General features: G+C 41.3%; 1 long non-coding RNA gene across 3 annotated transcripts; it reads right to left on the minus strand.

The window, feature by feature from the left end:
* Positions 1-34,778: 34,778 nt before the first annotated feature.
* Positions 34,779-60,628, minus strand: LOC137655653 (uncharacterized). 3 transcript variants are annotated; one of them, XR_011046846.1, is made up of 3 exons: positions 60,540-60,628; positions 46,174-46,313; positions 34,779-34,890 (listed from the first exon to the last, which is right to left on the minus strand). It is a non-coding gene; the product is annotated as an uncharacterized lncRNA (long non-coding RNA). The 3 variants fall into 3 exon arrangements; XR_011046847.1 differs by having other exon boundaries at positions 60,514-60,628; XR_011046848.1 differs by having other exon boundaries at positions 60,509-60,621.
* Between the last annotated feature and the right edge of the window lie 1,834 nt (positions 60,629-62,462).

Raw genomic sequence — 62,462 nt, forward strand, 5'->3', positions numbered from 1 at the left:
AATGTAAGAATCATTTCATATAAAAAAAAAGAGAGGAGTCGGGGCGTACTGGTCTACTGGAAGCAAAAAGGGGGCGTCAGGTAAGATAGTTTGGGAACCACTGCTCTCTAGCTTATATTGAGGGGAAGATGATTAGATTAAGTCGGATTATTAGAGGTTTGTTAGTATTTGGATTGAGTAGGTAGTTGATATACATGTTACATAAGATTATGAATAAAATTTTATACAGGTTCTCCCTGTCCAGTAACTTAATAACAAAAGATATTTTTATATATAAAAAAGAAATGTCGAGAAATTATCTTCTAGGTTCGTCTACATAGAGTAATCATGGTATCTATTTGTAAGTATGATTTCTAGTTCAGTTTTACTGATAAGAAAGTACGAAGCTTATAATTCCAAAGTAAGTAAATCAAAACATCCTTAAGAAACAGAATAAACAGAAGGAGTTCCTTGGAATAAAATCAACCTTAATTGTGATAATTTTATACTTTTATTGAACCTGTCTCTTATAGGTATATTTGGGGGGAGGGGGTTGTTCCTTGCTGAGTGTTTTGAACTTTCGTTCATAAGCATGAATGAAATCTCACCTTTAGAATTACCTGGTAATCTCTGAAAAAATATATTTTTGAGGGATGTGTGAAAAACTATGTTTAGGAATAGTTGGAAATTGGTAATATTAGTTAAAAGAGGAAATGTTTAGAGAAAATGTAAACCGTTCCCATTATGTGTGTGTCTATATATATATATATATATATATATATATATATATATATATATATATATATATATATATATATATATATATGTATGTATATATATATATGTGTATATATATATATATATATATATATATATATATATATATATATATATATATATACATATATATATATACTGTATATGTATGTATATATATATATATATATATATATATATATATATATATATATATATATATATATATATATATATATATACTGTATATATATATATATGTATGTATGTATGTATATATATATATATGTATATATATATATATATATATATATATATATATATATATATATACAGTGGTACCTCTACATACGAATTTAATTCGTTCCACAACCAACTTCGGATGTAGAAAATGATCGGATGTAGAAACGAATTTTCCCATAAGAATACATGGTAATTCATTTAATTCGTTCCTCAGCCTAAAAACCCATAATAAATCCTTAATAAATGGCTACACATAATTACACATAACAATAACATAACTGCATAATATGAAAGAAGCTTGTAAAAAAGATAATTATAAAGAAATAATAAATAAAAAATTTTTTTTATTGCCACTTTACCTTAGAGACAGGCCAACGCAGGTGTAGGATTTGCTACGCCAGGAGACGGACGATCGGCGAGAAGGTAGACATGGTGTTAACATGTTCTTTAAATAAATACTCTCTCTCTCTCTTTCTCTCTCTCTCTCTCTCTCTCTCTCTCTCTCTCTCTCTCTCTCTCTCTCTCTCTCAGAAAAAATTAATAGACGTCTCTAACACTAACAGTGAAGAAGAACAAGAGTCTCTCTCTCTCTCTCTCTCTCTCTCTCTCTCTCTCTCTCTTGTTCTTCTTCACTGTTAGTGTTAGAGACGTCTATTATTTTTTCTGAGAGAGAGAGAGAGAGAGAGAGAGAGAGAGAGAGATTAAACAAAAATGTGTTGTGTACATATGATTTTTAACAGCGTTAACGAGTTGAAAGACAGTTAAATGTAACTTAACAAACAATATCAGCGAATCTGAATTCCTTTATTAACTAAAACAAATATTGATACAAACACACTCGTGTGCGTATGCGCAAACACACACACACGCACGAGGAGACACGATCGGCGAGGAGGTAGAGATGGTGACTGCGATAACATACCGTAACTTACACTACGGAAATTTTAATCTAACTTAGCTTATTTATTTTTTTATTTTTATTTTCATATTTCATATTTTTTACATCTTTTTTCTTTTGATTTTTTATTTTCATCACTTTCAGTGACGAGTTACGGTATGTTATCGCAGTCACCATCTCTACCTCCTCCCCGACCGTCTCTCTTACTGCGTAGCAATTTTTGCACATGTGTGTGTGTTTGTGCATACGCACACGAGTGTGTTTGTATCAATATTTGTTTTAGTTAATAAAGGAATTCAGATTAGCTGTTATTACTTTCTTAGTTACATTTAATTGTTTTTCAACTCGTTGACGCTGTTAAAAAGCATATGTACTCTAAACACATTTTTGTTTAATCTCTCTCTCTCTCTCTCTCTCTCTCTCTCTCTCTCTCTCGGAAAAAAAATAATAGACGTATCTAACACTATAACAGCGAAGAAGAACGAGAGAGAGAGAGAGAGAGAGAGAGAGAGAGAGAGAGAGAGAAAGAGAGAGAGAGATTTTATTTAAAGAACATGTTAATGCTATGTTTAGAGAGAAACAGAAAAAGAGAGAAGTCTTATTTAAAAGAGCTTGTTAATGCTATCATGGTTTTCTTTGCTTCACTTTTTTCTTTCTTTCTGTTCATCACGCTGGCCCTTCTCACAAATGATCGTTGCCAACAATCTCTTTGTCATTTATCCCTATCAACAAAAGGCGTTCTATCTCTTCCAGGGTATTGCTACAATGTCTTGTAATAATGGTGAACCCCTTTGATGGTTATTTGCTTTAATGGCTGCCTTCAGCTTGATGATCCTCGAGATCATAGGCCTATTCCAGCCATATTGTTTAGCCATACAGTATCACTCACATGCACACTGCTCTCATGTTTTTCTATAATTTCTTGCTTCAATTCTAATGAAAAAATTGCCTTCTTCCTGTACTGAAACTTGGCTTCTTAGGCACCATAATTATAGGTAAAATTAAAAAGGAAATGTGAGAAAAGGAAGAAAATAAGCACTGTTAATAACAGACCAAACAGAAGACAACCACACGATACACACAAGAATAGAGAACTGAGCACTCGACGCTCAATGGCGAAATGATTACTTCGTGTGTCGAAATAAAATTCGGGTGTAGAGTCAAAAATTTACTCGAATTTTACTTCGGATGTTGGAAAATTCGGATGTAGATACGTTCGTGTGTAGAGGTTCCACTGTATATATATATATATATATATATATATATATATATATATATATATATATATATATATATATATATATATACATATATATATGAGAGAGAGAGAGAGAGAGAGAGAGAGAGAGAGAGAGAGAGAGAGAGAGAGAGAGAGAGAGAGAGAACTGAAAAAATCTTACAAAGGTTATATGGTAAGAGTACCATATTTTAGGTTTCAGTAATTCAGTTATAAGTTGCATATACGAAATAATGCAAATCTCTACGGGCAGTGGACAAGTTTCTTTTAAAATTTTGATAGAAGTGACAACCGTTCTAGATAAGGAGTATTTATTTATTCGAGGTCTCTTTTATTACAATTTTAGACGGCCCTATATGAGAGTATGAGATTTTCCTTTAAGAAAATCTCAGAAGTGACTAGGAGTTTTGAAGTTTGAAAGCTCTTATTGTATACATAAAGGTTACCTAAACAAACCAGTTGAAGATTGACATTTAACATTTATATAGCTTTATCTTGTAGTATGAAAATTGTACTAATTGATATTTGTTAATTCAATAGAAAATAAGAGGATATGATAATGAACTAATTGATATTAATAAATGATGCTTCCATATTGATAATTCTTTAGTTTTCTAATAATCAGACTGTTAATCTTCCTTCAATTATTTGAAATGTTTCTTATAATTTTTAGACAATCTTGTGTATGCCAATTGATACCTTAATTTGTTTTTGTTAAAGATAATTTTCATCTAAGAACAATAATTTCTAGCAAGCTCAGGAATCAAATAAAATCTCTTTGTTTATATAAAATCAAAGTTATTCATTTAGATCACATATTAAAACATTTTTTACAAAGTTAATCTATCGAATGCACTTGTGCTTGTTTCTGTTGGTTTTGAAGAAAGAATAGCTATGAAGGGGATATTATTTTTTGCTATAATGTCACCTAATAGCAGATTTTATGTTGTATTATATGTTTCAGTTCGCCTATCAAAACGTCTTATTTGTCCTAAATTATAAGAAAAGTAATTCATAGTTTTTTTTTCAGGATACAGTTGGTCTCTTGCCTGAGATTAACAAACGATTGACTGCAGATATAATTGGTGTCCATTAATCACAAGAAAACTTCTATTCTACTATACAAGTGGAATTAAGATCTGCGACTTTATAAAGAAAAATCATGCCATGGTATTAGGTGTGGGGAGAGTTATTGATTTTAAAAATTCTTGTAAAGATCTGTTAGTGAGGCTCTTAATTACCTTGATATTGCCTAATTAATCTGTTAAAGTTACCTGTTAGAATTCATCTGCAAAGCTAATATTTTTTTCTATAAATCTTATTTTTTTTTTTTTTTTGTCTGTGCAATACAGTTTTCACTTAACATTATACTGATGAAGTCTTAATTATCGTAAATGCTTCTGTCAGTTTTTATTTGAACATTTTAACAAAAAAAACCATGCGTAAAATTAAGTTTTCAATATTAATCTTACCCGTTGATCATGTAGCTGCAGCTCTGCTGCCCGACAGAAAAAACCTACGGGCGGAATACGCCAGCGATCGCTATACAGGTGGGGGTGTACATCAACAGCGCCATCTGTCGAGTAGGTACTCAAGTACTTCTTGTCAACACAGAACCAATTTTCTCTCTGTCGTGCCACTGGCAAGACCTACTTGATACGCTGTTGTTTTCTGGAGTTGATTTTCACGTTATTTGGTGAAGTATTCTCTCTAGTTATTAGCTTTCGCTGTGCAGAAGTTATCCTCAATACTTTCTCACTTTCATTGATTAGATTTTGGATTATTTGTTGACGACTTGGATAGATTTTGGATTTCCCCCCTTTGACTAATTCAAGATGTCTGACCCTACTCAAGTCCCCAAGTACAGGAAGTGTAGCGCTAGGGACTGTTCTAGGCGTCTTCCGAAGGCCTCTATCGATCCGCACACCGTTTGTTCCAATTGTAGGGGTAAAGCCTGTCAATTGGAAGATCGATGTGAGGAATGCGCTGGGCTTTCGGAATTCGATTTTCAAGAATTCCTTAAGTATGCACGTAGGCTAGAGAAGGATAGGATCAGGAGGAGTTCGTCTCGCTCTATTGATTTTTCCTCTCCCCATGCCCCACAACCTATTCCTTCCCCTGTAGTGGTTACACCCGACCCTCCTACTAGCTCTCATCAACCTTCGATGGCGGATATGATGCGTGCCATTCAGGCTCTTGGTGAGAGAGTTGAGTCATTAGCGAATGACCGCAATCAACTCATGGCTGACGTCAGGGAGTTGAAAGGTAAAAGTGCAGTGGGAAGTGAAGTGAGTGTCAGTGCAGTGAAAAGTGTCAGTGTTACGCATGAGGGTGCGTCTGTTCGTGCCTGTCGTCCTCCCAGTCCGGGACCTCTTGCAAGCTCCCAAGCCCAGGGGAGAAGCAATGTCGTACGACCAAAGGGTTCGACAGGCCTTGATCAGCGGACAGACGTTCCCTCCGTGGTTGAGGACGTATCTTGCCGAGATCGTCCCACCCACAAACAGACGAGTGAGCCCATTCATTCCTCGTCTGCGGAAGAGGTTTCTCGACAGAAACGCTGGACCAAGGTCTCACGACCTCTCAAGCGCAAGGTCCCTTCCGAGCGAGTCCAACGGCCCAGGTGTAGCCACTGGGTCAGTTCGGACTCGCCGCAGTCCTCCGAAGACTGCACACCTCCCAAGAGAGGTAGAGTGGTTCCGCAGCAGGCAATCACTCCGTCTGTTGCCGCACCAGCCGCTGTAGACCCTAAGTGGTCTTTGCTGCAGTCTATGCAGACTCAGCTAGCTTCCTTCATGCAGGAGTATCGTGCTGAGAAGGTTGACGCTGCACCCGTTAGCCTACAACCTGCCACGGTTGTGCGCCCAGCTGACACTGCGGCTGCCTGCTCCCACACTCCGGCTGTGAGAGCTCCACCACCTATGCGCAGTCGACCCTGCCAGACGCATGTTGACGTTAGCCGACGTGCGGCACCCTCCGTTGACGTGCGTGAGCTACCGCATCAGCAGGAAGGTGGAGTCAAGCTGCCGTGTTTTGACGCGGTGCGTCAGTCTCCGCAACCCACGGTGGTCCCCACCACGCACCACCACTCCGCTTTGGTTGTTGCCAGCTCTCAGACTGACCAACAGCGGCATGACGTTGGATCCAGTGCAGCTACGCATGCACCCGTGCTGCCGGATTCAGCCGTTCAGCTTTTATCTCCTCCTTTGCCGCTTCCTCCTCAGCATTCGGATAATGGAATCTCTGATGACGACGAAGCTGCGCATTTGGACGACCAACACTCCGACATAGATGAACCCAAGACTACGCCTCCCTCCTTAGACTTTAGGAAAGTCCTTGCCCTGTTTAAGGAGTTGTATCCGGACCAGTTTGTGTCTGCAGCTCCACGCTCACCTCCCTCTGAGTTCGCTTTAGGCATGCAGTCAGCAGCTCCTGCCTTTACGAAGCTCGTACTCGCTCGCTCGTCCAAGAGAGCTTTAAGGGTACTGGGAGAGTGGTTGCAGGCCAAGAAGCAGCTTGGGAAGACATCCTTCATGTTTCCCCCAGCCAAGCTTGCTTCCAGATCTAGCGTCTGGTATGCCACGGGAGAGGTTCTCGGCTTGGGAGTTCCTGCCTCTGCCCAGGGCGACTTCTCAAGTCTGGTAGACTCTCCCCGCAGACTGGCTATGAGACGCTCCAAGATTTGCTGGACTTCTTCGGACATGGACCATCTTTTGAAGGGAGTTTTCCGTGCGTTCGAGATCTTTAACTTCCTGGACTGGTGTTTGGGAGCGTTGAGCAGGAAGACCTCCCCTTCGGATAAGGATTCTGCCATGCTCATCATGTCCTGCATGGACAAAGCCATACGGGATGGGTCTGGCGAGCTTGCGGCTTCTTTCGTGTCTGGAGTTCTCAAGAAGCGGGATCACCTTTGCTCCTTCTTGTCGGCGGGAGTCACCCCATGTCAGAAGTCAGAACTGATGTTTGCTCAGCTATCGAAGTGTCTCTTTCCTGAAGAGTTGATCAAGGGGATTGCCGCCTCGTTGATCCAGAAAGACACTCATGACCTGGTGGCGTCATCCGCACGTAAAGTCACAGCTTTACCTTCCGTGCCTAGACCTAGGATGGACACACCAGCGTCTAGGTTCATTCCGCCCTTTCGTGGCAGAGCCTCCAGCAGAGGAGGTACTCGTGCCGATAGTCAACGTGGCAACAAGAAGAAGGGTTCCAAGTCCTCAAGAGGCAGAGTCTGACTGCCACCTTCTTCAGACAGCAGTGGGAGCCAGGCTCAAGAACTACTGGCAGGCCTGGGAGAACAGGGGTGCAGACGCACAGTCTGTGAAGTTACTCAGAGAGGGGTACAGGATTCCATTCTTGCGCAAGCCCCCTCTAGCAACAACTCCCATCGACCTCTCTCCCAGGTACAGAGAGGAGGACAAGAGGCTAGCTTTACAGCAAGAGGTGTCTCTCTTGCTACAAAAGGGAGCGGTAGTCATAGTCCGGGACCATCAATCCCCGGGCTTCTACAACCGTCTCTTCTTAGTGGCGAAGAAGATAGGAGGGTGGAGACCGGTGCTAGACGTCAGTGCTCTAAATGTCTTTGTCACCAAGCAGACGTTCACCATGGAGACGACGAAGTCGGTTCTAGCATCGGTCAGGAAGGAAGACTGGATGGTCTCGTTAGACCTAAAGGACGCGTACTTTCACGTCCCCATCCACCCAGATTCCCAACCTTTTCTAAGGTTCGTTTTTGGGAAGGTGGTATACCAGTTCCAAGCCCTGTGCTTTGGCCTAAGCACGGCACCTCTAGTGTTTACCAAACTGATGAGGAATATTGCCAAATTCCTGCATTTAGCAGACATCAGAGCCTCCCTCTATTTGGACGACTGGCTTTTAAGAGCTGCGTCAAGTCGTCGCTGTCTGGAGAATCTAAAATGGACTCTGGATCTGACCAAGGAATTGGGTCTCCTGGTCAATATGGAAAAGTCCCAACTCGTCCCATCCCAAACTATAGTATATCTAGGTATGGAGATTCAGAGTCAAGCTTTTCGGGCTTTTCCGTCGGCCCCCAGAATCAGTCAAGCCCAAGAATGCATCCAGAGCATGCTGAAGAAGAACCGATGTTCAGTCAGACAGTGGATGAGTCTGATAGGGACGCTTTCATCTCTGGACCAGTTCATCGCGTTAGGGAGACTCCACCTCCGACCCCTTCAGTATCACCTAGCTGCTCACTGGAGAAAGGACATGACGCTAGAAGCGGTCTCAGTTCCTATCTCCGAGAAGATGAAGTCTGCACTGACTTGGTGGAAGAACAACATTCTTCTCAGGGAAGGTCTGCCACTGGCTGTTCAGACCCCCGACCACCTTCTCTTCTCGGACGCATAGGACACGGGCTGGGGTGCGACACTGGACGGTCGGGAATGCTCGGGCACGTGGAATTCGGATCAAAGAGCACTGCACATCAACTGCAAGGAGCTACTGGCAGTTCATCTGGCCTTGAGAAGCTTCAAGTCCCTCCTTCTAGGCAAGGTGGTGAGGTGAACTCCGACAACACCACAGCCTTGGCGTACATCTCCAAGCAAGGAGGGACTCATTCGATGACGTTGTTCGAGATCGCAAGGGACCTCCTCACCTGGTCAAGAGATCGAAACATATCTCTTGTAACGAGGTTCATTCAAGGCGACATGAATGTCATGGCAGACCGCCTCAGCCGGAAGGGTCAGATCATCCCAACAGAATGGACCCTTCACAAGAATGTTTGCAACAGACTATGGGCCTTGTGGGGTCAGCCCACCATAGATCTGTTCGCTACCTCGATGACCAAGAGGCTCCCAAATTATTGCTCACCGATTCCGGACCCAGCAGCAGTTCACATAGATGCCTTTCTTCTGGATTGGTCCCATCTAGACCTTTATGCGTTCCCCCCGTTCAAGATTGTCAACAAGGTACTGCAGAAGTTCGCCTCTCACGAAGGGACAAGGTTGACGTTGGTTGCTCCCCTCTGGCCCGCGAGAGAATGGTTCACCGAGGTACTGCAATGGCTAGTAGACGTTCCCAGGACTTTTCCTCTAAGAGTGGACCTTCTGCGTCAGCCGCATGTAAAGAAGGTACACCCAAGCCTCCACGCTCTTCGTCTGACTGCCTTCAGACTATCGAAAGACTCTCAAGAGCTAGAGGCTTTTCGAAGGAGGCAGCCAGAGCGATTGCCAGAGCAAGGAGGACATCCACTCTCAAGGTCTACCAGTCAAAATGGGAAGTCTTCCGAAGCTGGTGCAAGGCGAATTCAGTATCCTCAACCAGTACCTCTGTAACTCAGATAGCTGACTTCCTTTTACACCTAAGGAAGGTAAGATCCCTTTCAGCTCCTACGATCAAAGGTTACAGAAGCATGTTGGCAGCAGTCTTCCGCCACAGAGGCTTAGATCTTTCCAACAACAAAGATCTACAGGACCTCCTTAAGTCTTTTGAGACCTCGAAGGAGCGTCGGTTGGCCACACCAGGTTGGAACTTAGACGTGGTTTTAAGGTTCCTGATGTCAGCAAGGTTCGAACCGCTTCAATCAGCCTCTTTTAAAGATCTCACTTTGAAGACTTTTCCTCGTCTGCTTAGCAACAGCTAAAAGAGTCAGTGAGATACACGCCTTCAGCAGGAACATAGGATTTACATCTGAAACGGCTACATGTTCCTTACAGCTTGGTTTTTTAGCCAAAAACGAACTCCCTTCTCGTCCTTGGCCCAAATCGTTCGAAATTCCAAGTCTGTCCAGTTTGGTTGGAAACGAACAAGAGAGAGTCCTATGCCCAGTAAGAGCTCTTAAGTACTATTTAAGAGGTACGAAGCATTTGCGAGGACACTCAGAAGCTTTATGGTGCTCTATTAAGAAACCTTCTTTACCGATGTCGAAGAACGCAGTGTCTTATTACATCAGACTTTTGATTAGAGAAGCTCATTCTCTTCTGAATGAGGAAGACCATGCTTTGCTGAAGGTAAGGACACATGAAGTTAGAGCTGTCGCAACTTCAGTGGCCTTCAAACAAAACAGATCTCTGCAGAGTGTAATGGATGCAACCTATTGGAGAAGCAAGTCAGTGTTCGCATCATTTTACCTTAAAGATGTCCAGTCTCTTTACGAGAACTGCTACACCCTGGGACCATTCGTAGCAGCGATTGCAGTAGTAGGTGAGGGCTCAACCACTACATTCCCATAATCCCATAACCTTTTTTAATCTTTCTCTTGAAATGTTTTTATTGTTGTTTTTGGGTTGTACGGAAGGCTAAGAAGCCTTTCGCATCCTGGTTGATTTGGCGGGTGGTCAAATTCTTTTCTTGAGAAGCGCCTAGATTAGAGGTTGTGATGAGGTCCTTTAGTATGGGTTGCAGCCCTTCATACTTCAGCACCTAGGAGTCGCTCAGCATCCTAAGAGGATCGCGAGGCTCAGTAAGGAAGACGTACTTAAAAAGGCAGAGTAATTGTTCAAGTCGACTTCCTTACCAGGTACTTATTAATTTTATGTTTTTTATTTTGAATAACTGCTAAAATGAAATACGGAATACTTAGCTTCTAATGTTAACATGTATGCTGGTCTCCACCCACCCCCCTGGGTGTGAATCAGCTACATGATCAACGGGTAAGATTAATATTGAAAAATGTTATTTTCATTAGTAAAATAAATTTTTGAATATACTTACCCGTTGATCATGAATTAAAGGACCCACCCTTCCTCCCCAATAGAGACCCAGTGGACCGAGGAGAAAATTGGTTCTGTGTTGACAAGAAGTACTTGAGTACCTACTCGACAGATGGCGCTGTTGATGTACACCCCCACCTGTATAGCGATCGCTGGCGTATTCCGCCCGTAGGTTTTTTCTGTCGGGCAGCAGAGCTGCAGCTACATGATCAACGGGTAAGTATATTCAAAAATTTATTTTACTAATGAAAATAACATTTCTACTTTAGTTGCAACATGAAATATCACTAATTCACCACTTCAATAACTTTGATCACCATTTCAGTCTTTAGCTATCTTGTGTCATACTAAATTTACCAGAAGCCTCAGTAATAAATCTCACTGTCACTGATATATTACCATCAATTGAAAATTTTACTTTTCGTAATTATGGGAGATTTAAGGATGTTATTAATAACTCGTTTTATCAGGGCTATAGAAAAAGGTTATATGAATTTCAGTTGTGTGTCAGTTAATTCTCATTTGATTTGGCCACAATACTTGTATGTCAGCCATTCTGCTGAGCACATTTGGGATAACCTTTTTCATGCTACCCCATTTTGTAAATTTACTTCACGATAATTAATACCTATGAATTCTATGCAGTATTTGAAGTGACAAACATTTGGTCACAGTACTATTATAGATTAGAAAACCTATTTAGCTAAAACTTTTGGTACTGATATTAAATGGCTAAATTTTTTTTACAAACAAGCATTGTGGTACCTTTAGGTAATTTTTTTTTTTTTTTTACAAAAATTATTTAGGAAATATTCAATCTGATTATTTGGTATAGGCTAATGTATGTTTTTAAAACTATTTACAGTATTACCAAGGTCCAGATATTTGATCTTAACTTTAGTTAATATATTTTTGTGACCTAAGTTTCAACTGGTGACTATTTTCTCAATCAGTTGAGGTCCTGCTGAGCAAAGATTTTTTTTTTTATATACAGTGATTTCTATTGTTCGTTGTATTCATGATACCATTCTCTTGGTGGTACCTGTGGATATTGGACTAAGGTTGATAGATTGGAAAACTACTTAACAATTTTGGGTTTTTTACCCTGTGTTTTAGTTTATAATAATATAGGGCTTTGTTTCTATCTTTAATTTCCATTAGGAATTTGTAGGCCATTAAGGTTTGCATTTAATTGGAACACATAATATTGTAGGTAGTAGGTTGGGCAAAGCGCCAGCCATCTGTTGAGATTCTACCGCTTTAGGTTTCAGGTCCTTTGACTGGCCAGAGAGTACTACAATGAAGCTCTCTCTGGTTACGGCTAATTTTTCCTTTGCCGACACATACATCAAATAGTCTGAACTAATCTTTATACATTCTCCGTTTTCCTCATAAACCTGACAACAATAAGATACCCTAAAAATTCTAATTCACTCAAGGGGTTAACTCTATAATGTAAATGTTCAGTGGCTACTTTTCACTTGGTAAGGGAAGAAGAGAGACTTTAGCTATGGTAAGCATTTGTTCTAGGAGAAGGACACTTCAAAATCAACCCATTGTTCTCTAGTCGTGGGTAGTGCCATAGCCTCTGTCCCATGGTCGTCTATTGTCTTGAGATAGAGTTTTCTTGCTTGAAGATACAATCAGGCACACAATTCTGCCTGTTTCCTTATTTCCTTTCCTTTCTGGGATTTTTTTCTGTTTGAGCCCTTGGCTTATAGCTTCCTGTTTTTTCCAACTAACGTTGTAGTTTAGCTAATAATAATATTAACATTGGTTAGATCTCAATAACAGTCTGGAATCCTTTCTTTGATTATTAAAAAGTTCTAATGAATTTTTATGAAGACTTGGAATCTTAGTAAATTTGAAGAAAGTCAAGTTGATTCCTTCTTATTGGGTTCTTTATTTGGGCTTTTGTGTTAGAGAGCAGAATTCAGAATTTTTTCCTCGTGATGGAGCTAAAAAAAAGCAAAAGATTTGTCCGCACATAAGTGGATGAGTCTCTTAGGAACTAAGGCATCTTTAGAGATGGTCATTCCTCATGATCATCTCAGAATAAGAACTTTCCAATTTCATTTAAACCAGTACTGTAGATCTGAAAAGAGTTCCTGTTCTATGCATCAAGAATCAGATGGAACGGCTAGATTGGTGAGTTTCTCGACAATGGCTTCCTTAAGGTGAGTCTCCAACTGCAAGTTCTGCCGGTACTTTAGTAGGTTGGCTAAGGCACCAGCCACTCAATATGATACTACTGCTAGGGAGTTAGAGAGTTATTCGGTCCTCTCTGGTTATAACTCATTTTTCCTTTGCCTTTACGTACACTGAATAGTCTGGCCTATTCTTCACAAATTCTCCTCTTTCCCCATACACATGGCAACACTCAGATAACCAAAAAATTCCTCTTCACTCAAGGGGTTTACTACTCTACTGTAATTGTTCAGTGGCTACTCTCCACTTGGAAAGGCTAAAAGTAACTCTTCAGCCAGCAAGCAGGTCTTCTAGGAGAAGGACACTCTAAAACAATCCATTATTCTGTGATCTTGAGTAGTACCATAGCCTCTGTACCATGGTCATCCACTCTCTTGGGTTAGAGTTCTCTTGCTTGAGGGTACACACAGGCGCACTACTTAGGTTTGCAAAGTTTTACAAGGCTTTTCTAAGTTTCAGGATTATGCTTGCCTTAAAGAAATATTTATGCCACTCTAGCGGACAGTTTTGAAAAGAATAGTTTGGTTTCAAGAGATTAAACATTTTCCCTTGACCTGTTTTTGTGAGGGGGTGATATGGCCTGGGGTATCTCCTTAGAGTTAATTCTGATATCCTGTTTGTTTGTACTTTAGTCTGTTGAGTTACTCTGGACATTGCTTGCTCTATAGAGTTGTTTGTGAACAATACTTGTTTACAGATTTGTCTCAGTGCAAAGATTGGCTATTGGGCAATATCTTGATTTACTAGGCTTTTGTGATCATAATCCGTGATTCCAATTTGCTTAAAACTTCTTTCATAGCGCTCCTTAGTCTATGAAGTCTTTTGACAGACTCCTTCCATAGTCATGGATTGTGGAGAAATACAGGCTCTACGTGATTTTATTCAGGTTATTTGGGGTACTCGTTACTCTATGCAGGAATCCTGTGATACTTTATGTATGGAGTTATTTGAGGAGTTTCTTGATTCAATAAGGTATCTGGGACATTATTTTGATTTACCAGCTTTGAGTATTCCCTTGTTTGCAAAATTTTGTAGCACACTGGTTTATTCAGGACAGCACTTTGTCGTGGAGTTATTTGGGCCTTATTTCCTTGTCCATTCAGTTATTCATGACCCTTCTTGGCCTTGGAACTTATTCTGAACAATTTTGTCGTTAGTGTTATTTAGAACACTTGCATGTGGTTGTCTTGGACACTCATCGGATAACGAAGTGACCTCTAAATTATTTGGAGCACTGTATTGCCTGTTCAGTTGTTTAGAGCAGTCATATGCGTCTAGAGTTATCTGCTATACACCTTGGTACTCCAAGGAACTGTTTTCTGCTTCACACCTTGGTACTCTAAGGAGCTATTTTCTGCTACACACCTTGGTACTCCAAGGAGCTGTTTTCTGCTACACACCTTGGTTCTCCAAGGAGCTGTTTTCTGCTACACAACTTGGTACTCCAAGGAGCTGTTTTCTGCTACACACCTTGGTACTCCAAGGAACTGTTTTCTGCTTCACACCTTGGTACTCCAAGGAGCTGTTTTCTGCACTCATTGGAGGAACTGTTTTATATCACTCGTTTTGTTTTCTTATTTCTATTCAAATTACTCGTTTTATTTTTTTCAATCACTCGTTTCCAAGAGTTCTAGTTTTCTTGTCAATCTTTAGGCCCCAGGGTTATGTGGCATTGCTATGTTAATTGAGATCTACAGTAATTGGAAAAACCTTTGTAATTGGTGGATGTAAGATTTATACATATTTCTCATAATTTTGCTTTCATTTTTGGGGGGATATTTAAAGGAAAACTTGTGTATCAATGGAATTCAAGGTATGTTGCTCACATGTAGCACCTTATGCTTTTCTTCCTTTGCTATCTGCCAAACCTTCATAAAACTAAAGAGAGATTTCTTTCATAAAACTAACGAGAGATTTCATTCACAAAACTAACGAGAGATTTCGATCACAAAACTAACGAGATTTTGATCACAAAACTAACGAGATTTTGATCACAAAACTAACGAGAGACTTCGATCACAAAACAAATGAGAGATTTAGTACTTAAAACTATCGATAGATTTCGATCATTAAACTAACGAGAGATTTGCTTCATCCCCTTTCATTTCTAAAATTAAGAAAAAAAAAAAATATTAAGAGCGTAATATTAGGTAAATTTCTTGTATATGGCAAAGGTGAAGCCGTGCACAATAATTAACTTTTGCTTTCCTTTCATTAAAAATAATATATTCCCATTTTACAATTCTGTTTTGTAAAGAGGAAAATAAACTAGAATACTTCGTTTGAATTATATGTTAAAGATGAAGAACAGTATACAGTAGTATCTTTGATTTACTATTCGTCAATGTGGGAATAATTCTTAAATATTAGTCAAATTTTGTCTCAATATCCATCCTCCCTTTGACCTTTTGTATAGCTTTATAACAGATGACGTCTCTCTCTCTCTCTCTCTCTCTCTCTCTCTCTCTCTCTCTCCCCGTTCCTTTTGTGAGAAATTGAGCTATCTAATGAAACTTAATAGATTAAATGATAAAGCAAGTAATGAAATATAGGTCTCTAAAGATCCAATGCGCAAAAAGATTATGAAACATTGGTTGGGGAGAATAAAGGTCAAATATTTAGGTTATCAAAAGGCTAGATATGAAATCAAATATATAATCTCCGAAGGGGCATAGTACCATCAGCGTATATCTGGTGGTGTAATGTAGGTATTGCTTAATGGTCTTTGCAACGCAACTTCTGACCCTACCTACACTCGTACGTTCCTTCTGACCCCACCTACAATTGTACCTCCTACCTAACCTCACTTACACCTCCACGTTCCTTCTGACCCCACCTACACCTGCACTTTCCTTCTGACTCTACCTACACTTGCACCCTCCCTCTGACCACACCTACACTTGTACTCTCCTTCTGACCACACTTTCACTTGTTCTCTCCTTCTGACCACACTTACACTTGCACCCTCCCTCTGACCACACCTACACTTGTACTCTCCTTCTGACCACACTTTCACTTGTTCTCTCCTTCTGACCACACTTTCACTTGTTCTCTCCTTCTGACCACACTTACACTTGTACTCTCTTTCTGACTACACTTACACTTGTACTCTCCTTCTGACCTCACCTACCTTGTACTCTCCTTCTGATCCTAGTTGCACGTTCCTTCTGACCCCACCTACACTTGCACCTTCTTTCTAAGCTCGCTTACACTTCCACATTCCTTCTGACCCCGCGTACACCTGCACTTTCCTTCTGATTCTACCTACACTTGCACCCTCCTTCTGACCACACCACATTTGTATCTCCCTTCTGATCTTACTTGCCCGTTCCTTCTGACCCAACCTACATATACACATTCCCTCTGACCTTACCTACACTTTGAACTTCCTTCTGACCCCACTTATGCCTGCAACTTCCCTCTGACTCTAAATACACTTGCACCCTTCTTCTGATTCTACCTACACTTGCTCATAAATTCTGATCCCACCTACACTTCTGCCTTCTTTCTGACCTCATCTACACTTGCACGTTCCTTCTGACCCCACGTATACTAGCACCTTCTTTCTAACGTCACCTACACTTGTACCTTCCTTCTGACCCTACATACAATTGCATGTTCCTTCTGACCCTTCCTACACTTGCCCGTTCCTTCCTACTCCATCTACACTTGTACGTTCCTTCTGACCCTCACCCACACTTGTAGTATCCTTCTGACCCCATCTACACATGCACCTTCCTTCTGACCTTATGCACACTTGCATGTTCCTTTTGATCCTACCTACACTTGATCGTTCTTTCTGACCCCACCTACACTTGTATGTTCATTCTGACCCTACCTACACTTGCACATTCCTTCTGACCCTACCCACACTTGTACTTTCATTCTGACCCTACTTACACTTGCACGTTCCTTTTGACCATAATTGAAAATAAGCTATGGCAGGTATTAACGTCAACTCCTAAAACTTTGATTGTTGATTTATGAGTCACTAGCTGTAGACCTATTGAATGATATAAAAAGAATCTAAACGGTGTGACTGTTTACTGTTATTAGAATGGAACCGTATTAATTAAGAGTTATAGTAGGTAATCCAAGAAAACAGCTGATTACTGGAAAAAAAACTTCTGCAGAGAACTGCATAGTTGGATAAAAATTTTAATTGCTTGGGTCAGTAAAACCTTTATGTGAAGTATTTTCTGTTTAGTTAAAGGGAGGGAGAAGAGTTTGGAATTATGTGGTTGTGTTGATAAAAGTAGATTTTGATTATTTATAGAATAGATAGGATGTAAACTTCATGTATTTTAATGGCCACTCCAATCTAAGAAAACTCCTTCAATTTCTAAGTCCTTTAAGTAATCTCTCTCTCTCTCTCTCTCTCTCTCTCTCTCTCTCTCTCTCTCTCTCTCTCTCTCTCTCTCTCTCTCTCTCGGGGCTACATGAACATACCTTGAAGAATAACATGCTAATTGTTAAAAGTAAAGGGAGTTTTGGAACACATTTCCCACCAAGGTTTAATCATGTCCTCTTCTAATTTAATCTGATTCTCACCTCCAGTTTCAGAACTCCAACTCCCCATCCTTGATCCTTCCTAATCCCAAATTTGGAAATGTTATAAAAAAAACCGACTCTCGCCTCATATGGCTGATGAGTCCCATTGCCCCCCTCCTCTTTGAGCGTCAGCATTTGCCAATTTATTCCTCACCACTAAAGGGGCTGAATGGTCCATGAGGTAGATCCTGATCTTAACTAGAATAACCACTTGTTCCTTTAGACTGTTATTGTATTCCCCACGTACAGAATTTGTTCATTCTTTCACTGGTGTTTTGAGAGATGTAGCTCAATGTGTTAGCTTGAATATATTGTACTTGTCAATGGCCGATAGTCTGTGCTGGTAAACATTTTGGACTTTAGTCTGCTTATTGATCCAGCTGTCTTGTCAGTGTAGGTTTTATCCTGACAGCTAAAGTCATGAAAAATTATGTCTGTGTTATGCCATTATTAACTTGCTCAAAAGCCTCAAATTTTTGAAGTTTGTTAAATTTTATCATAGTTGAGAATTTATTATTAATGGTCTTATTTAAAGTCAAATATTTCAGAATGTTTAAGAACTTACATTGTAGGAGGTTATTATGTCAAATGTACAGGTTTTAGTACTTTCGTTTTCATTTTTAGTAAAATTGTATACACTTGTATCAATGACAAGATCATCAAATTTGCTGTGAACTGTGTAATGTAAGTAGTGAAAAGAATGTAAAAGGATTATGATTCAATGTGCTCCACACATGTTTATGCTCTTTTTGAAGTTAATGTGTAATCAATGGTAACTGTTATTTTGAATTTTTTCATAAAAACTTAAAGTTCAAGTATAATTAAAATGTTAAAGATTAATGACAAGTGTACTTAACGTAAGTGTTAGAAACCATTTGGTAAAAGGTGTCATTTTGAAGTCTTGCATTTCGGAGCTTTTCATTATGGCAAGATACCTGGGCCCTGTGAAAAGGTGCACAGCTCGATTCAGAAATTCTATTTTGTTTCTTGTCTCGTGTTGTTTGTGCCCATGACATAAAGGAGGGATAAATAACACTTTAATCATTTTTAGACGAATTGTGTAATAAGTTTTCGAATATGTTGTCGTTGACGCGAAAGCTGTCCAGATAGGTGTGTGTGTGTGTGTGCGTGTGTGTGTGTGTGTGTGTGTTTGTGCTGTTTAAAGGGTAGGGAAGCATGTTTAGTATAAAGAATAGGTTTACAAATTGTTGAAAAAGAATCTCGTCAGGTTTATGCATTTTAAATGCAAAGTTTCCTGTATTTATAGCTTGGATTTTTTAAAATTTCCTTATATTGTTCAAAGTGGGAAAGTTCTATTTTCATAAAATTTGCTTCATATACGTATCCTCATAACCTGTTTTAAAGAAGTATTGATTTCTAGGTAGTTTATTCTGTTTTTCTCTCTCATTTTGGTCAATTCAATACTGATGTGCAGAAATACTCCCGTGTCCAAGCAGTATCCTTCCTTTAGGAAAATTCACAATATTATAAGAGACGTATTATGGATTTTACACATTTAAAATTTATAATAATTAAAATGTCATATTCTAAACTTCGGTAATTCCATAACATAATTAATTCAGAATCTGCTTTACTCCTCATTTTTGGATCCCTTAACTATGTTCGTGACTAAATATCTTCACAATGTACAGAAATTGTAAGATTATTAGATTATGTACTGGATTGTTCATTGTTTTGTGTATCCATCTTACCTTTTGTTCATTTGTTAGATACCAGTTGTTCTTTTAATTCATTAGATAACGCATATCAATCTATCCTATTTGAAACTAGCGTAAAATTTGATTAGAGCTGTAATGATTAAAATACTTCACATTCAGAACATGGATAGTTATCAAAGTAATAAAAACCTTACTCGTTATTAGTAATGAGATATTGTTAAATTTTAGTATTGAAAGAGGGTACAATTTGAAATGTTACAGTACAATATTAAAGATTATGTCCTTCGATGCCTCCTTAGGTCTTAATTTTGCCACAAACAAAGTACCCACTACTGACTTTGTAAGTAATTATTCATGTGCTCATACACTTCCAGGATACCATTGCTTTAGTTGTTTGCCCTAAAGGGGTCATCAGAGCTCACTCAGGTTATAGCAGTTTGAGAATTAAAGTTAAAATTCATTGATATTAATTGATAAAGCTGTAAAAGTATGTATATTTCATATTCTAGCTACCTTAGTGTTATTTTTTTGTTGCACGATGCAACTAATAGGGTCTCTCTCTCTCTCTCTCTCTCTCTCTCTCTCTCTCTCTCTCTCTCTCTCTCTCTCTCTCTCTCTCTCTCTCTCTCTACACATACACATACACACATACAAATACTCTCTCTCTCTCTCTCTCTCTCTCTCTCTCTCTCTCTCTCTCTCTCTCTCTCTCTCTCTCTCTCTCACAAACACAAGAAGGGGGTAGTGCGATCAGTGCACCTCACAAGATTATATGTACTGTAGGCGTTTCTCAACGGTCTTGGTAGCGTTTTTTTCAGACCTTATTGCAGTTGCACTAGTTTTTATAACCTTCAACTTTACCACTTTTTTTTCCCGGCCTTCAATATTCCATCTTGCCCTCAAAGCTCTTATAACTTTTACTTCAAAGTGAACTTGTATGGTTTTCTCCGTGGCACGTGGAGACTTGACAGACCTCACAGGCCCAAGCGTTGGGCCATATTTCTTAATCAAATCAAACTTCCCTCTTAAAAAACGCTGATCACAGGATTCCCGTTATTTTGTTTCTTATTGATAACGAGGTGAATTGTTTTTAAAGCCACTTTTTAAAACTCTATGATGGCTATTCTTCGCACATCAGTATATGAATATTATTAAAACCCAGTTAATTTTTATCATGATATCGGTGTCAGATTTAATTTTGATGAGGATTTTCAAATATTGAAAGTTGGGGATTTGTGCTGTGAAAGTGTTATGAATTCTACTGCAAGGAATGAGGGATTGTTTTGCTAGTATTGAGTGACTGGTGTGAGATTCTTATGGAGAAGTTAGGTCGTTCTTTTGCCTAATTCCTTTCAGTAGAGTAGAGCCCAAGGTGGACATGGGTAGTCAGTTTTGTTTGTCATTGGTACTTTGATTAAGTCAAAGGATTTTAGTTACACTTTTTATGTAGCTTGGTGGTAATTAGGACTGTCATTTTTTTTATGCAGAAATAGATGGTTTTTTATTTTAATTTATGTAGCTTAGCTTATGAAGAAAGTTTATTTAACTCTGAAAATGTGAAAATCTCCTCTAGCCATTTAATGTGTACAACACCCAGTCAGTCAGCTCATTTCCAAGCTATAAACTCGAGTTTCTTAAAAAAGGAAAAAAAAAAGAACAAAAAAATGTTTTCTAGGTGTAGAATCCTGTGTCAGTAAGATCATCAATGAAAATAAATTTGCCAATTTAAGTTTTTGAAATAACCCATATTCATTCTTAGAAATGTAATAGAGTAAAAAAATCAGTTGAAGTTATTGCATAATCCTAAATATTATAGATTATCCGGGATAATTGTGTTTTTAACTTATTTTTAGTCATTTATAAGAATTTATATAAAGAAACCCTAACAGGGTAAATTCTGTTCTCTATTTTAGAGTTTTGAGGTAATAGTTATATGATTTGCTAAATTATCTAAGGATAATATTTCAGTCTTCATAAAGTCACCAAAAAATTATTGATCAAAGATTATAATTTGTCTTTTTATTCAGAGAAATTTGAGTTTGATGCTTTGCTCTTTATAAGTATGTATTCCTCTACTAATAATTAACTTTTATATAATTTGTAACACCAGGTCCTGTGTTCTAATATTGCGAAAAGTTTCTAGTTTTGTTTTTTATTCTAAATCAGAAAGCATAATGAATTCATAATCAATAAATTCCAATATGTGAATTATAGATATTTAAGTATTTGATCATCAAAAAATATATTTGCCTTCGTAGGTACTTTCTTCAACTTCACATTATAAGGTATTTAGAAGCTCAGAGACCTTCGTGTCCCGAACAATACTAAAATCATATCTTTTATTTAATTTCTTTTTCATCTTGTCCTGATTTTCAGTAGAGAATATCATACTCTGCGAACGTGATCTCCGTTTGTTTGTCTGTCTCTTGTCTGAGGTCATTCTAGTAACTTAAAAAAATAATAGAAAAAAAATAAAAAAACATTTTAAGCTTAATTTCAAATTGGGATAACCTAAAGTCTATTAAGTACAGAATTCCAGAAAGTATCAAATTATCTTGATTCCTAAAAATAGTTTTATCATTACTATTTTAACTATAACTTGTAGTGATATAATAAGTTACACAGGACCTACATCGAATACATAATAAATAATAAAGAGTCATCTCCTTTGATTATTGACTGGGGAAACTTCATCTCCTTTGATTATTGATTGAGGAAACCTTAGTCAGGGAATATATGCCCCTGATAGTATAGTAATGGATAATGAGCAGAGGATAGTATAGTTAGAGATTAAAATATGAAGTGTATTAAAAATAGCTGCAAAATGATAGTAAATAAAGGGCTTATATGCTGAGGATATTATACAGTAGAAAGGAATTATAGGCTGAAGATAGTATAAGCTGAGGGTAGTATTTCGTGGAGTTGAATTTCTTTAATTCTATAGGTGTATAGGACATAATCTTATTTCTAGGAGTAGTGTGTATCTCGAGGCATTGGTTGTAAACCTGAGTTTGTTATTGTGAGTTAAATTATCTTTGAATTAAAACAAATGGTAGGCAAACATTCAATCAGAATAAGTTTCATAACAAAAGAAAAAAAAAGCAATTCTCATTATGTTAATTATAAAAGATATCGTTAGCTTTATGAAGTGTATCAGGTTAAACTCGCTTTCTGTCGTTGCTTTTTCAAGGGTTTGCATTCGAAAACTTTATTACACAGCTAAAGTGATTTTGGTGTCCATGTGTAAGGTGAATGCGTACTTCGGTCCGATCTGACTGTCTGCTGGGAGGAGTAGCAAGGATGGTCAGGGCAGTAGCCTTGCATGTCTTCTTCTCTTTTACCCGACTCAATCATGTACATTAAATGGGACGAGACAGGGAGGCAACTTGGCATTTGTGAATCTTGTCTGCTTTTCACCGAGCTTCAGGTGTCTGTAGTAATGGATCGTTCTGAAATTGCACAAAAGGCTTGAAAATGACTCACATCTTTAAGATTTTGCACTTGTTTTCCATTCTAGAAAAACTAATTATTTTTTTCTTGTGTAAGTGTTCAATTTCATGTTACAGTAAAGAATTAACGTTACTTTATAATAGCTGGAATTGGTTTTATAGTAATGTAAATAATGGTATAAATGTTTTACCATTCAACTTCAAGAGAGCTCTAAGCTATTCCTGGAGTCTTTGAATTATAATCCCGATATAATTGTTTGTAAAATTATCAATTAAAAAAAAGAAAAAAAAAAAAAAGGAAAAGGAAAGCATTCAAGGGCCTAGTAACATTGCTTCCTCAGAAGAAAACTTTGCACTAATTATCTGTTACTAGGTGGGACAGGGGATGGCCTTGGTGGGCTTTCCTTTTCCTTTTTAATTTTATTAATAATTTTATCTTTCTATTAGAGAAAGCACTACTTACTTACACAATCATGGAATATGTAACCCCGAATGCGAAGCTTTAGTCAACCCTACAGTTGTCATAAAAGAAAACGGACACTGACGGTGATACAAAGAAAACGAAAAGTTTTCATCCCATGCATAATAAATGAAGGGTGACTCACCTATGAGTCTTTTCATCATCAAATTGTGAGCTTAATGTATGACAACGTTTAAGTTTTCTTTGAATCTCGGGCGTTTAAAGCTTTTAGAAAATGGGGTTTCACAAGTCTGATGCTATGTCATTGATTTCGTAGTGTTTTTATTCCAATTATATAACTCAAATGATTATACTGAAACCTGTCTCATGTTGGCATTCAATCTTCTACAATAAAAGTCTTTTAACGAATAAGTTGTTCTTCAATCAGATTGTCCTAATTGGTAGCTTTAAGTACAGATTTAGGTATACTTTTGTACCTAAAATATTTATTTAATAACTTCAAATATTTAATAAGAGGCTTTTGGGGAATATTAACTAATGGAAATATGGTCATTATTTATCATGACTGACTTTGGTCGGATAAAACATACTGTAACAGGCAGCTGAATTAAGAAGTGGACTTTGGTGCAAAATCAAACTAGAGACAGCTCGGCCATCTTAACTTGTACTTAATATTCATAAAACAATGGTACTGCTGCTCTCATACCCCAGTGGGGGAGTGAACGAACTCTGTATGTGAGGGGTCAATGACATTCCAAATGAACAAGTGGCTAGTTGAGAGAGAGGACTATTTCATGAGCCTTTTAGCCCTTTTTAGGTGGGGAATAAGGCATTTGCTGGTACTTTAAGGGGTAGGGGGGCGTTTAAGGAGAACACTCTGTCACGTGAAGTTTACTTTTTTTTTTTAATTCTTCACTCATAAGTTTTTGCATTTTTTTTATTCCGTTTTCTTATTCATAATTTTCATTCCGTTTTCTTTATTGTAAGGGGTAAACTAAATTAAAAAGCGTAGTACTTCATATGCATTTTATTTCTGAATTCCAAAGATGTTACAATGCTTGAGTATGGTAAATTTACAATAAAAGTAGTTTATCATCTTCACTACATACTGAATATAAACTATTAGGCACCCTATTTCACATGGCAAAACCATATTAGCATAAATGCAACCAAATTTTTATTTTATATAAATAACTACTTGATAAGGTTTATTGCATAAGAATAGTTGGTATGGACGAAAATACTTTTAAAGATAAAAGTGCAAAAGTCGAATGATATGACCAAAAAGGGCGACATAACAGGCCTAATAGTATAACCACAAATAAAGGATATGTAAAGGTAGATGACCCAGTATTTTGACTTCAGTAACATCATGGGCATTACCGACTAATTTTATTCTAGTCAAGAGAACTATAGAGGGTTCATTCACGATATTGAGTACAAAGTATTTGAATAACTAATTACAAACTTCTTTATTCATAAGAGAAATGCGATATCAAAACTTGGGGTTTAGGAATGAGAGGTTAGTTCTTAAGAATTAGCCCCATCCCTTGCTAAAAGCAAGGATTGCTAACCTCAAGGCATTTCTCCTGTTATGAAAATGGAAATTGGTTGCATTTAGTTACTGAAGTATCTTGTACTAAATATCATGAATGAACCATCTCCAGTTCTCTGACAAGAATGAAACAAGGATACTCCTATGAAATTCCCATAATATTCCTGAAGTCAAAATACTGGGCCTTCTACCTATACTTATCCTTTATAAGTAGTTATACTACTAGCAATGGTGTCACCTTTTTTTACCATAATCACTCAGGACCCTTGCACTGGTCTCTAAAATATTTTCCTCCATACCTATATTTCTCATGAAAATTACATCAAGTAGCACTTATTATTTACAAAACATTTGAAATCATTATTTACAAAACATTTGAAATCATTATTTACAAAACATTTGAAATCATTATTTACAAAACATTTGAAATCATCAATCTAACCAATGTAAAGTTATGAATTATACAAAAAAACTTCTCAAAATTTTCATGATTGCTATTTGTATCTAAAACAACTGTAAATGCAAAATACAGCATTTCATTAAGCCATTTCAATTCATATCCTATTTATAAAAACTTATATCTTGGACTTTCAAGTCAATTCTACCAATAAAACTACTACTTTTGATAGGTTTCAACATACAATCTAGGCCTAAGGAACTTCTATTCCAATTGAAATTACCAACCACAACGTTACCCTCTAAATCTGCAATTATTTTAAAAGTACTAATCCTCCTTCAAAATCCTACATAGAAAGGAATCTCGCAGGCTTCCACCAAAGTGTTTTAAGAAACCCTTCAGTTTTTATATAGAATTATAAAGGTGATTATTCCTAAAATTGTGCTAAATAATGTTACCCTGTAAATTTGAATATCTTTAAAGTACTAATCCACCTTCAAAATTCGACATTGAAAGGAATCTCGCCAGATTTCACCAAATTGTTTCAAGAAAACCAGTTTTTATCACAGCTTCCCTAAAGGTAATTATTCCTCCCATTGTCATAAATAATAGATCACGACCTGTCTACTTTACTTTCCCCTTAAGCAGTGGGTGCTATTCCTAAATCCCATGAAGTTTATCTGTGTATCAAGAACCATGTGTGTAAGCATTCTCTTTCCACAATATTGGTTTTGATCCTGTTATTGGGTGAAATTACTCCTTTAAGCCTTTCAGGAATAATATTGAAATTTTGCATTAAATCCATTCGAAAAACATCCACTTCAAGCAAGAAATATTCCCTGAATATGGATTTAAAACTACTTCATTAATGGTTTCCTGCTCTTAAGACTACCATAAATTAAATACAGTAACCATTCCTTTCTTGAAATCTTTTAATATAAAACTTCATTCTGCAAAATGCTTCAAACTGTAACTTATTACCTATAAACATTACATTCTAGACAAGTATTAGACAGGAAATTGCATCTTTTGTAGAGATTATGCAAAGCTTAAAACCAGTTGACAAGAGATTTTACTCTTTTAATAGCAATTTTGTCATTTTAATATTTTGAAATGCAAATTTTCATTCACTAGACAAGAAAAATGAATAGGATCTTTTACTGCAAACAAGCATTTGAAATGTTATACACGTGACAGAATAATTAAATATTGATATTTTGGGCAAATTATTAATTCAACAAAAGTTACTAAGACATTTGATATGAAGTTTTGGGATTAAGTTCACATACACAATGGAAAAAAATAAGTTCCAACCCAATCTAATATTACTTCGAAACAAGAATATTTTTTTTTATTAATGTGGATATAACCTTAATTCTGTGTGTGTGTGTGTGTGTGTGTGTGTGTGTGTGTGTGTGTGTGTGTGTGTGTGTGTGTGTGTGTGTGTGTGTGTGTGTGTGTGAGAGAGAGAGAGAGAGAGAGAGAGAGAGAGAGAGAGAGAGAGAGAGAGAGAGAGAGAGAGAGAGAGAGAGAGAGAGAGAGAGAGCAATATTATACAAGACCTTGATTACATAGATTCCCTTTATAAATATTCAAAACGTTTCTATTCATGAATTTCCTTGCTCCCGTTACACAAAATAAATGGTTTAGTTGCTAGCACAGTATGTAAACCTATCTAGGTGTAAAGAGCATACTTGGTTCTCCTTTGGTTAAAGTGAAATATATGAAAGATGATTCTAGTACTGGGGCTTTAATGACATTTTCAGTTAAGCAGAATATCGGTCATTACTACAAGAGGGAAGGAAATGAGCCTCATTTTGAAACAAAATAAAAAATCATCAATTAGTGTTTTTATTTCTATAGTATATTTAAAATAGCATTACCTATACATAATTTGATTACTAGATTATCATCATAAGCTATCCTTTCCACCCTCACCACAAGGAAAAAAAGGGATTGAACAGAACTGGCGAGACTTGGCTAAATAAGAGGGACTTTCTGTCCAATAGCTACTATCTCAAGTATATCTGCCTATACCTTTTAAGAGAACACAGACCTACTGCAGATTAGATGTGCAGAAGACAATTCAATGACAGTTGCTAATAACTGGATGATACAGTCTCAAATGAGAGATGAAATGGTAGACATAGACAAAAGATGAAGTGAGTCAAGAAAATTAGTTGATGGTTATATCCAGATGCAGTTAATATACATTAGAATGAATTGGAATCAATTGCTAAAATTGATTACTTGTTTACAGTACACAATTCTAAAGATTATATTATCTAGATGTTAAAAGGCTCAGAGGAAGTTGACATTTGATTTAAAAACTGTTAATGAAAACTTAAAACATGAGCAGCAAATTTCTAAGGAAGAAGTCCTTCCTCATTTATATTTGCTTGCTTAATTGGTTGCCAATGTTATTTTTTTTTTTTTTTTTTTTTTTAAATATTTACAATACAGAACACAACAATCAATTTAACATTACAGTACAGTACCAACAATAATTTTGGCTAATAATATCAGGAGGGAATAGGAATACATTAATATTCAGTATATGCCAATAAGTTTGCAGGCAACTAACTGAATGGTTGTGGTTGTGTAATATCAAATAATAATTATGAAATTGCAATCTGAATTTTAATTAGAAAGTCAAAGCAGCTAATAAATGTAAATCTGGACCAAATTTTCAAGTTAAATTTTGACAGTTTAGAATTTACTGGAAAAAAATGGCATTAAATGTATTTTTTCAATATTAAACTTACCCGGTGATCATATAGCTGTCAGCTCTGCTGCCCGACAGAAAAACATAAGGACAAAATACGCCAGCGATCGCTATACAGGTGGGGGTGTACATCAACAGCGCCATCTGTCGAGCAGGTACTCAAGTACTCCATGTCAACACAGAACCAATTTTCTCTCTGTCGTGCCACCGGCAAGACCTACTAAATACGCTGTTGTTTTCTGGATTGATTTTCACGTTATTTGGTGACGTATTCATTTCTGGTTATTAGCTATCGCTGTGCAGAAGTTATCTTCAATACTTCCTTGCATTCTTTTATTGAATTTTGGATTATTTGTTGACGACTTGGATAGATTTTGAATTCCCCCTTTGACTAATTCAAGATGTCTGACCCTTCTCAAGTCCCCAAGTACAGGAAGTGTAGTGCTAGGGACTGTTCAAGGCGTCTTCCGAAGGCCTCTATCGATCCGCACACCATTTGTTCCAATTGTAGGGGTAAAGCCTGTCAATTCGAAGATCGATGTGAGGAATGCGTTGGGCTTTCGGAATTCGATTTTCAAGAATTCCTGAAATATGCACGTAGGCTAGAGAGGGATAGAGTCAGGAGGAGTTCGTCTCGCTCAGTTGATTTTTCCTCTCCCCATGCCCCACAACCTATTCCTTCCCCTGTAGTGGTTGCTCCCGACCCCCCTGCTAGCTCTCATCAACCTTCGATGGCAGATATGATGCGTGCCATCCAGGCTCTGGGTGAGAGAGTCGAGTCATTGGCGAATGACCGCAATCAACTCATGGCTGACGTCAGGGAGTTGAAAGGTAAAAGTGCAGTGGGAAGTGAAGTGAGTGTTTGTGCAGTGAAAAGTGTCAGTGTTACGCATGAGGGTGCGTCTGTTCGTGCCTGTCGTCCTCCCAGTCCGGGACCTCTTGCAAGCTCCCAAGCCCAGGGGAGAAGCAATGTCGTACGACCAAAGGGTTCGACAGGCTTTAATCAGCGGACAGACGTTCCCTCCGTGGTTTCGGACGTATCTTGCCTAGATCGTCCCACCCACAAGAAGACGAGTGAGCCCGTTCATTCCTCGTCTGCGGAAGAGGTTTCACGCCAGAAACGATGGACCAAGGTCTCACGGCCTCTTAAACGCAAGGTCCCTTCCGAGCAAGTCCAACGGCCCAGGTGTAGCCACTGGGTCAGTTCGGACTCGCTGCAGTCCTCCGACGACTGCACACCTCCTAAGAGAGGCAAAGTGGTACCGCAACAGGCAGTAACTCCGTCTGTTGCCGCACCAGCTGCTGTAGACCCTAAGTGGTCTTTGCTACAGTCTATGCAGACTCAGTTAGCTTCCTTTATGCAGGAGTATCGTGCGGAGAAGGTTGACGCTGCACCCGTTAGCCTACAACCAACCACGGTTGTGCGCCCAGCAGACGCTGAGGCTGCCTGCTCCCACACTCCAGCTGTGAGAGCTCCTCCACCCATGCGCAGTCGACCCTGCCAGACGCATGTTGACGTTCACCGACGCACGGAACCCTCCGTTGACGTTCGTGTGCTACCACAACAACAGGAGGGTGGAGTTAAGTTGCCGTGTTTTGACGCGGTGCGTCAGCCTCCGCAACCCACGGTGGTCTCCGCTATCCGACCACAGTCAGGAGTAGACGCTTTGCGTCCCCACTCAGCTATGGTTGTTGCCAGTTCTCAGACTGACCAACAGTTCCATGACGTTGGGTCCAGTGCAGCCACGCATGCACCCGTGCTGCCGGACTCAGCCGACCAGCTTTTACCTACTCCTTTGCCGCTTCCTCCTCAACATTCAGACGATGGACTCTCTGATGATGACGACGCTGCACATCTTGACGACCAACATTCGGACATCGACGAACCCAAGACCACGCCTCCCTCCTTAGACTTTAGGAAAGTGCTTGCGCTGTTCAAGGATTTATATCCGGATCAGTTTGTGTCTGCAGCACCACGCTCGCCTCCCTCTGAGTTCGCTTTAGGCATGCAGTCAGCAGCACCTGCCTTTACGAAGCTCGTACTCGCTCGCTCGTCCAAGAGAGCTTTAAGGGTACTGGGAGAGTGGTTGCAGTCCAAAAAGCAACTTGGGAAGACAACCTTCATGTTTCCCCCGGCCAAGCTTGCTTCCAGATCTAGCGTCTGGTATGCCACGGGAGAAGTTCTCGGCTTGGGAGTTCCTGCCTCTGCCCAAGGCGACTTCTCAAGTCTGGTAGACTCTCCCCGCAGGCTGGCTATGAGACGCTCCAAGATTTGCTGGACTCCTTCGGATATGGACCATCTTATGAAAGGAGTTTTCCGTGCATTCGAAGTCTTTAACTTCTTGGACTGGTGTTTGGGAGCGTTGAGCAGGAAGACCTCCCCTTCTGATAAGGAAACTTCCATGCTCATTATGTCCTGCATGGACAAAGCCATACGGGATGGTTCTAGTGAGCTTGCGGCTTCTTTCGTGTCCGGGGTCCTCAAGAAGCGGGATCACCTTTGCTCCTCCTTGTCAGCTGGAGTCACCCCTTGTCAAAAGTCGGAACTTATGTTTGCTCCGCTCTCGAAGTGTCTCTTCCCTTAAGAGTTGATCAAGGAGATTGCCGCCTCCTTGATCCAGAAAGACACTCATGACCTGGTGGCGTCATCCGCACGCAAAGCCACCCCTTTGCCCTCCGTGCCTAGACCCAGGATGGACACTCCAGCGTCAAGGTTCATTCCGCCCTTTCGTGGCAGAGCCTCCAGCAGAGGAGGTGCTCGTGCCGGAAGTCAACGTGGGAGCAAGAAGAAGGGTTCCAAGTCCTCTAGAAGCAGAGTCTGACTGCCACCTTCTTCAGATAGCAGTGGGAGCCAGGCTCAAGAACTACTGGCAGGCCTGGGAGAACAGGGGCGCAGACGCACAGTCTGTGAAGTTACTCAGAGAGGGGTACAGGATTCCATTCTTGCGCAAGCCCCCTCTAGCAACAACTCCCATCGACCTCTCTCCCAGGTACAGAGAGGAGGACAAGAGACTAGCTTTACAGCAAGAGGTGTCTCTCTTACTACAAAAGGGAGCGGTAGTCATAGTCCGGGACCATCAATCCCCGGGCTTCTACAACCGTCTCTTCTTAGTGGCGAAGACGACAGGAGGGTGGAGACCGGTGCTAGACGTCAGTGCTCTGAATGTCTTTGTCACAAAGCAGACGTTCACCATGGAGACGACAAAGTCGGTTCTAGCATCGGTCAGGAAGGAAGACTGGATGGTCTCGTTAGACCTAAAGGACGCTTACTTTCACGTCCCCATCCACCCAGATTCCCAACCTTTTCTAAGGTTCGTTTTCGGGAAGGTTGTATACCAGTTCCAAGCCCTGTGCTTTGGCCTAAGCACGGCACCTCTAGTTTTTACCAAACTGATGAGGAATATTGCCAAATTCCTGCATTTAGCAGACATCAGAGCCTCCCTCTATTTGGACGACTGGCTTTTAAGAGCTGCGTCAAGTCGTCGCTGTCTGGAGAATCTAAAGTGGACTCTGGATCTGACCAAGGAATTGGGTCTCCTGGTCAATATGGAAAAGTCCCAACTCGTCCCATCCCAAACTATAGTATACCTAGGAATGGAGATTCAGAGTCAAGCTTTTCGGGCTTTTCCGTCGGCCCCCAGAATCAGTCAAGCCCAAGAATGCATCCAGAACATGCTGAAGAAGGACCGATGTTCAGTCAGACAGTGGATGAGTCTGATAGGGACGCTTTCATCACTGGACCAGTTCATCGCGTTAGGGAGACTCCACCTCCGACCCCTTCAATTTCACCTGGCTGTTCACTGGAGAAAGGACAAGACGCTAGAAGCGGTCTCGGTTCCTATTTCCGAGAAGATGAAGTCTTCACTGACTTGGTGGAAGAACAACATTCTCCTCAGGGAGGGTCTGCCACTGGCTGTTCAGACCCCCGACCACCTTCTCTTCTCGGACGCATCGGACACGGGCTGGGGTGCGACATTGGACGGTCGGGAATGCTCGGGCACGTGGAATGCGGATCAAAGAACGTTGCACATCAACTGCAAGGAGCTACTGGCAGTTCATCTGGCCTTGAGAAGCTTCAAGTCCCTCCTTCTAGGCAAGGTGGTGGAGGTGAACTCCGACAACACCACAGCCTTGGCGTACATCTCCAAGCAAGGAGGGACTCATTTGATGACGTTGTACGAGATCGCAAGGGACCTCCTCACCTGGTCAAGAGATCGAAACATATCCCTAGTAACAAGGTTCATTCAAGGCGACATGAATGTCATGGCAGACCGCCTCAGCCGGAAGGGTCAAATCATCCCAACAGAGTGGACCCTTCACAAGAATGTATGCAACAGACTATGGGCCTTGTGGGGTCAGCCTACCATAGATCTGTTCGCAACCTCGATGACCAAGAGGCTCCCAATTTATTGCTCACCGATTCCGGACCCAGCAGCAGTTCACATAGATGCCTTTCTTCTGGATTGGTCCCATCTAGACCTTTATGCGTTCCCCCCGTTCAAGATTGTCAACAGAGTACTGCAGAAGTTCGCCTCTCACGAAGGGACAAGGTTGACGTTAGTTGCTCCCCTCTGGCCCGCGAGAGAATGGTTCACCGAGGTACTGCAATGGCTAGTAGACGTTCCCAGAACACTTCCTCTAAGAGTGGACCTTCTCCGTCAGCCGCATGTAAAGAAGGTACACCCAAGCCTCCACGCTCTTCGTCTGACTGCCTTCAGACTATCGAAAGACTCTCGAGAGCTAGAGGCTTTTCGAAGGAGGCAGCCAGAGCGATTGCTAGAGCAAGGAGGACATCCACTCTCAAAGTCTACCAGTCGAAGTGGGAAGTCTTCCGAAGCTGGTGCAAGTCGAAATCAGTATCCTCAACCAGTACCTCTGTAACTCAGATAGCTGACTTCCTTTTATACCTAAGGAAGGAAAGATCCCTTTCAGCTCCCACGATCAAGGGTTACAGAAGCATGTTGGCAGCAGTCTTCCGTCACAGAGGCTTAGATCTTTCCAACAACAAAGATCTACAGGACCTCCTTAAGTCTTTTGAGACCTCGAAGGAGCGTCGGTTGGCCATACCAGGTTGGAACTTAGACGTGGTACTAAGATTCCTTATGTCAGCAAGGTTCGAACCACTTCAATCAGCCTCTTTTAAAGATCTCACTTTGAAGACTCTTTTCCTCGTCTGCTTAGCAACAGCTAAGAGAGTCAGTGAGATACACGCCTTCAGCAGGAACATTGGATTTACATCTGAAACGGCTACATGTTCCTTACAGCTTGGTTTTTTAGCCAAAAACGAACTTCCTTCTCGTCCTTGGCCCAAATCGTTCGATATTCCAAGCCTTGCTAATTTGGTTGGAAATGAACAAGAAAGAGTACTATGCCCTGTAAGAGCTCTTAAGTACTATTTGAGACGTACTAAACCATTACGTGGACAGTCAGAAGCTTTATGGTGCGCCATTAAGAAACCTTCTTTACCTATGTCGAAGAATGCAGTTTCTTATTATATCAGACTTTTGATTCGAGAAGCTCATTCCCATCTGAATGAGGAGGACCATGCTTTGCTGAAGGTAAGGACACATGAAGTTAGAGCTGTCGCAACTTCAGTGGCCTTCAAACAAAACAGATCTCTGCAGAGTGTAATGGATGCAACCTATTGGAGAAGCAAGTCAGTGTTCGCATCATTTTACCTTAAAGATGTCCAGTCTCTTTACGAGAACTGCTACACCTTGGGACCATTCGTAGCAGCGAGTGCAGTAGTGGGTGAGGGCTCAACCACTACATTCCCCTAATCCCATAACCTTTTTAATCTTTCTCTTGAAATGTTTTTTATTGTTGTTTTTTGGGTTGTCCGGAAGGCTAAGAAGCCTTTCGCATCCTGGTTGATTTGGCGGGTGGTCAAATTCTTTCTTGAGAAGCGCCTAGATTAGAGGTTTTGATGAGGTCCTTTAGTATGGGTTGCAACCCTTCATACTTCAGCTCCTAGGAGTCGCTCAGCATCCTATGAGGATCGCGAGGCTCAGTAAGGAAGACGTACTTAAAAAGGCAGAGTAATTGTTCAAGTCGACTTCCTTACCAGGTACTTATTAATTTTATGTTTGTTATTTTGAATAACTGCTAAAATGAAATACAAAATACTTAGCTCTTAATGTTAACATATATGCTGGTCTCTACCCACCCCCCTGGGTGTGAATCGGCTATATGATCACCGGGTAAGTTTAATATTGAAAAATGTTATTTTCATTAGTAAAATAAATTTTTGAATATACTTACCCGGTGATCATAAATTAAAGGACCCACCCTTCCTCCGCAATAGAGACCCAGTGGGCCGAGGAGAAAATTGGTTCTGTGTTGACATGGAGTACTTGAGTACCTGCTCGACAGATGGCGCTGTTGATGTACACCCCCACCTGTATAGCGATCGCTGGCGTATTTTGTCCTTAGGTTTTTCTGTCGGGCAGCAGAGCTGACAGCTATATGATCACCGGGTAAGTATATTCAAAAATTTATTTTACTAATGAAAATAACATTTTTAACAGAAAGATACCTAGAATTAAAAGCTAACTACAATTAGCTTTATATGTGCTGACTTTGTAAAGATTAAGATATAATAAATCCTACTACTGTAGACTTAGTAAAATTGAAGTTTTGATTGATTAAATTCCATTTCCAAAGAAAAAGACAATCAAAGTTGAAATAATTGGGTAAAATAGCTGTGAAAATTTATATCACTTATTTATTGTAACTTAATTCATTTTTTAGTCTTCAGTTGGTGATAGTTATTGAACCCACGTGATGTAAATAGTGACCATTGTAACACAAACCCTAAGATATACTCGTTGTACTGTAATGATATTTTTCATAAGGATATTTCAATACTGCAGACAAGTTTGATGATAGAGTGGTCGCTTCGGCTGAGAAGATTTGGTTCTCCTTTTGAGATTAGAAATTTATTAAATGAAAATTATTTTTCTTCTTGAAATTATCTGGAGATTTTTCTGTAGTTAATTCTTGATTATTCACTGCTGATCTTCATCTTGATGTTATTAGGGATGTCTCACTATTCTCAGTACAGTTTCATTTCCTGCTTTAAGCAGCAGGCTATAAATAAGTATTTCATTTTCTTTTGATGATTTTAGTCTGAAAATAGATAAAAGATGTTAATTGTACCGATATAATAGTATTATTGAAACATTTTACTGTGCACTTTAATATCAAGACTATATTTTAAGTGAAGTATCCTACATGATGAACTAAAAAGAATATGCAGTATTCTAATGTAATACATATAAAGGAGAATAAAAAACTACAATGGTAATTAAATTTACAATAGCAAAGTAATCTGGTAAAGTGGAAAGTATTAGGCCTACCTCCTAATTCCTAACAAGGAAACATTCACTACAATAATCGAACGACTGGCTTCTGGTTATTTCCAATCCTTTAGATTTTTTTCAAAAGTTACTCAATAAAAAATAATAATTCCCTGAATAAAACATTCTATCTTACACCACAGAGGATACCTAGTCAAACGATACTCAAGAAATATTTATAAAGCAAGGTATAAAAATTCTGAGCAAAAATAACACTTAATGACATGGTAACAGTTTTAGTAGAATATTACTTAGTGTACTCGTACAAGAGTATAGTACTGCGCAAATGAATATTTATTGTGGTGTTTTCAATCTCCACAGAAAAAGACCTGTAACTTCCTAAATTTCTCAAGCAAATGTATCATTCTTGTAATAGAAATGGCATACTAAATTATCATTGCATATTGTATGGATCCTCCATAAAATAACTCCCAACAAACCAGAAATGTCTTTTGATAATGATTGACCAACGGACCTTATCCATGCTTATCTATTACTCACATAATCCTGTCTTTATCTACCTTTGCCTGTCCTATTCTACCTTTGCCCCTTGACTGACCTATCAATGTTTAATCAAATTATTAATTTTATTTTACATAAACTAACAAACTAATTATTGATTTGACTTCTATGGTGTGTTCACATCAACGAATATGTAGCAAAAGTGGGCATGACTCACAATTGAAAGCTCCTAGATACTCGTCTTCCCTTGTATGAAGTTAAGCTTCATGTTATATACTGTATCTAATAATTTAATAACACAATGGCTTTGGTTAAGTCATCTATCTTACAACCCTGAGAATGAATAAAAATATTATAGAACCATGACTTAGTCTTCTACTTCATTCTTACAGAGAATTGGAAGTGCAGTACAGTATTTGATTATTGACATTAGGAGGATAAGATGTTTTTTATATAAAGCCATCAGTAAAATAAAGGATTTAATGAAGTATGTGATGTTGCCTGAGTATACAACTAAACTAAATAAATTACCTATAGCAGCCATTACTTTTATATAAAAATGAAACTAAAATTAAAATGTCAAATAAAAATGCATGGCCTAACAAATTTATGCAAAAAAACTACATACTTCTTTTCTTATTGAAAAGTGTAAGGGATTGTCAACAGGTTGGGACAGTTTTCTCTCTCCAAAATCTGAATTCCTCTTCAACTTTTAGATTCAGTGAGTGGAGATCTAACTCGTGAGGATCCAGCGCATGGGGCCTAGCACCACTACTCTCGATACAAAACTGAGCTCTAGCAATAGGCATGCAAACATCTATTTTAGGTAGCCAGGCACCTCCTATACATGCATGCCGATGTTTCTTCCCATAAAAGACAACTATCAGTACTCACAGGAGGATGATATCACACGCTCTCAAAGTCACATGAATATAACTCCTCTCTGTTGTTGTTCTCCTCCTGGAAGTAGCAGCAAAGGAGGGAAGAACATGAAGCTTGCCTTCACAGCATCGCACAGGCCACTTAAGACACACTTGCAGAGAGAATTAGGAACTCTAAAGAGACGGGAACTAGGTGATTTCCTTACGTCTTCCAAGGATCAGGAAGACATTGAAAAAAGTGGAAAAACAGCAACTTTTCCTAAAAATTATTAAATAAAAGAAAAATCAATAATCTAAACTGCCAGATAAAGTCACTGGGAGTACAGTACATCTAAATTATATTGTCTGCTGGCCGAATAAGTGTGAGCCCAGTGGCCTGTCTGGTGAACGGGGCTTCCCTGCCACCCAACAGTAACTACCACTGAGGTGGTGGTAGTATCAAAATTTATAACACCTGTCTCCAGTTTCACTGAAACCTTACTCGTATCAAAGGCCAAGGGTTTGAATTGCTGTAGGAACAAACATTAGACTATGCATGATGAGAAACCATCATTACATGAACACGATGAAGAGTGGCAACGATGTTAGAAGTAAAATTATCACAAGGAAACAGCCTAACTCCCATTGTGGAGTGTTCATAGTTCAGGCAAAGAACAGTAACACTAGATTCTAAAGTAACAAGTTTATCAAATAACATCTGGGTACTAGTATTTTTTTCAATCACACTTTTAACCAGTTCCTATACAATTAACTAAGAAGCCAGTCTAAAATCTAGTCTTACATTAATTCTTTGATGAGAAACATCTATTGTAGTTTGAAAACATGCAAGTTCTAATTTTATTCATTATATGAAAACCTAACTAGATCCATTACCTAGAATCTGAATTCATTCCAATGACTAAAAATCCTAATGCATACAGGAGCAAGCCAGTCATACTTTAATCTATTGTCATGGAAATACACTTTATTTCAATGGTAATTCAATCATTCCCTAATACCTCAAATTAAAAAAAAAAAAATATTCAAATTTTTCACTATACAAACCTGAGTCCTTCAATAGGAGTATGATTTCAGCTTTTTTAATCTACACTTAGTAATTGTTATTGAACCCATGTAACGTAATGGAGTGACCATTGTAACACAACCTTAAGATATATTTGTTGTACTGTAATATTTTACATGAGGGTATTTCAATATTGCAGAAAAATTTGATGATAGAATGACCACTTCCATCGAGAAGATTTGGTTCTCCTTTTGAAAATAGAAATTCATAATTATATTTTCTTCCTCTAGAAATTACCTGGAGATTTTTTGTAGTAAATTCCAGATTTAGAGCGAGATGTTTGTAGTTACTGGCAAGTGGCGGGGAATTGCCAGCACACAGAGTAGCCACTTTGACCTTCACCCCTTGCAGGGTGGTTGAGGCTTGAAGTGACACTTAAAGGATTCAGGTTTGTATAGTTAAGAAAATATAAATTACTTTTAAAAACTGTGATTTGTTCCTATATGAACGCAAACCCTCATGCTTGAAATAGAAGACTCATCCTTATGAGGGAGGAAGTCTCTATAACCATAGAGGCTAGTTTAAAATCCCAGGATGTCAATACACTCATAGTTGATAAGAGGTGCAAGAGTGTTGATTCCCACCACCTCCCAACACTTGAAAATAGATTTTCATGGGTTTGACTAGGTTTTTGTCTGCTGACAGATGGTCAAAGAAGAACCTGCATCCTTGTAAGAATATGATGCCATAATGTATGGCCAATTAGGCGCAATCCATCCATCCTCCCCCTTAAAAGGAGGATGGAGGAGATACTTCTATAATTGACTTGTATAGAACAGCTGCTCAGAATTGAAGCTCAACCGCAGAAAATAACGGAATAAATGCTGCATCCCAAGAGATGAAGGAAGAGAGGAAAGGGGCCAGGCACTCTACCTTTAATCTTATACTATTGTCATGATCAGATCTTATGCATAAGTATTTGGAAGTTCTTCATTCTTTGAAAAAAGCCAACTAATGACTATGTCATACAAAAAACAAAACTACCTAATGCGAATGATAGCAATGCATGTGCAGCAACCCACAATCAGATTCTGGTTTGAGAATAAAATGCTATTTACATTTTAATCAAGTACAGTAATACGCATGTTATCATGCCCAAGCCCCATAGGTTATACAGAGGAAAACGTAAATACACGATACTTTAATTTCTAGCCAGTTATATGAACCATATATTTTTCCTATACACTATCTTGTGTTTTATACAATTCTGACCATCATTATTGGAGCCAAGTACTCATATTGTGAGTTTTTGGATCACTATATAAAGGCAATTATGGGGGACCATAGTGGCAGTATATGGAAGTGGTGCGCCCGCAATCCCAGTGGGTCACGATTTGCTTGCTTTCCAATGAGCAACAGTAGCTATACTGTATACTGAACAGAGTGTATTTTCAACATAATTACCGAAATATGACAAATTCGTAGATAATTTGTATTTTTCCTAACTATACAAACCTTAGCTATTTATTAGGGGGTTATACTTACGCGGAGCTGAAATGACGAGCCATTAAAATTTAGCGAGGGTTAACTACCCACACCGGTAGTTAGCTGGGCTAGGGGGGGTAGCTTCCTACCACTCCTGTTCACACACCTGTGATTTAGTCACTTTGCTTGGAGGAAGGACTTAAAGGGGGATATGGATGGCGGGCAAGTTTGTATAAATAGCTAAGGTTTGTATAGTTAGGAAAAATACAAATTATCTACGAATTTGTCATTTGTTCCGTACCTGGAATACAAACCATGCTATTTTTTAGGGGTGACTCACCCATTAGGAAGGGTGGACGTCACTGACTATCTGACTTTTGGCTTTGCCCAGGGGCTCCTTATCTGAGTATGTTAGTACTCAAAAAATAGGGAGTCCCTGCCCTCACTAAACCTTGCTACGCAAAGTCCGCGGCCTACGCAAGCTGTGTTGAGACGTACAGAAGTGTGACTGTCTAGGTAGTGTTATTCAGTCTATGTAGGAAAAACCTGATGTAACCAAGACTTCCCAATACCACCCTGCCAGGGTATAGGGACACAACAGTATTAGTTTAATACTAGGTACACAAGGGAGCATGGTATACCTGCGGTGGTTGGAGGTCAGCTTATACAGAGAACCCAGGATGCTGCTTTCCCCACGAGAAAGTTGGATGAAGAAAAGAATAAGAGCCAGTCAAATCTTTTCATTCACGTAGACTAAAACCAGGTAACAGTGCCCTCAACCTTCTGCTATTGTCCAATAAGGAGCTTGAGGTATACAACCAGCTGTTGTGCAGCTACCACCGGACCGATAGAGATCGTATCGAGTTCCTGTGGGTCACGTCTTGCAGGAGAAAGGTTGTGAAAGTCCCCTGGAGCATTCACATCCTTTCTTGTAAAACCTGCGTCACAGAGTAATCTGCTAAGAAGGACACTGAGTCGTCATGTCGAGATGATGTTTCGGTGATCCTCCTCTATTCTCTCCCAGTGCTGATGACAATAGAAGGGACCCGGGAGGGCTGTTGCCATTTTCTTTATGTAAAGTCTCATACCTTACCCTGGGTACAGTAACGGATGATTTGGATCGTTTGTTACCGAGTTGAGACTTGTGTAGGATCCGTCACCTCCGGAGACTGTGTCTGGCGACATACTCAGGGACGAAACAGAACTTTGTCTTTCGCCCTTCTCAATAATGGGAGATGTTGAAAGAGAGACCATGAAGTTCCTTGATTCGTATGGTTGCTGTCCGAGTGTGTAGGAACATTGTGTTCTTAAATTAGGAGAAAATTTGTTGCCTGGTGAAGTGGAACATAAGGAGGTCCCTTTAGGAATCGGAGATTTGAACCATGTTCCGAGAGGAAGGTCTCAAATCTGACTGGGGAAAGTTGTAAGTCTGTATGAGTTAGGAAAAGTCTATCAATGAGAGGGTGTCCCTTTCTTTCAGTTTGAAGGTGAAGGATCAAGGTTGAGTGATCCTCTTTACCTGTCGGAACTTTTCCTCTTGTATATACTCGAGGATTCCGCTATAGCTGGAATTGAGGTATCGAGTGGAGACACACACTTTCCCATGACACCAACCACACAAGACATGATAATTCCTGGTAGACTGATGCTGAGGAATTCCTCAGATATCTAGACAACCTTTTCACAAAAAGGTATTGGGTAGTCTCCAGGCGTACAATCATAGCAAAGCTATAGCTTATGGTAGGTGTCGAAGTGGGTTGTCTGTGATGTGGAGAGGGTTCTCTTGGAGACTATCAGGAGCTGCAAAAGGTTTGGAAACCATTCTGCATAATGCCATAGCGGAGCTAGGAGAGTCCTTGAGAGGTTGACCGATGTTCTAGCCTTCTTGAGTGCCCTTCTCCAGATAAAAAAGGGACGAGACGTAAACGTCACTGTTGTACTCGCCGTTGTTGCCAGAAAGCCTTGGGGTCTAGGGCTGGTGAGCAACGGCAGCCTGAGATTCAGGAGCATTGCGAACAGACCCCTATTTGGAGAACCTTGTAAAGTTGGGACTTTGTCGGCTACATGGCGATCCAAAGTCCATTCGGTATACCTTATCTGAGATGCTGTCCACAGATTGTCGGCGAGCACGTTCTTCCAGTCTGGAATGAAGCAGGCTGATAGTGGTACCGAACAGACTTTGGCCCATCTTAGAGTTTATACTGTTAGATGAGAAGAGGCTACGAGCAAGTTCCTTCTTGCCTGTTGATGTGAGTCTCTATGTGGTGTGTGGTGCGTCGTCCATCACATCACTGAGTGGCCTGTTAGGAACTGATGAGGCCGCTGAAGGACCGGAAAGTTGACCTTCATCTCTAAACAGATTTAAGTGAAGGTACTTCCGGGCTCTGACCAAGAGGGCTGAGGTTGTGTGATGCAGCACTATGGTCCCTCCTCTCTTCTTTTTTCGACTCAAGTCTCTTGGAATGGGAGTCGTTCTCGTTTCGAGGTTTTGTGGAGATTGGTGTCTAGAATCATTCCCAGATACACCAGTCTCCTGGGAGGGAAGTAGGGAAGACTTCCGTAGGTCTACCCTGATCACTGGATCTTGGTAAAAAGACTTCAGAAGTTCCGGTGTTAATGCAAGGTTGCCACCGAGTCTGCTAAGGTCAGTCAGTCATCCCGAGACAGAGGAGACAGAAGCCGATCCTGTGAGACCAGGATGGGTGTAGTGGAAAGACCGAAGCACAGTGCCTGTAACTGGTGTTTCTTGTTTGTCTAGACTGAATCTTCCAACCTTCCTAGATGGATAGTTCGGACTTGGGAGTAAGTGTCCTTTAGGTCCAGTGTGCAAATGAAGACCTGAGGTCTTGGCCCTTGTTCGAACTACAACATGGTGTGGACATCGACCCAAAGGGACAGCTCCTTGCGGATCCTTTTGCATGGAAGATTGTCGACGCTGGAGTCTTGACTCGTGTCGTAAAGGATCAGGCGCGATACCCAGTGTAAGAATTCTTCTCAAGAGAGAATTCCTTTAACTAACAGAAGGAAGGCAATGCTTAGCCTTACCCTACACCCAGATGGGATTGATGCTATTCCTTAGAATAGAATCAATCTGGCGAATGTTAATCAATGGTTAACCGTTGGGTATCGTGGTTACTGTGCAGTTGGAGAGTGCTCGCATGCAGTTCCCTGTCGACAAGTCGTTGATGAGGGTTGTCAAACATTTGCCAATCACTTTAGTGTGATGGCGAACGACCAGTAGTGAGAAGTATGTTGTATACCTCCTGACCTAGGAACTACAGTAAGCGGTTGACTAGTAAGTTTGAGTCAAAAACTGCTGGCAAATTGCCGATGACAGAGGAATTGGTGGTCTGTGAGCCGATGGCGCGTTAGAGATCAGCAAGCTGATTATGGTCCCTCCTGGTTGGTCAGAGATGAGCAAGCTGAAGGGTGGGCTGGTCAGAGATCAGCGAGCGAGTTCAATGATCGAAGAAAAATGAGCTGCCCATCGGTGATCTAGTGATCAGCAAGCTGATGACTGGTTATTGACTAGCAATCGATGATTGGGAACGCTAGCAATTGGAGATCGTTAGTCATTGGCAAAACTAGAGGTCAAAGATCTGCATTGAGCTAGCAATTGGCGATCTGGTGATCGGCGACCTAGCGATCAGTAAAATGTGAACTAGCCATCAGCAAATAATGATCTAGAGATCACTGTTGTTGCTTTCCCGTTTGCTGACGGTGGTCTGTCAAGGAAAAAAATTAACTTCAGAAGAGACAGGGACCAAGGATTCCCCTTGTAGGATGGAATCTTCAGGATCTTAAATCCTTGTGAAGCCTTATTCCACTTTCCCAGTGGCAATGTTTGTGTGCCTGCTGGGAGGAATGGGGCAATGGTGACCTGACCAAGGATTCCCCGTTTCGATTCCCCTTGTAGGATGGAATCTTCAGGATCTTGAATCCTCCAATGAAGCCTTATTCCACTTTCCCAGTGGCTATGTTTGTGTGTCTGCAAGGAGGAATGGGGCAATGGTGACCTGTCCAAAAAGTTTTATTCCTTTTTACTGCCTATTGCAATGGCACACAGGATGATGCTGGGGCTTAATTTCTACCTGGAGAGTAGGCAAGTACTGGCTCTTAGACAAGAGCTGGTGCATTGGATCTGCGAGCACTGACTCTTTGGCAAGAGCTGGCGCATTGGATCTGAGACCGTAACTGTGCAGGAAAGTGCGGAAGAGCGCTGGGGCGCAGTAAGGCACTGTGTAGTTTTGTGCATTCTCCCTAGAATGCGCCGAAGCGTGACTGGTTGTGCAAGGGCGGGTGCATTGGCGTGAGTAGTATGTGGAGAATGCTGGCGAGCGCATGCGGAAGACCATCAGCGCCCGGGCACAGAAGACCGTAGGCGCGCAAAAGGCTGCGTGCGCGCAAGATCATTTGAGCGCAAAAGTATTGACGCGGGTGCGCGCGGAAGGCCAACGGGTGCTCACGCGGGAGACCTTTGATGCCCGTGCGTGGAATACTCTTGGCGCAGGCATACGCGCAAGGCCATTGGCGTGCGCGGTAGACTGCTGGCACGAGCGCGCAAAATAGCATCGCGCTCACACACGCAAGACAGCTGGTGCGCGGGCGGAACACTGTTGGCACGGAAGACTATTGGCGCACACGCAGAGGACCATCGGCGCATGCGCGCGGAACTGTCGGAGGGCGCCCGCTCACGGAAGACAGTCGGGGGGCCCGCGCGCACGGATGACTGTCGGAGGGGGCGCGCGCAACTGTCGGAGGGCGCCCGCTCACGGAAGACTGTCGGAGGGCGCGCGCGCGCGCACGGAAGACTGTCGGAGGGCGCACGCGCACGGAAGACTGTCGGAGGGCGCGCGCGCACGAATGACTGTCGGAGGGCGCGCAAGCACGGAAGACTGTCGGAGGGCGCGCAGGCACGGAAGACTGTCGGAGGGCGCGCGGGCACGGAAGACTGTCGGAGGGCGCGCGGGCACGGAAGACTGTCGGAGGGCGCGCACGGGAGATTTGTCTGGGCGCGCTCGCAAAGGTAGCGCTAGTAGGTTGGCAGGTCAGCTAGCAGGACGACCAGTGGCAGGACGATCAGGAACTGGGATGTGCCCTTCGAATGGGCGAGCATCCACCGATGGGGACCGTAAAAAGGTCGGCGTTAAAGTCAAGGAACAAAGTCCAAAGGACTACGTTGCAGTGCAAGGTTGCGCTGGTAGATCAGTAGGTCAGCTGGCAGGACGATCAGGAACTGGGATGTACCCTTTAGAAGGGCGAGCATCCACCAGTGGGGACCGTAAAAAGGTCCACGTTAGAGTCCAGGACCGAAGTCCAAAGGACTAAATGCAGCACAAGGTTGCGCTGGTAGATCGGTAGGTCTTGGTATGTCTCCAGCGCTGCTAAGTCTGCTTGATCCTCCGAAGAGGTGTCTCTATGAGTGGCCCCTCTCGCGAACGAGAGGTGAACACTTCGAAGACGACCATGATGACGCCCATTGAGGGCCGCTAGATCAGCAAGCTTACCTTTATCAGTAGCGATCCTCCGAAGAGGAGTCTCTATGAGTGGCCCCTCTCGCGAACGAGAGAGTTGAACACTTCATAGAAGAGACTAGAAGACGCCCATTGAGGGCCGTTGGATCAGCAAGCTGACCTTTAACTAAGCACTTCGTAGAAGAGACGTTCTCCGACCCTGAGGGAAGAGAAACTCAGCAAGGGGGGGGGGAGAAAGCAGCAGGAGCAGTCGAAGACGATGAATTTATTAAGATGTGGGAAGTTCTCCCTCTGAAGGGAGAAACAACCTCACACCTGGGGAGGAAACTTCCCTCGGAAGGGAAGTTGTCCAACCCCTGGAGGCAAACCTACTTTAGCGTTCTAAGATGATCTGAAGTGCTGGTCATGTTGTCACAGGAGTACTTGTAAGAGAAGGGATGACGCCCACGAAGACGTCCTCTGAGGGACGGCAGTGACAGTAGATTCCCCACGCATGAACAGAACAGCTCTGCTTCATCGGCACTCTTAGTCGAACGAAGAAAAACTACATAGTTGGCTGGGAAAAAAAAAAATATTTAACAGAAATTCCCTAGGGAGGAACTCCGAAGAGGAACCCCGAGGGAACTACCTAAAATAAGGATTGCGCTGACAAAATAATTACTTAACAAATTCCCCAGGGAGGAACTCTGAAGAGGAACCCCGAGGGAACAACAAAATTAAGTATTGCGCCCTTCCTTCCTCAGTCAACATCCTCGGGAGAAGGGGGGAGCGGAGTAACTGAAATAAAAACAGAATTACAATTATTTAAATCAGCTAAGAATATTCACTAATAGTGAGAACCACTGACCCTCCGAAGGGAAGGGTTCCCCATGGAGAAAGCTGAAAAGTTAAAATACAATTATATTTTCACTGAAAATAATGGCGACAAACAATCGGAAGAGCAACCTAACCCACACACGGGAAAGGCGGTTCCCCAATAGTACACTGTTGTTGTAAAGGTGAACGACCTCGAGAAGATAAAGACCATAGTCAATCATTGAAAGGCCACCTTCCCTTCGCTAAGGAATCCATATTTCCTGTAGGAAAAAGGAAAAGATGAAGACAATAGTTGAATAAAGAGGGTCCAGGCGATGACGATTCCCCTGCAGCGGCCGAGTTAACGGTTATATGCCGACGGGAAGACATGTGGACCAGAGAGGAGAGGTCGTTCCCCACAAAGTGGAACTGAGCTGGCCTTGCTAATGTACGCAATTGTCGTCGTATATGTATCACACACACAGCACAAACACTGAAAAGGAAACTTATCACATTTCTATACACGTATATATACAAACACTAAGATTGTTTTCATATATATACAAGTATAAGAAAAAGTAAGTTAAAAGACAAAAATTAATGGCAGTCCAGAATAGGCGAGGAGGGAGAGAGGAAACAACTGCTCTCGATCCGAGCCAAAGTAAAGTGACTGAATCACAGGTGTGTGAACGCGAGTGGTAGCAAGCTACCCCCGCTAACTAGCGATGTGGGTAGTTAACCCTCACTAAACTTTAATGGCTCGCCATTTCAGCTCCGCCGAAAGTATAACCCCAAATAAATAGCGTGGTTTGTATTCCAGTTACGGAACAAAGATGATTTTACAATAGATTTCAAAATCATTTGCACTTCTCTCTTGGAGATGTATTTATGTGATGGTAGTCATGCTGGACCCAATACCCCTGAATTCTTTACATATTTACAACAATGCTTACCAAAGTTGGGGAGGTTGAAGGTTTTAAGTCCTGCATCGATGGTGGGAGCACTGTGACTGACCCTGGCATAGATGGGTGGGGGCACAACTTGGCGGCCTGAGGCAGGAAATACAGTAATGCAACCACTCGGACCTCTTGTGCTGGTGAAATGAACACATTTTAGTTTACTTATCGAAAAAAAACGAAACTTAAAATACATAAAATAATAACTTTTACCTGGTGAATAAAGACAGAGATAAATATTGAACAAAATGACAAATTTGGAAGCAATTTGTATTTTTCCAAATTATACAAACCTTAAACTCTTATTATGGATATATTTCTTCAGTGAAGCTGAAACTATTCATAAATCATTTTTGTGATATAACAAGCCACTCCTACTAATTAGAGGGGGGTAGACTAGCCACCCAGCTCTCACAAACACCAGTGATGGCAGGCCAGTATGAGTAGAGGGTTCAAGCTTTGTAGTTAGGAAAAATACAAATTACTTCCAAATTTGGTTCAATGCCTAATAGGCTACAAACAATTTCACTATACTATGAAGACTCTCCCTTGGGCAAGTGGAAGTCCTAACTAACTGGCTGGTAACTTGACCCGGAGTGTGACTGTGCTTTGCGCAAGCTTAATACAGGCACCCCAACACCTCGCTAACTCTTGCATATGTGCGAGAGCTGATGGCCTGGACAATCAGTATATGCACAAGAACTACGCACTGTGACTTGATCAGGTAAGGATTCTTGGAGTGGAAAACACTGCTCACTTAACCCAGCCATTGCTCGAAAATGCCCCTCACTGGGAGGACAGGGACGTAACAACTACATCCCATATTTTAGGATACACAAATGATACGGTATTTACTGGCTGACAGGAAGACAGCTTGCAGAGTTCCACAGGTGGGTTACGTCTTGCAGGTAGTGGGCTGTGAAGGTCATCGGACGTTTCCAAAATCTACTTGAAATGCCTGCGCCACAAGAATACAGTAGCCTAGTTTTTTTAAATGCTAACAACATACTTATGGCACCGCCATCATGAACTCTGGGTCTATGATATTGGGGAGGAAAGTCCGGATTGAAGGCCCAATCTACTATCTGTTGAATCCATTTAGAGAACGTATTCTTGTTGACCCTCCTCTTGATGCTGTTGCTGCTCACGAAAATGACAAATTCGGAGATAATTTGTATTTTTCCTAACTATACAAACCTTAGCTATTTAATATGGGTAATTACTTTCGGCGTAGCTGAAAGGACGAGCCATTAGAATTTTACCGAGGGTTTACTACCCCACCACTAGTTAGCGGGGGGAGGGAGGGTAGCTTGCTACCCTCCCCCCTCACACACCTGTGTGGTAAGTTTAATTTGCTGAGAGGTACGACTTTACGGGGGACAGTGCTGGCGGGCAAGTTTGATTAAATAGTTACTTGTCCATTAAGGAGCCTGAGATTTTAACCAGCTGTTGTGCAGCCACCACAGGGCCGATAGAGAACGTATCGAGCCTCCTGTGGGTCACGTCTTGCAGGTAGTGGGCTGTGAAGGTCGTTTGAGGCTTCCAAACCCCTGCTTGTAAAACCTGCGTCACTGAGTAATTCTTCTTGAATGCCAGGGACGTAGCAATGCCTCTGACATCATGTGCTCTAAGGCGACGTGACGGAGGAGGGTAGCGATTCAGGGGAATGATGGATAACCCTGAGAATCCACGCTGAGATTGTATTCTTAGTGACCCTCCTCTTCGTCCTTCCCGTGCTCACAAACAATGCTTGCACCCGAGGACGAATTGCAGCTGTTCTCTTAAGATAGAGCCTCAGACTCCTTACTGGGCACAGTAGATGGTCTGGGTGCTCTGTTACAGAACGGAGACTCTAAATCCGGAAAAAGTCAAACCGAGGGTCCGGCAATCCTGGATTTTGAGTCTTAGCAACAAACTCAGGGACGACTCTGAACGTTACCTCCCCCCATCCCCTTGAATGGGCGATGTCATACGAGAGACCATGAAGTTCGCCGACTCGCTTGGCCGAGGCCAAAGCTAGTAGGAACACCGTCTTCCAAGTCAGGTCGCGATCAGAAGCCTGGCGTAATGGCTCGAAAGGAGGTCTCTTAAGAGACCTGGGGACTCGAACCACGTTCCATGGAGGTGGTCTCACTTCCAACTGAGGGCAGGTAAGTTCATAACTTCGTATGAGTAGAGAAAGTTCCAGCGAAGAGGAAATGTCCATTCCTTTGAGCCTGAAGGCAAGACTTAAGGCTGAGCGATAGCCTTTCACTGCCGAGACTGAAAGGCGCATTTCTTCCCGCAAATGCACGAAAAACTCCACTATTGCTGGTAAAGTGGCATCAAGTGGAGAGATACCCCTTCCACAACACCAACCACAGAAGACACTCCACTTTGCCTGGTAGACCTCTGCGGATGACTTTCGCAGGTGTCGAGACATCCTTTCAGCAACTTGTTGCAAAAAGCCTCTCTCTCTGAGGAGACGCTGGATAGTCTCCAGGCGTGAAGCCGCAGCAATGCTACGGCTTTGTGGAAGATGTTGGCATATGGTTGTCTGAGTAGCTCGTGTCGAGGAGGAAGTTCTCTCGGGAGTTCCGTCAGGAGCTGCAGAAGGTCCGGGAACCACTCTGCGTTATGCCAAGCGGAGCTATCAAGGTCATCAAAAGGTTGACCGACATTCTGGTCTTGTTGAGTACCCTTCTCATCAGACAGAACGGGGGAAAGGCGTAACACCGTTGTTGGAAGGCATCTTGCCAGAGTGCCTTGGGGTCCAGGACTGGGGAGCAGTACAGCGGAGCTTGAAATTCAAGGCTGTTGCGAACAGATCCACCGTTGGGGAACCCGCACAAAGTCAGGACTTTGGTGGCTACTAGACGATCCAAAGACCACTCGTTACTCACTATCTGAGATGCCCTGCTCAGACTATCAGCGAGCATATTCCTCTTGCCTGGAATGAAGCGAGCTGATAGCGGAATCGAGTGGACTTCGGTCCATCTCAGTATCTCTACTGCAAGATGGGATAGCTGCTCTGAAAAGGTACCTCCCTGCTTGTTGATGTAAGCCACTACTGTGGTGTTGTCGCTCATCACCACCACAGAATGACTCGCCAGGTATTGTTGGAACTGTTGAAGTGCCAGATACACGGCCTTCATTTCTAGCAGGTTTATGTGGAGGCACTTTTCTGATTCTGACCAGAGGCCTGAGGTCCTGTGGTTCAGAACATGGGGCCCCCACCCTTTTTTTGAGGCGTCCGAGAACAGCATCAAATCCGGGGGAAGGACGAGACGATCCACTCCCTTTCGTAGGTTCTCGTCTGTCACCCACCACTGAAGGTCCTTCCATTCAGCAGGACCATAGGAACCAAGACGTCCGGGGAATTGTGTCCTTGATTTCACCGGGACTTCAGTCGCCATTGCAGGGATCTCATCCTGAGGCGACCATTTAGAACTAAGACGGGCTAGTGAAGAAAGGTGACCAAGGCGACGTAACCACGATTGGGCTGGGAGTTCTTCACGTCTGTGGAAAGGATCTGCGACCCTCCTCAGCCTTGCTATCCTGTCGTCTGGTGGGAAGGCTTTGTGGAGATTGGTGTCCAAGATCATGCCTAGATATACCAGTCGCTGAGTTGGAAGCAGAGAAGACTTCTCGAGATTTACCATGATCCCTAGATCTTGGCAAAGTCCCAGAAGCTTGTCTCGGTGTCGAAGAAGGGTCGACTCCGACTCTGCCAAGATCAGCCAGTCGTCCAGATAACGGAGGAGATGGATGCCGATCCTGTGTGCCCACGAAGAAATCAGGGGCACCTTGAACTGGTAGATCTTGTTGTCTAGGCTGAATCGTAAGTACTTCCTTGAAGACGGATGGATTGGGATCTGGAAGTACGCGTCCTTCAGGTCCAGTGTACACATGAAGTCTTGTGGTCTCATCGCAAGTCTGACTGTGTACGCTGTCTCCATGCTGAATGGGGTTTGTTTGACAAACCTGTCCAGGGCTGAGAGATCGATGACTGGTCTCCAGCCTCCAGACACCTTCTTTACAAGAAAAAGTCGACTGAAGAAGCCTGGGGAACCGTTGACGACCTCCTGGAGAGCGCCCTTCTTTAACATGGTCTCGACTTCTGCCCATAGGACTTGCCCCCTTGCCGATCCCATGGCAAAGGAGCTCAACGACACTGGATCCGCTGTCAGGGGAGGTAGAGATGTTATGAACGGGACGCGATATCCCTGACGGATTACGGAAATCGTCCAGGAATCGGCCGCGAGTTGCTGCCACCTGTCTGCGCAACTTTGAAGGCATCCCCCCACTAGTGGACATGCTGGGGGATTGCCAATCCTAGCGTTTGTGGCCTCGGCCACTCCCTCTAGGATTCTTGCCTCCCCTGGAGGACGTTTTGCCTTTCTTATTTTTGACAGGAAAGGGCTTCGACACCGTTGTCTTTAATGCCACAGCCGGTTTCGTCGTCTTGGACGGGCGAGGTTTATGAGGTGCCAGAGGTTTATAGGGCTTCGATGTAAGAGCCCTATGAAGGAGGGAGTCCTGGTATGACTTCCTCCACCTCTCGGCTGCCTGTTCCACGTCTTTAGGCTCAAACAAATTCTTCCCCAAAATAGAAGAATGTCTGAGCCTGCTGGCCTCGACGGTTGGAACCTTCGCGTGGCACCTCTCTGCCACCGCATCACGTCGTTTCAGGATCGAATTGGCCAACAAGTTCAAGACTTGGTGGGCCAGAAACTCAATGGTGCAGGTGCCCGAGAGGAGGAAGTTCTCCAGGGCCTTCCTGGTGCTCTCCTTAGACAGGTCTTTGGATCTCAATAGGATGCCAAGAGACCCCAGCCAGATGTCCAGCCAAGAAGTAGCCTGCATGGAACACTTCACAACCTTCTCCTGGCTTAGGATCTGTCGCCGAGAGAGTCACTTGCCGGTTAGTCTCTCTCTCAAGAGGGACTCCCTTGGTAAGCTCTTCCACAGAGTGGTGCAAGGGAAGAGCTAAACAAGGCTCCTCCATGATCTCAAAGTACCTCCTCTGGTGGATACTAGGAGGAGGGAGGAGCTTGTTGCCAGCAGTGGAACGGCTGGAGGAGGCGAGCTTGGGGAGCTGGCCCTCAACCTTGTCCCTGGCACTCTTCACCCCTTGGGACCAGGGCAAAGCTGCACTGGCCTTAGCAGGCTACCAAGTGCCAAAGACACTGTCCAGGACTGTGTCCTTGCCCTCTCGAGGAGGAATATCAGGATCAGGAAAACTGTTGAGATGCCTCATCAGGGTCAGAACCTGCCAGAAGGCATGCTCTGACTCCTGTGGCTCCCCTCCTGGAGAACTGGCAGCAAAGTCTCCCGTTCTCAAAGGCTCTTCTTGGGGGGACACGTGGACGTTCTCTGCGGGTCTTGTTTGCTCAGGGCGAATTCTTGAGGATGACTTGGGGACTGTCTTGGAGTCCTTAGGTTCCCTCCTGGGAGGAATACAGGACTCCAACGATGACGTCTGAAGGCTCTTCTCCCCCACAACCCAGGACGATTCCCCTGCGAGAGGCGGGGTTTCTCCCATTGGTGCGATGGGAGAACGCCTCACCTCGGAAGATTCCCGAGGACGGAAAATCCTCGTCCACAGGAGAGGGAGAGAAAGTCTTGGGGGGGAGGGAGCCTTCCTCAAGGATGTCCGAGGAGCCAGCTTGACCCTTGGAGAAGTCACCACGACTTCTACTCCTCTCTTCCTCTTCAGTGGGGTGGGAGCCGCCATTGATTTGAGGCCCATCTCAGCGATGGCAGGTTTGACAGCCTGCACGACAGCTCTGATGAGGGACCCGAACCATGACTGCTTACTGACAGCTGCACGACGTCAGAGACTCCCTCTGGAGGGAAGGGGATCGGGTGATCCTTCGGAGTAGAAACGACAACTGGGCCTGCCTGAAAAGAAAGAGAAGATGGTTGGTTCCTGAACCTATCTGGACAATTCCCACCCCCCCCCCTGCGAACGCGCTGGTCTGCGCTTGCGGGGGCAGCTCTCGTTCCTGTACGCTTGCACGGTGGCTCGCGTTGTGCCTCAATATGGGAATCGCCCTGGGTTCGCGCTGGCGCTCGCGTGATAGGATCCTGCGAGCGACTGCGCGGGCGCGCAGGCGATCTATGAGAGGGCGAGTGGGCGCGTTGGCGAGCGAAGGCGCACAGGCGATGGAGCGCGCGGGCGATCAGGAGATCGGTGGCGCGCACTTGCGCCATCTGGTACAGGAAGAGGAAGCGCAGAAGGGTGTGCAAGCGCTTGCGAGCGCGGAGATGATTGTTCACGCGCGCAGGATCTCGACGGGCTCTAGGAGAATGCGCACGCGCATGGGAATTACTCCTAGCGCGTGGGCGCGCTGGAGGGCGCATAGCAGGAACTGGTGACTACAGGGATGTCGCATAGGCGATGGCTGACGAGCAGGCAAGGTCCGACGGCGCGTAGGAGATCGCTGAAGGGAAGGAGAAGCAAGGTTCTTCCCTCATGCACCCAGATCTGGAGATCGTGGGCGTGGAGGCGAACGCTGGCGAGCAGGAGATCGTGGGCGCGTAGTTGTGCGCTGGCGAGGAGAAGATCGCTGGCGAGCAGGAGAGCGCTGGCGAAAAAGAGAACGCTGGCGCGAAGTCTCAGCTGCAGGAGGTCGCTGGGGCTTTGTCTCTGAAGGTGAAGGTCTACGGAGAGAAGACTTCACAGCAGGCGAGCAGTTGTGCGCAGGAGATACCTGGCGCTTAACCCTGGATAGGTACGCTCCTCGGACACCCCTTTAAGGGTATACTCGGACGCGAACAACCCCGCCGACAAAAAAAATTCTTGAAAAATCAGTTTTTGCAGTAACCTCCTTTTTTCTTTTGCCAAAAAAAACTTCAATGAATGCTTAAAACAACTGTAAAGATAAATACTACTCATCTGCAGAAAAACTATTTATTATAAATATTTTAAAAAATTAAGTAGAAAAAAAAGACCTGACAAAAATTCATAAAAAAAAAGTTTATACATATATACACAAATCCTTTTAGGAATTGATTCTTGAATGTTTAGGACACATCTTGATGTATTTTGGATGAAGTCAGACCCATGGAGGTGAAGATCTGAAATGAGAAAAAAAGGGTAACTTTTTTTGGCCAAAAAAAATTTGTCCAAATTTCATGAATTTTTTTGGGTACCCAAATGAAATAGGAAGTGGCTAATTTTTTTAGGGAATAAACATATGTTATCTTAAAATAGAAATATGTAAAAAAATCTTCATTATTTTGTAAATTACATTTATATCAGGGGCCATATCTAAAGGTAATTTTTTGAGTACTTAGAAATTTCGTAAAAAAATACATATATTTAATATATAATATGATATTTATGCAGGTAAAAATATACCAAAATATCACAAATTCTATAGGGAACAAGAATATATATAGATAGGGCAGCTTACGCTTCGGATATGTCCACAAAATGGCCGCCAACCACACTGACTCAGACTCCCTAATCTGCCACTTGAAATGTAGGAAGGGTATGTCAATTTCAAGGTGTTATTTACTAATCTAATTATTATTGGATATGCATAAAAATTGTATGGTGGGTTGCTGGATAATTGTCGATTATTTTACGACTATAAAATTAAAATTCTAACCCAAAAAAAATTTTTTGAAGGGAAATAAAATCGAAAAAAAAAATGTAAACCAATATAATATTTTAGCTAAAAAAAATTTGATGATATTCAATCAAAAAAAAAGTAAACAAAATTTTCCGACAAATAAACATCTAGAGGAATCATTACTCTGTGATAGTTCCTTAGTACGTAGTAATTTTGAAAGAATTGGGAAAAAACGAAAAAATGGCAATCACCGGAAAATCGAACACATACCTATATATACGCCATATCTGGCTAAAAAAAAGATAGGCATGGGTAGCCAGATCATCTAGAAACACTTTCCAACACTATAAAAATATAAGTTTTGCGACACTACTTGCCAATTCCTTACGGTAACATGACTAAGCGAAAAAATGCAAAACAAATAAAAAGGGGCACTCGCGGAAAAATGGCTAACATTCTAATATACGGCATTTCAGAAAAAAAAATTCAGCCACGTGCTAGGCAAACCATCAAGGCACATTTTCCGACAAATAAACATCTAAATGAATCATTACTCTGTGATAGTTCCTTAGTACGTAGTAATTTTGAAAGAAATGGGAAAAAACGAAAAAATGGCAATCACAGGAAAATCGAACACATACCTATATATACGCCATATCTGGCTAAAAAAAAAAAAAGATAGGCATGGGTAGCCAGATCATCTAGAAACACTTTCCAACACTATAAAATTATAAGTTTTGCGACACTACTTGCCAATTCCTTACGGTAACATGACTAAGCAAAAAAATGCAAAACAAATAAAAAGGGGCACTCGTGGAAAAATGGCCATTCTAATATACGGCATTTCAGAAAAAAAAAATTTCAGCCACGTGCTAGGCAAACCATCAAGGCACATTTTCCGACAAATAAACATATAAATGAATCATTACTCTATGATAGTTCCTTAGTACGTAGTAATTTTGAAAGAAATGGGAAAAAACGAAAAAATGGCAATCACAGGAAAATCGAACACATACTTATATATACGCCATATCTGGCTAAAAAAAAATAGGCATGGGTAGCCAGATCATCTAGAAACACTTTCCAACACTATAAAAATATAAGTTTTGCGACACTACTTGCCAATTCCTTACGGTAACATGACTAAGCAAAAAAATGCAAAACAAATAAAAAGGGGCACTCGCGGAAAAATGCCCAACATTCTAATATACGGCATCTCAGATAAAAAAAAAGACATGCACGTGTTAGCCCAACCATCAAGGCACACTTTCTAACACAAACATGAAAAAAAAATCAATAATATACGGCAATTCCTTACTACGTAGTAAATTTTTACAAATATTGAAAAAAACAGAAATTGGCAACCGCAGTTAAATACCCAATATACCAATAACTACGTCGTATCTGACAAAAACAAAATCACGCATGGGTAGCCAGATCATCTAGACACACTTTCCAACACTAAAAAAGCAAAAGTTTTACGACACTATTTCGCAATATCTTACGGAAAAATGACTTGGCAAAAAAATGAAAAAAATGAAAAAGGGGCACTCGCGGTAAAATGGTCCTCGTGGTGATGAACGACATTTTAACTAAAAAAAAAATCATGCACATGGTAGCCAAACAATCCACCAAGACTTTCCACAACTGATAACCTATACAAGTTGCACCATTCTACGACAATTTCATAATACGTAATAACTTTGATAATTATGCAAACTACCTTAGAAGGGTAAACTCGGTCGCGCTCGACCCCGACGCGTCTCAGAAATCGGGGAAGGAGTACAGCTACAGCAATGCACATCTGGACACTACTAGAGCGTGTAGGGGAGACACCTCCTGCAGGTCGATCACCCACAAATTCAGTCACGGGGGTGAGTCACGTGAGAAAAACCTGTTTTTTTTTGACGCTCGGGGTCGCGAACGACCCATTGTACCTATCCAGGGTTAAGGGACTTACTCACAATGTGAGAAAGCCCCTTTTGCCCCAAAGGGACTGAAGCCCGTTGGATAACGGGGTGCGTGGGCGCCCACAGCGCGTCAGCAGCCAGGAATGGAGATTGCAGGTCCGAAGGTCTGGCAGGCGAAGGAGATCGTGAACGATCAGCAGAGAGGTCCAGGGATGCAACTGCAACGGTCGGTGCACAGCGGGGAGGATCCTCTGCGGGGAACTGCGAAGGTGAAGAACCGAAGAGGCGCCTCCTAACTCCCTTGTGGGGAGAAGGAAGGCCTCTACGGCGAAGAGGAAGGCGAGCCTTCTGTATGGTACGTTCTCTGGGGGCGGCAGGCAGACCATCATCAGTCCTCCGAAGAGGAGTCTCTGTCAGTGAACTCCCCCGAGGGGAAGAATCACCTGCAGAAGAGACCGTTGGACTTATCTCCTCCCTCGAAGGATGTTCAGAGGGGGGAACTAAGCCTTCAGCTGCATCAGGAACCAAAGCAGGGGTTTGACCTAACACCTCAGAAGCCCCTGCCACAGCAACGTCGACAATAGACAGAGGATCAACCTCTGCTACCGCTGGCAACTCTTTGACAGCAGCCCCCAACCTGATTATATCAAACAGGGCTTCCTTGGAGGGCGAACCCTTAAACCCAAAGGAAGCCCAAAGATGTAACAAATCATTATTAGCAACATTGTTATCAGAAATATCCTCCCCCGGGGGAGGAGGAGCTGCCTATACTCCCTCTCCCGAACCCCGAGGTCGGTCGTCGGTCAATTAAGTACAGCCTACGCTACCACTCGACGGCCTCTCGGGAGAGACCAATTGAGTGGGAGCTTCGGAGGAGGTTCGGGCTACGGAAGAAGTGTCCTTGGAAATTTCCTTCTTCAAGGTAACCCTTGAAGGAGAAATATCACGTTTGGACTTCTTCTTCCGGCGCCAGGTAAACCTTTCCCACTGGGAGGTAGACCACTCCCTACACACTTTATCTCTGTCACACCGTTGGCCCCTGCAAAAAGGACATAAGGTGTGAGGGTCCGTTTCGACCGCAACATACATGTACAACAAGGGCGGTACGGTAATCCAGAACACTTCGGCATAGAAGAGGCCAACTTCCAAGCACACTGAAAACAAAAAGCAAAACAAGAACAAAGGCTGTCAATAAGCGAGGGTGGGAGCAGACCCGTCTGTTCATCACCCGAGCCAAAAGCAAAGTGAGCTAGTCACAGGTGTGTGAGGGGGGGGGAGGGGTAGCTAGCTACCCCTCCCTAACTAGTGAGGGGGTAGTAAATCCTCGTTAGAATTCTAATGGCTCGTCATTTCAGCTATGACGAAAGTAATACCCATATTAAATAGCGTGGTTTGTATTTCGGTTACGGAACAAAGTAGTGTTAATTGTGTTTTATTCCATTAATTGATATTCCTACATTTAACTATATATACCAATAAGCACAAAAATTAACATTATCTTTGAAAATCTATCATTTGTGAAATGACTGCTGACTGAAATCACGCAAAAGCTTTGAAACGGTAGATGAACTAGCAATAATTTAGGAAGTTGTTCAGAGGATAGAGAAGGTGGGAAAGTTGACGGATGGCCATCCAATGAGGTGCTGCCCAACCCAAAACGCAGGCCTGCCCAGAGAAACAGCCCTCATCAGGAAGGAATGGGTAGCTAGTTAGAGCAAGGGTAAAAATAGGCAAAACTGTTGATAACACAAATGGGTATTTGCTACCAACCCTGTAGTTCCATGTGGGGCAACACTACAAACAATGGAACAAATCTTACGAGGGTGCCCACCGGGCCATCGTTGTTAAGATCACAACCTCAGAGGGGCAAACTACAATGGTCTTGTGTGGGTTAAGCATTGGAGCAATAAGATGTGATGAATTGGTTATAGAAAATAAAAGCTCAAAGATACATCGTAAATACACAAAGCTCCCCAAACTGATTCAAACCAACGCATGCACAATAACTCGCAATAAAGCAAAAGACTCCCAAATGCAAAGGATGGACAGAGTGAGAAACAGACTACATTTTCATTGACCGATACAGAAGTTTTTATACCCCAGCCCCTTTTAACCATACTCGTCCATTTCTCATATGGAATTTCAGTTTTGCTAGTATTCAAAGTTTCACATATCAACGGAGTAAAATGTCAACATAGCCAGCACTCGTATTATTTCTTAGAGTTCCAGTTTTGCTAGAAATTAAAATATCTATCACATAAGCTCTTTACACATTTGTGTTGCTTTATATGCAAGTTATTATTCTCTTGCCTCTTAGTTAAGAGCAAAATATGCCAAAACAGTCAGATATCTACTACAGTACTGATTATAAGCAAGTTCAGCTTCAACAAGATATTCAATTTTGTAAATTTTTAATTGTGCCTAGGTAAAGTTTTGATGCACCAAGCTGTATAATTCTTTATATTACAAAACTTAGCATTGTACAGTAAAAGTTTGAAAACTGTTTTAAAGAGGAATGTGTTGTGCAGAAGGTTAAGTTAGGATATAGTGTAACTCCATAATTAGATTATATCTACAGCAAAGCCTCTCAAGATGGGATATATCTTCATAATTTGTTACTTTCTACAGCGCTGTAAGTCACATTAGGAGGGGCAGCGGTCTCAAATCTGGCAAGGTAAGGATTCTGCATCCTAGGTTAGGTTAAGGCTGGTACACATACCTGTAATTTAAATAAGTGGGAAAGTAGAATAGGATGCATTAAACAGTAATGCTTCAAAAGGGTTGCTTTAAATTTTGTTTGGAACGTGATTTTGGATGTAATATATACATCATGTTGGCTAGCTTATGGTAGGCCATGTCAGGATACACGGTAGTATTATAGAAATACACGGAAAAAGCTTAACTAATAAAGGAATGCGGTTTTATATAAAAAAAAAAATCTCCAGTTTTCTTAGAAAATTGAATTTACTTCTGTCGTATATAAACAGTTGACATGATATACCCTAATAACTGCTATGGTAATGGGGCCACCCCGTGGGAACCGGCGGTAATAGGGGCCACCAAGTGGGAACCGGGGATTTTGCATGGAGAAAATTTACTTGCAAATAAAAAATAATGGTTAAACTAACCTTTTCTTTGCTATACAATATTCTTTGGGATGCATAATAAATCAGCAAAATATTTGAACAAAATATTGGCATTTCTAATCCTCTGGCAAATTTATTTCTTTCTTGTATAATCTAAGTCTGACACGTTCTTTAGACCTGGGTAGGTTTGTGCCCTGAGAGGTGGGGGGGTGTCAAGGAGGGTTAACCCCAGCTAGGTTTATGACCTGAGAACTACTAGGTTAGGTTAGGTTCTGTGATTTAACGAATCTCGAGTGTTGAATAATCACATTCGTAACCGTTTTCACCCACCTAAAGTCCCTGACTCCCACCTGTGTCCGTCGGAATGAGGGGGTCAGGATAACAGGAGAAAGATTTATTTGCAGTGGATATAAAGGTTGAATTTGATGAAAGCACAATATGTATTGTAGCAATTTAATTTTCTACTGGAAATTTAGCTCCGTATTCTATAATTTTTCTCATGAATTTGCTGCCCACGACTACTCCAGGGGTCTTTATTAAGTACTATAATTACACATCCTCTATATTACGTTTCTCAGATGAGTTTTTACAGGCAAATAAAGAATTTCACGGACCCTGTTATGGCAATGGGAAGGCCTCCATGAATGACCTGCACACTTAGATCATGTGGGTATTCATTAGAGACATAACTTTATTTTACCATAAAGCAATATACTGAACAGAGTTTTAAACGCAATCAATGAAAAATGACGGAAATTACACAATTTCAAAATAAATCAAACCGGTGGAAAAGGCCTTCTTCTAATTGTAGTCATGGTAGAATTAAGGCCGAATGGGGAACAAGGGCTTTAGTAAAACAATTACCCGCTTATGCATGAATAATTGGATGTTCTTAGTGGGTTATAAAGGCCAGCTGATTAGTCATACATAAAAGAAAAGCTTTCAAATGTGAATGCAAGCAACACATGCACAGTAACCCACAATCATTCTCTCAAAAGAAAACCACGAACTTAAACGATGCTCCTTTTTAAATAAATCGATACACGTAATTATGCTCCAGGCCCCATTAGCCATAGAGAAAAAAGGGCAAACCTAGCTAACACACATCCATTTCTTATAACGCATTGCATTTTCACTGGAAATTGAGGGAGCGTATGATAGCAGCCATCTGTATGTATTATGTCCAACTTAGAATACAGCAGTGTAAGGGAACTCGCAGAAGGGCGTTAGCAAGTTAGGTAAGTAGGTAAGGGCATGGCTTGTAGGTTAGGTTAGGGGGGAAAACTTAGGCTAGTTGAGATCCATTTTTAATGAACACATGAGGAACTGGCCGCTGATATACACAAGCTCCAAAGTGAGTGTACCATATTAAGATGAAAGAATAAGATGTCAATCAGTAATAATTGTGGCCTGTCGACTCTTCCGAGTATAGGTACCTTACAATTGATATTTAGTCAAAATTCTTTTGCATCCTAGCAGCCATAATTTCATTTAATAATTTGAAAAAAAAAATCACAAGGAAAAACATTAAAGAAACCTCTAAACCAGAGGCCCCTAGATTGTTTCATAGTTCTATAGCTTATTAAAACTAATCTACATTACACATAGGACTTGGAATAGCACAATGCGTAGGATTTGCGCCTGTAAAGATACGCCATTTATAAAATACCTTACCCTATGAATGACGACTCCAAATGGAGTAGACCAGACATCATTGCAAAATACATATCTACATTTTCAATTTGAAAATAACACTAAAGACACTTCAATATACCTCACCTGGTACCTTAATTAACGGTACCAACCTTTTGGTAAATGTGGGACGTTAAATTACAGAAAATGTTAGACACAACAACTATTTCTTCCTTTGGCTTTCCTCCAACACCCACAGTGAGTCAGTGACACGTGTAGCAATGACCAGTGTTGCCAGGTGGGTTAGTCTAAAAATTCCCAAATTTCATGATAAAAAATCTCCAAAACAACGCAAAAATCCCTATTTCCACAAATATATTTTGTTCTGATCACGTAGGCTTTACCAATATAGAAATTACTTTATATTCTTCATATAAGTGCAAGTAAACTAATTGAAATGATGTAAAGATTTACTCATCTTTGATTCTTCTTTACAAACATAAGTACAGAATATCCCCACCAGACACCCAAAATCCACAAATCTAGGGATAAATTCCTATATCTGTCAACACTGGCACAACTAATTGCGGAAGAATACATTTGACAAGAATACTGGAACGTGGATATTTTGCCTTTACTGTCTTTGTTTTCTTATAAAATTATTATTTAATCGTGTCTTTCTTTTTAATGTTAAGATATAAAGACAGAACAAATAAAACTATGTTAAATGCATAATTAACTATACTCATTTTACGATAAAAAGGAGGAAATACCAGGAACTAATTTTTTGTCCTTTTCAAAGACTTCTCGATATTTTATGCAAGAAAACAAATGCATTGACAACCCCATAAAAATGCACACTAATTATATACAGTATAATATATATATATATATATATATATATATATATATATATATATATATATATATATATATATATATATATATATATATTTTATTTATTTATTTATTCATTTATAGCATTGAATTGATAGAAAATCAGTGGCAATCAGTAGGTGTGGGTTCGTTAATGCAACTCAATTTATCTAATGAATTAACAAAGAACCACATCAATTATCCTATTGCAAAGCTACTCTTTCAGCTAACTTGCAACAAATAACAAATAATTTATGAAATATGAATCACATTACCTTAAAGATATATCATCGAAACTTACACCACCATAAATATCAAGTAATAAGTTCTCAATATTGCGAGGCTGGAACGTATTTCTAGTCAGTTTAGTTTTAACAAACTAAAACTGAAGAAAATTGAGTACTTCCGTTCCCTCGTCCCTCTCAAACGCATTAGCGGAAAAGGAAACCTATTCTTTTGTATAGCGAGTGAGAAGGATTTCAGATCTATTCTAAAGAGAGGAGGAACTCTTGAGTCTTATTTAAAAAGTAGAGATTCTAGCACAGCCAGCCACTTATGTTTCTGTGTTGTATTAAGATAGCTTTATTTAATGAAAAATATTGTTTATTTCCGTTTGATAAATAAATTTTTCTGGGCAACACTTGTTATTCAAGTATAGTTATTCCAAATCAAAGAAATGCCTCGTCTAAATATAATAATTCTTCTATTTCTCAAAAAAAAAAAACATACCTACAATACTCACAGAACCACACATTGTGTTGACGAGACCCTTAGCTGTGTTAATCAGATCCTCTGGGAGAAAGAAAACAACCAAATCAAACCATTGTTCTCTAGTCTTGGGTAGTGCTTTAGCCTCTTTACTATCGACTTTCACTGTATTTGGTTTAACTTTTCGTGTTTGAGGGTACACTTAGGCACACTATTCTATTTATTTCCCCATTTCCTTTCCTCACCAGGCTATTTTCTCTGTTGTGGCCCTTATTTTTATTATCATCATTGGTATTAGGAATAATTTTCTAGACCTTTTTAGATTTTGCCATACATATACACATCACTCACTGACATTTGAACATAATGTTAAATCGATGAAAGACTTATTTTCACATTCTAGGGGTCGTGTGTATAGCAAAAACCTTAAAAAAATGGTTAAAGATGTGTATTTCAGTAAAAACAAATTTTCAATTCAACTATCTATTCCCATTTGCATATCATAATAATTG

This window comes from Palaemon carinicauda, chromosome 16 (assembly GCF_036898095.1).
Source record: "Palaemon carinicauda isolate YSFRI2023 chromosome 16, ASM3689809v2, whole genome shotgun sequence".
Lineage (NCBI taxonomy): Eukaryota > Metazoa > Arthropoda > Malacostraca > Decapoda > Palaemonidae > Palaemon > Palaemon carinicauda.